The sequence below is a fragment of the Dama dama genome, chromosome 14 (assembly GCF_033118175.1).
Source record: "Dama dama isolate Ldn47 chromosome 14, ASM3311817v1, whole genome shotgun sequence".
Taxonomy (NCBI): Eukaryota; Metazoa; Chordata; class Mammalia; order Artiodactyla; family Cervidae; genus Dama; species Dama dama.
In genome coordinates this window covers 67,901,719-67,973,807 of record NC_083694.1, presented here as the reverse complement: position 1 = coordinate 67,973,807, position 72,089 = coordinate 67,901,719, and the positions used below count along the sequence as shown (strand labels likewise).

General features: G+C 45.2%; 1 protein-coding gene and 1 long non-coding RNA gene across 3 annotated transcripts; one reads left to right on the top strand and one right to left on the bottom strand.

The window, feature by feature from the left end:
* Positions 1-23,479: 23,479 nt before the first annotated feature.
* On the bottom strand, positions 23,480-30,572 carry SLC30A1 (solute carrier family 30 member 1). The gene is made up of 2 exons (XM_061161013.1): positions 29,876-30,572; positions 23,480-28,142 (listed from the first exon to the last, which is right to left on the bottom strand). The coding sequence occupies exons 1-2, from the start codon at positions 30,489-30,491 to the stop codon at positions 27,238-27,240; spliced, it is 1,521 nt and encodes a 506-aa protein (XP_061016996.1). The 5' UTR covers positions 30,492-30,572; the 3' UTR covers positions 23,480-27,237.
* On the top strand, positions 30,326-69,420 carry LOC133069425 (uncharacterized). Of its 2 annotated transcripts, none has more exons than XR_009695853.1 (3): positions 30,326-30,438; positions 54,905-54,991; positions 69,065-69,420. It is a non-coding gene; the product is annotated as an uncharacterized LOC133069425 (long non-coding RNA). The 2 variants fall into 2 exon arrangements; XR_009695854.1 differs by lacking the exon at positions 69,065-69,420 and adding an exon at positions 55,177-57,047.
* The last annotated feature ends 2,669 nt before the right edge of the window (positions 69,421-72,089 follow it).

Below are 72,089 nucleotides of genomic sequence, written 5' to 3'. Positions count from 1 at the left end.
TTCAGAAGAGTCACCTGTACTGCCTTTGATTCTTAACCTCCATTCTCTCTTGATCCCACTTTCATCAGCGTCGCCCCCCTCACCTCTCCCCAAAACACACCTCTAGGTGGCCGATTCCTCGCCAGATAATTGAGTCTCAGTTCCCATCTCACCTGGCCCCTCTCAGGATGTTTTAACCTGGCTGAGCATTCATTCCTTGAGACACTTTCCTCTGTGGCCTCCAGCACACCACCTGCTCCCCACCTCCCTCTTACCTCGCTGGCTGCTCCTCCTCTATGTCTTTTACTGGTTCTTTTCCATCTCTCGACCCCAAACCCTGAAGTGGCCCAGAGCTCTGTCCTTGGCCTTCTCTCCTCTATCTAAGAGCCCACTGAGATTTGTGGTCATGATTCTAATGTAGGCTGATTTTCAGCCAGGCTCATGGCTTTAAATACCTCCTGTAGCTGCCAACTCCTAAATTTATTTTTTTTCAGCCAGAATTACTCCACTGAATTCCAGACTTGAACATCAAAATACCTATTTGATATGTGACCCAGCAATGCCACTATTGGGCATACACCCTGAGATAACCATAATTGAAAAAAACTCATGTACCCCAATGTTCACGGCAGAACTATTTACAATAGCTAGGGCATGGAACAACCTAGACATCCATCGACAGACGAACGGATAAAGAAGCCGTGGTGCATATGTACAATGGATATTACTCAGCCACAAAAAGGAATAAATTTGAGTCAGTTCTTGCAAGGTGGATAAACCTAGAACCTGTTATACAGATTAAGTAAGTCAGAAAGAGAAAAACAAATATTATATATTAACACACATATATGGAATCTAGAAAAATGGTACCGATGTACCTATTTGCAAGGCAGGAAAAGAGACATAGAGAAAGACACGGACACAGCAGGGGAAGGAGGGGTGGGACGAACTGAGAGAGTAGCACTGAAATATGTACTCGGCCATGTGTAAAATAGACAGCTAGTGGGAAGTTGCTGGATAATGCAGGGAGCTCAGCTTGGTGCTCTGTGATGATCTAGAGGGGTGGGAGGTGGTGGGAGGTGGGAGGGAGGTTCAAGTGGGTGGGGACACATGTATACCTTTGGCTGATTCATGCTGATGTACGGCAGAAACCCACACAACATTGTAAAGCAATTATCCTCCAATGAAAAATAAATAAATTAAAATAAATAATTAAAAATACCTCCTCCTCCCAAATACCTATTTGACACCTCTGGCAAGTCCAACATGTCGCAACACCAAAATCCAGATCTGGCCTCCCAAACCTGCTTCTCCTGTACTTTCCATCTCTCTGCATAGCAAATCCATCCTTCCAGTTGTTTGGGCCAAAAGTTTGGAGTCATCTCTAACTCCTCAGTTTCTCTTATACCCCCATCCAATCTGTAAAATAATCCTGACGACTCGGTCAAGTGTGTCTGGACTCTGGCCATCACTCACCTTCAGCACTAGGATGGTGTCAAGGTTCCATCAGCCCTCTCCTGGATCATTATAAGAACTTCCTAGCTGATCTTGTCCTCACCTTCCTTCATTCTATTCTCAAGAAAGTAGTGAGAGGGTCCACTTAAAACTGAAATCAGATCATACAGTACAGGACTCAGCTCAAAACCCTCATGTCACTCAGAATAAAAGTCAAAGTGCAAATGCCCTGGTACTCCTTTGATTCCACCTTCTAGCTCCTATTCTGTTCTTGTCTCACTGGCCGTCTTGTCCTTGAGCGTGGAAAGTGTGTTCCCGCCTCAGGACATTTGCACTTGCCAGTCTCTCTTCCTTCCACGCCCTTCTCCCGTATGTGTCTGACTTGTTCTTTGTCCCCTTTTAGGCTTTTGTTCACATGGCTCAAGCAATCAAGGAAAGCGAGGTTCACAAGGGTATCCTCAAAGCCTAGAGCAATGCCTAGTTCATGCTAGGCATTGGATGCTATTTGTTGCCTTAATTTAGAGACCAGGTATGAAGGTCACAGGTGCTAGAAGAGGCTGAGAGGTGGGCAGGAGCCAGACTGGCAGGCTTGCAGGTCTTGCTAAAGATCTGGAGGAGGGCTGACATGATCACAGGAGTGTTTGGGAAAACTGCCCTGGGCTCCAGGAGGGGAGAACGCCCCTTCTAGAAAGTTGACTCCTGTCTTTGTCGGGAGATAGGAGGATTTGCTTTCTAGAAAGGCCTCTTCCACTTAGAAGGAGCAGGGGGCTCTGGGACTAAGGAGATCTCTGCGTTTTGACAGGACTCAGCACTGCATGGGGCTGTAATTACGGGTAATCAGCCCTGTGCTTCTGAGTCAGCAGCTCAATCAAGCCCTTTACAGACACAGGTTGAGGCCCGCCTCCTCCACCACCCTGCTGAGACCTCACTGCTCCAGGAAGCCTCCGAACCTGCCCCAGCATTCTCCCCTCTCCCTCATCACCCAGCCTCACCCCTCCTTGCCCTCCTGCACTCCTCGGCCTGGAGAGACTTGCGTGGAGGTCACATCCAAGGGTCAAGAGGCCAGCTGAACCTCTCTGGCCCCCAGACTGTAGGCAAGGAGCCCTCTAGGCACCAGGAAGGTGTGGGGGCTGAGCAGGGAGCAGACGCCACCTGCATACCCTCTGAGGATGGTGCCCCCGGGAGCCAGGATGCTCAGCCCTGGGGCAGCCTCCGTTTAAAGCTCCCTCTTAACTACTCTCCAGCTATCCAAACAACTAGACTATTTATTCAGCTTCTCTTCGGCCTACTGGGCTCCTCAAACTCAATGTGCCTTCCGCACATTCCTTGAGGGTTTTTAATAACCTACCAGTAAGAACAAAAAGTCCATTTCTACTTAACTCAGAAATTAAGCTGAGGTGGAAATACCTTTCAAGGACCCCTCCCTTTCCAACTCAGCTGGACTTTTCACTGCAGAGGGAAGTAAAATTAATTTTGACTTTGCTGCCAAGATGCATCTAATTAACTTTGCCAACGAAGTGGGAAGGGATATCACAGATAGTGAGGCAGAATGTTCCACCTCCAAGTACCGAAGAGTCAAGATTCTTTCTTACCTTCTCACATGCAGGGTTGCAGGGTTCTTGCCAGCCGCTGACCTCCCAGGGCCTGCTCCAGTCGCCTTGCCAGGCACACACCAGCTCATAAGTCTGCAAGGGCCTCATGGGGGGTGTCTGGCTGAGCCAGGGGCAGCCAGGTTTGCTCTGTGACCATCCGCAGGCCACAGGCCAATCCCAGATCAGACATTCTACGAACACAGGGTTACTGGCAACAGAGATCAGATGAGAGGGAGCTCCCTGGAGATGATGGGCCAGACAAGAGAATCAGCAATCCAGACAGCCAACAGCCCCTCTTTGGTTCTTCCATCTCCCAGCTCAGAACTCATGACCATTCATCATTTCCACTTTTTCCTGAGAAAAGTTCCTCTTTCCCCTGTTCCGATTCTTAAAAATCTAAGTACAATGAAGTTGATTCATTGGCTGATAGACTGACCTCAGGGGAGAAAAATTTCTGTCCATTTTTGGAGACGGGAGGAAGATGGCACAGAAGGAGACTAATAGCTGAGTCCCTTCTGTCCACTTTCATAGGGTTGCCTGCTATTTTGAAAGGTGCCCTGGTGTCTGAACTTAGAATAAGAAGGAGTTGGGTTTGAATCCCAGTTGCCTTGCTTTAACTATGTGGCTTTGGGCAAACTGCTTAGCTTACCCAAGCTTCTGCAGCTATAGCTGTCAGATAGGGATGACAGCACCTCCCTTCAAGGGTGTTTGCAAAGTCAAAAAAAGATGTTAAGCGGAAATAACAGAGCTTAGAATTCCTTGTCCAGCCAAACTAGACTCTCTCTGAAAGTCTGTGGAATTCTCCAGGCCAGCATACTGGAATGGGTAGCCGTTCCCTTCTCCAGGGGATCTTCCCAACCCAGGGATTGAACCCAGGCCTCCTGCATTGCATGCAGATTCTTTACCATCTGAGCTTCCAAGGAAGCCCCTCTGAAATGAAGACATTTTCTAAAAAGCAGAAAAATGAATCCATGAGGAATAAGTAAGTTTCAAGAAGTAGTAAGCTGAAACACAGATGTGTATGTGTACATACACAAAAGTATATATACGTATACATGTGTGTGTATCTTTTGGTCCATGTATTTTGTATGTTACATCTATATTTAGGTATATACAAATCTTTAAAAATGAGCAAAGTCAAACAAAAATTTCTAGAACTAGACCTTTGATAAATTTGATTATTTCTCTTTGCAATATTAACATGGATGGCTTCCCAGGTGGCTCTGAGTAAAGAATCTGCCTGTCAATGCAGGAGACTCAGGAAATGTGGGTTCAGCCTGTGGATTGAGAAGATCCCCTGGAGAAGGAAATGGCAACCCGCTCCAGTATTCTTGCCTGGAAAATTGCACGGACAGAGGAGCCTGGTGTGCTACAGTCCATGGAGTCGCTAAGAGTTGGACACAACTTAATGAATGAGCACTCATGTGCATGACATGGAAAGACAGCCATGCTCATGGATTAGAAGACTTAGAGTTATTAAAGTTGGTTTGATTTCTCCCGAGGCCTCTCTCTCTGACCTGCAGATGTCCATCTCCTCGCTGCCCCCTGCCATGGCCTGTTCTCTGGGAAAACACATCCCGAACATCTCTTTCCTCTGATGTGGACATCAGTGTCAGTGTATTAGGGCCTCACCTTATCAGCCTTGTTTTAACTTAATCACTTCATTGAAGGTCCTATCTCCAAATATGGCTACATTCTGAGGTACTGGGGGTTTGGACTACAACACATAAATTTGGGGTAGTGGGCACAATTCAGCCCATAACATCATTTAATGGGAGAATGGACAGTCTTTTCAACAAATAGTTCTGGGAAAACTAGATATCCACATGCAAAGAATGAAATTGGACCCTTACCTTACTCCATATGCTAAAATAATTCAAAGTGGATCAAAGACCTAAATGAAAGACCTAAAACAAGCTTAGGGTTAAACATAGGGAAAACTTTATGACACTGGATTTGTGAGCATTTCTTGAATATGACACAAAAAGCATAGCAACAAAGGAACAAATAGATAACTTGGACTTCATCAAAATTTAAAAGCTTTTGTACCTCTAAGGACGCTATCTACAGAGTGAAAAGACAACCCGTAGCATGGGAGAAAACCATATATCTGATAAGGAATAATGTCCAAAATATATTGGGTTGGCCAAAGAATTCATTCAGGTTTTTACATACAGAAAAACTAAAAGTTTTTGGCCAACAGAATAGAAAGAACTCCTAAAATTCAACAACAACAAAAAACAAGTAACCCACATGAAAAAAATGGATAAAGGATTTCAAAAGACATTTCTCCAAAAATGATATGCAAATGGCCAGTAAGCACATGATGAGATATTCCACATCACTAGTAACTAGGGAAATGCAAATTAAAGCCACAGTGAGATGCTGCCTCACACCCATTAGGTTAGCTGTCATTGTAACCGTGGAAAATAACAAGTGCTGGAGAAATTAGAAGCCTGGTGCCTTGCTGGTAAGCATGTAAAATGGTGCAGCCCTTGTGAAAAACAGCATGGTGGTTTCTCAGAAAGTTAAACACAGAATTACCATATGATGAAGCAATCCTATTTTTAAGCATGTACTCCCAAAATTGAAAGCAAGGACTCAGATACTTGCAAATATCAGTGTTCAAAGCAGCATTATTCACAATGGCCAAAAGGTATAAACAATCCAAATTTTCACCAATGGAACAGATGAATGGGTAAACCAAATGTCATAGATCCATACAATTCAACCTTAAAAATAATAAAATTCTGATACATCCTATAACATAGATGAGTCTTGAAAACACTGTGCTAGGTGAAGTCAGCCAGATTCAAAAGGACAAATTTATATGAGCCCATCTCTGTAGGAAACCTAGAATAGGTGAATATTTATATAAATAAAAGGAGCAGTCTCTCAAGAAGGTGATGAATAGTGACACGCATAAAACACACTGAAATATGCAAAGTAAAACCTGATAGACTCAGAAGTAGATATTGACAAACATATAGTTCACACATTTCTCTAAGAAAATGGCCAATCAAGCAGACAAAAAAATAATTACAGATATGGAGGATTTAATAACACAAAGTAACAAATTGCTCCCAAAAAACAAATGAAATACACATTGAATTTGTACAAAACTGATTGCAAATTGACCACAAGGGAAATTCTGCAAATTCCAAAATGTTGACTTCATACAGCCTCATTCACTAACCATGATACATTAAATTAGAAACCATGAAATAAATAATAGCTCCCGAAAGCTCTGCATATCTTTGGATTATATAGGAAGTCAAAATGGTGATGACACAGTCTTTGAAAATGATCCGGAATGACAGTAGCTCATATCAAGATCTGTAGGAATTCAGCCACATCAGTCGTCAGAGGAACACTTATCATCTTAAATACACATTAAATAATTGTAAAGTTAAAACACAAATGTGTTAAACTTTTAACAAAAGAAGCAAGTAAAAAAGAAACTAAGTAAACCCAATTGAAATAGAACAAAGGAATAAAGATAAAAACAAAAAATAATGATTTTAAAGCAAATTTGCAATTGTCTCTAAAGCTAACTGATGGTTTTTTGCAAAGTGCAAAGTAATGGATAATCTTTTGGCAAATATAATGAAAGCGAGAATGAAAACATAAAATAAAAGTTGCAATATGACTATAGAAACAAAGTATATTTTAATAATTAGGACAATCAAGAAATGAATGATTCCTAGCTTATATAATGTCTTCCATGACGTGGAAAAATGGTGGAAAGCTATTCAACGTATTTTAAGAGGCTGATGTAGCTTTGATTCTTAAACAAAATAAAGATATCAGAAGCTAAGAAATTTGTAGGCCAGTATAACTTACGAGGGGCTTCCTTGGTAGCTCAGCTGGTAAAGAAGCCACCTGCAAGGCAGGAGACCTTGGGTTGATTCCTGGGTCAGGAGGTTCCCCTGGAGAAGAAGAGGCTACCTACTCCAGTATTCTTTGGCTTCCCTGGTGGCTTAGATCATTAAGAATCTGCCCGAAACGTGGGAGACCTAGGTTCCATCCCGGGGTTGGGAAGATCCCCTGGCAGAGATCATGACAACCCACTTCAGTATTCTTGCCTGGAGAATCCCCATGGACAGAGGAGCCTGGAGGGTTAGGTACAGTCCATGGGGTCGCAAAGAGTCAGACATGACTAAGTAACTAAGTACAGCACAGCACATAATTTATGAGATAGATGCAAAAATATTAAAGAAAAATTTGGGAAATCAACTCTAGCATGATAATGAAAGATTAAGTAAGGGTTGAACTGAGAATTCAAAAATGGTTCAATATAGAAAATCTACAAGTATAATTTACTATAGTAACGAAATAAAAGGAGAAAATCAGATGATCACTTCGATAGATAATAAACAACCTTTAAAAAATTCAAAATTCAAAATCCAGTTTTTAATAAACTCCCAGACAGTTGATTGTTGATAAGGTCCACTTTACCCACTTGCTAAAGTACATTACCAAAAATATATAACAGATGTAGTACATCTTTGTAAAGTATTAAAGCATTCCCAACAGTCCGTAAAGACTGAACATTGCCTCTAATCTTCAGCCTTTTATAGGATGCCCCAGTCAGTGCAGCTAACATATAAAATGTGCAAATGTTGGAAAAGAAACAGAAAGCTGCCCATTTTAGCAAATCATATAATGGCTTGTATAGAAAATTCAAAAACATTAATTGACAGATTACTAGAACTAATTAGACAGTTTAACAAGACGGTCAAATACAAAGTCAAGATGTACAAATACAAAATAGAACAGGACAAAAAAATAGTAGCTTTCCTACACCACTTACCCCATTGAACAATGTCATAGAGGGACTTGCCTGGTGGTCCAGTGGTTAAGAATCAGCTTTTCAATGCAAGAGGCACACGTTCCCTGGCCAAGGAAGTAAAATCCCACATACTGTGGGACAACTAAGCCTGAGCACTCCAACTACTGGGCCTGCACACTGCAATGAAGACCTGACCCAGCCAAATCAATTAATTAATTTTAAAAAATGTCATAGATAAACTTGCCAAAAAATTTGAACCTGACTCTAATAAAGACTTCAGATATAACTACGTTCAGGAAATATCAGGGGCATTAAAAGACATGGTGTGGAGGCAGATACATTTTGAATGTAGGAAACTCTTCAGGACACATGATCAGTTTTCCACCAAATTCAAGACAGAAAAGTCAAGGGATAATGATGGATACAAGTCATTACACATTTGGCCAAAAAAATAGACTATGGTCAAATGCCAAGAGTAAACCTTAAGGTCAACTGTGGACTTCAGGTGGTTGTGACCTTTCAGTGTTGATTCACCAATTGTAATGAATGAACTGCTCTGGTGGGAGATGTTGGTAGTAGCAGAGGCTGTGCATGTAAGGGGGTATATGGGAAATCTCTGTGCCTCCGTTTTAATTTTGCCGTGACCTAAACTTCTCTAAAAACATTGTCATTAAAGAAGACTTAGACAAGTCTTTGCCTTCCCTGGTGGTTCTGTAGTCAAGAATCTACCTGCCAATGCAAGGGACGTGGGTTTGATCCCTGGTCTGGGAAGATACCACATACCTCGGGGACTTTCTTAAAAGGCAGATCCACGTGCATGAGGAAACATGGTTAAAGATATTCATTAACAGCATTGCCTTGAAGAGTAAACACTAGACCACCCCAAACATCCATCAGTAGGAACCTGACCAAATAAAGTCATCACGAGGCAACATGGCCATGGGGTCACAGGAGTCTGATGTGACTTACGGGCTAAACAACAAAACAACGTTGTACATTAGCTACAAAATAAAAGGTAGATCTTTCAGTTCAGTTCGGTCGCTCAGTCATGTCTGAATTTTTGTGACCCCATGAACCGCAGCACGCCAGGCCTCCCTGTCCATCACCAACTCCCGGAGTCCACCCAAACCCATGTCCATTGAGTCGGTGATGCCATCCAACCATCTCATCGTCTGTCGTCCCCTTCTCCTCCTGCCCTCAATCTTTCCCATCATCAGGGTCTTTTCAAATGAGTCAGCTTTTGCATCAGGTGGCCAAAGTATTGGAGTTATAGCTTCGACATCAGTCCTTCCAATGAACACCCAGGACTGATCTCCTTTAGGATGGACTGGCTGGATCTCCTTGCAGTCCAAGGGACTCTCAAGAGTCTTCTCCAACACCACAGTTCAAAACCATCAATTCTTCGGTGCTCAGCTTTCTTCACAGTCCAACTCTCACATCCATACATGACCAGTGGAAAAACCATAGCCTTGACTAGACGGACCTTTGTTGACAATGTCTCTGCTTTTTAATATGCTGTCTAGGTTGGTCGTAACTTTCCTTCCAAGAAGTGATTTTGGAGCCCAGGAAAATAAAGTCAGCCATTATATCCACTGTTCCCCATCTATCTGCCATGAAGTGATGGGACTGGATGCCATGATCTTAGTTTTCTGAATATTGAGCTTTAAGCCAACTTTTTCACTCTCCTCTTTCACTTTCATCAAGAGGCTCTTTAGTTCTTCTTCACTTTCTGCCACAAGGGTGGTGTCATATCTGAGGATATTGATATTTCTCCTGGCAATCTTGATTCCAGCTTGTGCTTCCTCCAGCCCAGCATTTCTCATGATGTACTCTGCATATAAGTTAAACAAGCAGGGTGACAATATACAGCCTTGACATACTCCTTTTCCTATTTGCAACCAGTCTGTTGTTCCATGTCCAGTTCTAACTGTTGCCTCCTGACCTGCATACAGGTTTCTCAAGAGGCAGGTCAGGTGGTCTGGTATGCCTATCTCTTTCAGAATTTTCCACAGTTTATTGTGATCCACACAGTCAAAGGCTTTGGCATAGTCAATAAAGCAGAAATAGATGTGTTTCTGGAAGTCTCTTGCTTTTTCGATGATGCAGCGGATGTTGGCAATTTGATCTCTGGTTCCTCTGCCTTTTCTAAAACCAGCTTGAACATCTGGCAGTTCACTGTTCACATATTGCTGAAGCCTGGCTTGGAGAATTTTAAGCAACACTTTACTAGTGTGTGAGATGAGTGCAACTGTGCAGTAATTTGAGCATTCTTTGGCATTGCCTTTCTTTGGGATTGGAATGAAAACTGACCTTTTCTGGTCCTGTGGCCACGGCTGATATTGTGAAGTTGCAAAGTGTTACAAAATGATTCAGTTGAGTTGCAAAAAGTTGCAAAATGATTCAGTTGGGAAACACCTCCACAGAAACAATCCTTCATAAATTAAGACAGGTATTAATTATACATAAGTAACATATGTATACACACATATATAACATGTATATGACATGAATACCTATATTAACATAATACTCATTAATTTAATACCTGTATATGCATATATATGTAGGTATATATATATTCATATCTATATAATTGTTTCTATAGAGGTAAGAAAAGGTATTGAATGATACCAAATTGAGGATCAGGGGGATGGCAGTTAAAGCACAAAACCATATGGTCATAGAAATTGAATTTTAAAAAATTGATAAATTCAAAAGCCTTTACTTAAAAAAAAAGCTTCTAAAAAAAAAAATAGAAGGAAACTTTCTTGAGCCTTGTCAGTACTACATTAATGATTTACTAGGAGAATGCATCTGCGTATAAATTGTGTAATTAAAACTTCCTTTATTTTCTTAACTCCCAGAGCTGAGTGCACTGCTTTGCCCACACTGACCAGAGGAGCCTTAGGACAGAGGCAAAGGCAGCTGAGGTTTGGGCTTTTCATCCCTGCAGGCCTTCAATTGCTTGAGATGAGCCTTAACTCAGTGACCTCGACCGCCCCAAGCAGGTTTTTCCCAGGAAATACTTAATCCCAGGCCAAAGACCATCCTAGTCCCAACAAAACCCACTTACGTGGGAAAAACTTTAGTAAAGAGCCTTTGAATCTCTAGCTTCATGGATATCCACAGATATATTTGATAGAAATCAAATAATTCTGAAAACACACACAGACAAAAACATTAATAAAATATTACACATCTGAATTAGCAAGCCAAAGACTTTGTGAATCTCCATTCCTTCCACCCCACCTTATCTTGTTATTTATTTGTTTAAGTGAGCTCAACTTGGGTTTTCTGTTATTAGTAGGCAAAAGACTGTGAATCTACATCCTCAAAACACATGCATGATAGATCTTTTTTTGAAATAGTGATCTCTCTTGCCACATTCTAAACAGGTTTCCACTCACCGGAATCCATCTGTAAATCTAAGTCTAAGAACGGAACAAGGAGAATACTGAGGTCAGATGGGAAAGACACCTAACTCCGTCAATACAAGGACAGGGCAGGCAATTTAGACATTGATTGGATTTGTTAGCTTTTCTGACTGGGTGCCACTCTCACTCCAGGTCTAGTTCCTCCAATGCACGTTCATTTAGCACACGGACACCCATTTTCAGTTGTGATTCTAGACAGGCAGGAACCACAGTTCTATCAGCCTTTAGATAAGGATTAAGAATTGGAAGGAATTCCCTGATGGTCCAGTGGTTAGGACTCGGGGCTTTCAAGGCAAAGAGCCTGGACTCAGTTCTTGGTCAGGGAACTAAGATCCAGAAATTGCATGGCACAAATAACAAAAGCCAAACAAACACAAACACACGGAAAATGTTTACAGGGACTTTCAGTTCAGTGCTTAAGACTCCAAGCTCCCATTGCAGGGGCACAGGTTCCATCCCTTGTTGGGGAACTAAGATCCCATATGTTGTGTGGTGTGGCCAAAAAAAAGAAAAAAAAAAGAATTGGCTGTGTTGCTGGTGTGGGAGCACTCAAAAATATAAAAATAATCATGATGACCATGTATTGAGCTTCTGCTGAGTGCTAGGCAAGCTCCCTATTTCACCACCGTTGAACTCAATCTGCTAAGACAGAAGCACTCATGTCCTCATTTTACAGGTTAATAACTTGCTCACGGTTACATAACTCATTATTGCCAGACTTAAACGAGTCTCTGGCTCCGAAGTCCACATTCTCGTCTGCTGCATTCAGCAGGCTCCTTTTTCATGGGGAGGTCATACCACACTGGAAGCTCATTCCTTGTGGGATAAAGCATTTGTTCAGAACTCCAGGAGTTCAGACAGCAAGACGGCATCAGGGTCAGAGTCAGCGAAACGGTCCCTCGCTTCACCCTGCAGAGGATCCATGGGAGCTGGGAGACCTTGGGGCTGGAGCTGGTCGTCCAGTGGGTTGACTTTCACGCACAAAACCCTGCTGAATCACCGAGCCTGTCACTGTTATTACGCAACAAATCAGAACGCCACGAAACCAGCCCTGCTCCTCAGGATTGCTTCAACCCCAGGCTTTAGTGACTCAACAAAGGGCCAGTAACTGATGAAAGGGAAGCCCAAATGTTTGGAAAACCTGCTTTGTGGAAGCAATCTGATCTCCAGTCTGATCAAAGAATCAAGAAACTGTTTCCTGGAATGTGGACCTTCCCTCGGTGGCGTCCATTCCCGTCCTCTAGCTCCCCCTCGAGACTCCTGCCCTACTATATCCTCTTCCTGAAAGGCTCTCCTCCCAGAACCTGAGGGACTTGCCTCGCCTCCCTCTTAGCTCTCAACTCTTTCAGTTGAGAAACAGTTGACTGTTTTTCATTCAGTCAGGCTTTCTTGGACTTTATATCTAGAATATCAACAACAACCCTCCTCTCCAATATGCGGTTCAGTCGCTAAGTTGTGTCCAACTCTTGCGACCCCATGGGCTGTAGCCCACCAGGCTCCTCTGTCCATGGGGATTCTCTAGGCAAGAACACTGGAGAGGGTTGCCATGCCCTCCTCCAGGGAATCTTCCTGACCCAGGGATCAGACACAGGTTTCCTGCATTGCAGGCAGATTCTTTACAGACTGAGCCCCCAGGGCAGCCCAATATAGACACATGTCAATTCATATTCACTTAGCCCTCTTCCCTGCTTTATCTTTCTCTCCTTAGAATTTAATCTGATGTCATTTTACGTCTTTGTCTTGCCTCTACTAGAACTTCACAAGAAGCTTACTTCTGCAAGCTCCACAAGGATAGAGATTCGTGTTCACTGCCTTTTCTCTTAGCACTAGGACAGGGCCTTCTGCATAATAAGCATGCAGTAAATATTTTTTGGATGAAACCAATCTGTGCTTCAGAGAACGGTGAAATCCTGGAAAACTCCCACAGTTTAGTGTGACATTAAGAGAAAAATCAAGAGTTTTAGAGGCCCAGATTTGAATCTAGACCTAATCTAGATGAATGCTCAATCCAGTTTAATAATTAATCTCGAATGGTAATCTAGAGTACTACTTGGACTTCCCTGATGGCACAGTGGATAAGAATCTGCTTACCAATGCAGGGGACATGGGTTCAATCCCTGGTCCAGGAAGATCCCACATGCTGGGGGCAACTAAGCCCATGTGCCACAACCACTGAGCTGTCATGCTGCAAATACTGAAGCCCATGAGCCTGGAGCCTGTGATCCACAGCAAGAGAGATCACCGCAATGAGAAGCCTGTGCACCACATCTAGGGAGTAGCCCCCACGCCCCCGCTCTCTTCAGCTAGAGAAAGCCCGCACAAAATAACCAAGACCCAGCACAGCCAAAAATAAACAAATAAATAAATTTTTAAAAAATCTAGAGTAGCCTCCAACTAATAAAAAAATAAATGGGAAAATAAAATAAAATAATATAAATGGCAAAAAAAAAAAAAAATTTAGAGTAATAATCTCACTAAGCCTCATTTTATGATTGGTTGAGGGACAATGTTTGCCTCCTGGGATTACAGGGAGGACCAGTAAAAATTTCCTGAGTCCCATGCCAAGGACTGTACATGCATTATTTCTTTAATCTTCACAACAATCCCATGAAGCTATACCGCTGTTGTCCCCAAAGAGACCAAAGTGATGTGCCCAGGGCGATAAAGAAAGGAAACAGGCCACAGGACTCCAACTCTCTCTCCAAAATCCATGCCTTAATCACCACCCCAGATGGAAAATGAAAGTGAAAGTTTGTATGAACAAAATGCTGGGCCCTAAAGGACACAGGGCTTCCTTGGTGGCTCAGCTGATAAAGACTCTGCCTGTCATGCCAGAGACCTGGGTTTGATCCCTGGGTTGGGAAGATCCCCTGGAGAAGGGAAAGGCTACCCACTCCATTATTCTGGCCTGGAGGATTCCATGGACTATACAGTCCATGGGGTTGCAAACAGTCGGACACGACTGAGCAACTTTCACTTTCACTTTCAATGGAGAAGAGGGGCCAGCAGTGTCCCTTGACTTCTCCTCCACCCAAGCCCTCAGCAGAGCTGCTGCGAGCCAGCAATGCTCCTATACCGCCCGGGGCTCTGACAAGGAGAAGGAGCAATCACTCACCAAGGGATGGCTCACCCCTGTGCTCACCCCGGTCTGGTGACTTGCCTTGTCTTTCACATTCAAGGATGATCTCCTCACTGTCTCCCCAGACACCACACCTGCCCCTCCAGGATCTTCTTTGGCACTAGACCCTGGGACTTGGTCACTTTTGCATAGAGTAAGTAATATATAAGGAAACAATATTTTATCTTCAGATCAATTGCTGTTCAGATATCACTAAAATTGTTCTATAAGCTTCTTTTAAATGTGATTTTACCCTGAAGTAAGTAGGAAATGGTGACCCACTTCAGTATTCTTGCCCGGGAAATCCCATGGACAGAGGAGCCTGGCAGGCTGTCATTCATGGGATCTTGAAAGAGTCAGACATGATTTAGTGACTAAACAGCAACAACAAACCAAAGGAAATCTAGAGAGCAGTATTGATAGCAGATAAAATGGAAATTAAGGCTAAAAGCATTAACAGAGATAAAGATCTTCACTTTAAAATGAGTTTTTTAAAGTCTTCAAGAAAATATAACTATCATGAGCTTGTATGCTTCTACTAATACAGTTCAGGCATACATAAATGAAAAACTGATAGATTCACAAAGAAAATTGGATAAATTCACGTTCATAGTGGGAGACTTTAACACAGCTCTCTTAGACACTGATAGACAAATCAGACAAAGTGATGAACAAGCATGATTCATTTGACAGCTATATTAACAGAAACATACACCCCCCTAAAATAGAGATCATACATTTTTTTGATGTTTATATGGCATATTTACCAAAAAAAAAGTCACAAAGTTTCAACAAAATTTTAAAAAATAGATAAATGTGATCTCACAATTCAACCTAGTGCTGTTTAACAAGTGGCACAAATTGATTTCTATTTAAACCAGAAAAATATTTGCAGACACATATATTTATATACGTACATATATAGTTTTAAAATATAAGTTGATATATTATTGATACCATGTGTTCCATCAGCAAAAATAGACAAAAAGTGCTTTCAAGACCTAATTTATACACTTAATAAAATTAACTGCGGTTTTTTTTATGCATACAAAATGCTAGTGTTTAGCTTTAAATGATGAGGTAAGAGAGTTTCAGGTTGCTCTCTGCAAGCCCTTCTCCGCAAATCCCACACTGTGGGCAAGAGCAGTCTTGACTTCCAATAAACGAAAAACCACATGGGGTGGAATCACCACCATCTTTTCTCTTTTGTATTGATACATTGGATTTTGGAGGAGGGTAGACATTTTCACGTCCTATTAAATAAGAGTTAACAAATGAATGTGACACAGTAATCTGGGGGAAGCAGATAATGAAGCAATTCTGCAGAATCTTTTTTTTTTTTTTTTTTTGCTGCTTATTAACTTATGTTTCAAATAGCTGCCCCTTCTGTGACTTGTGTCTAAGTTATAATTAAGAGAGGAAAAATCCAGCTGAAAACCCTAAGATAGCCAAGGTCCCAAAGCAGCTACTGATGTTCAGTAAAAATGCCTGAGCTTCGGACTCAGGAGTTAGCTTACCAGATCTACCCAGGCATGTTCACCGGCAATGCACTCAGAGGTTCTCAAACAGTTCAGTTACAAAAAAGGGGGGAATGTGAAAATCAGATGGTCCATTGATTTAGAAGGAGGTGGAGGAAGAGGAAAAGAGAAAGGAGAAGGAGAATGTGAAGGAGAAGGCGAAGAATGAGGAGGAGGAGAGGGAAGCGGGTGTTATCGCCTCCTTTGGGTCTGCTTCTCTGAAATTGCAGAGGGTGGTCCAGGCCTGCTGGGCAGTGCAGTGGAAGAGCACCATCAGCAGTCTCCATTTTGCCGTACCGTTGTCCCTTAAAAGGATTTCTCATAAGATTCCTGAGTCTCAGCTGAAAAGTTCTCAGGTCCAAGCTCTGTCCTTTGCAGAAATCATCATCAGGCTACCCAACAACATGACGGCAGAGAGCACACACTCAAATGCCATCCATCACGGACCCTCCACAGCCTACATGAATTGTTGGAACTGTCTCTCTTGTTTTGAGCCTCAACCATTTTTCTTCCTCCCCCAAGCTGACTCCCCATAGCAGTCACAGAATCAATCATCAGGTAAACAACTGTTTGTCTTCAAGATACTTTACTATCCTGCAGGTAATGCTTGTCACAGAAGTTGCCTGGAGGGGGAAAAAAGAGTCTGATGATTTTGAAAAAGAGAAACGTGGTACCATTGAAAAGAGTAAGAGTCCAGAGTGGGATTAATCACGGTCTTATGTGCCTGAGTGCACGTAAAATCACTTCTGTGCTGTGCTGTACTCGGTTCAGTTGCTCAGTTCAGTTCAGTTCAGTCGCTCAGTCGTGTCTGACTCTTTGCGACCCCATGAACTGCAGCACGCCAGGCCTCCCTGTCCATCACCAACTCCCAGAGTTTACTCAGACTCATGTCCATCGAGTCGGTGATGCCATCCAACCATCTCATCCTCTGCCATCCCCTTCTCCTCCCACCTTTAACCTTTCCCAGCATCAGGGTCTTTACCAAGGAGTCAGTTCTTCACATCAGGTGGCTAAAGTATTGGAGTTTCAGCTTCAGCATCAGTCCTTCCAATGAATATTCAGGACTGATCTCCTTTATGATCCTCTGGACAGTAGCCCACCAGGCTCCTCTGTCCATGGGATTCTCCAGGCAAGAATACTGAAGTGGGTTGCCAGGCCCTCCTCCAAGGGATCTTCCCAACCCAGGGATCGAAGCGCTGCCTCCTGCATCTCCTGCATTGCAGGTGAATTCTTTATGACTGAGCCACCAGGAAAGCCCAAGCAAGGTGTTAGGGGAAACTAATTAGCTTAGGAAAAGAGAGAAGACAGAAGGAATGGAGAAGGAGAAAAGAAAAAGAAGGAAAAAGGGGGGGAAATTAAGAAATAATGGAATAGAATGCAAACTGGCTAATATTTATTAAGCACTGAATGAAGGGCAGGAAAACTCAGCAGTGGCCACAGGAGCAGAAAAGGTCAGTTTTCATTCCAATCCCAAAGAAAGGCAATGCCAAAGAATGCTCAAATTACTGCACAGTTGCACTCATCTCACACACTAGTAAAGTGTTGCTTAAAATTCTCCAAGCAAGGCTTCAGCAATACGTGAACCGTGAACGTCCAGATGTTCAAGCTGGTTTTAGAAAAGGCAGAGGAACCAGAGATCAAGTTGCCAACATCTGCTGTATCATCGAAAAAGCAAGAGACTTCCAGAAACACATCTATTTCTGCTTTATTGACTACACCAAAGCCTTCGACTGTGTGGATCACAATAAACTGTGGAAAATTCTGAAAGAGATAGGCATACCAGACCACTTTACCTGCCTCTTGAGAAACCTGTATGCAGGTCAGGAGGCAACAGTTAGAACCGGACATGGAACAACAGACTGGTTGCAAATAGGAAAAGGAGTATGTCAAGGCTGTATATTGTCACCCTGCTTGTTTAACTTATATGCAGAGTACATCATGAGAAATGCTGGGCTGGAGGAAGCACAAGCTGGAATCAAGATTGCCGGGAGAAATATCAATATCCTCAGATATGCAGGTGACACCACCCTTGTGGCAGAAAGTGAAGAAGAACTAAAGAGCCTCTTGATGAAAGTGAAAGAGGAGAGTGAAAAATTTGGCTTAAAGCTCAATATTCAGAAAACTAAGATCATGGCATCCAGTCCCATCACTTCATGGCAGATAGATGGGGAAACAGTGGAAACAATGGCTGACTTTATTTTTCTGGGCACCCAAATCACTGCAGATGGTGATTGCAGCCATGAAATTAAAAGATGCTTACTCCTTGGGAGGAAAGTTATGACCAAACTAGATGGCATATTAAAAAGCAGAGACATTACTTTGCCCACAAAGGTCCATCTGGTTAAGGCTATGGTTTTCCACTGGTCGTGTATGGATGTGAGAGTTGGACTGTGAAGAAAGCTGAGCACCGAAGAATTGATGGTTTTGAACTGTGGTGTTGGAGAAGACTCTTGAGAGTCCCTTGGACTGCAAGGAGATCCAGCCAGTCCATCCTAAAGGAGATCAGTCCTGGGTGTTCATTGGAGGGACTGATGTTCAAGCTGAAACTCCAATACTTTGACCACCTGATGCGAAGAGCTGACTCTTTGGAAAAGACCCTGATGATGGGAAAGATTGAAGGCAGGAGGAGAAGGGGATGACAGAGGATGAGATGGTTGGATGGCATCACCGACTCAATGGACATGGGTTTGGGTGGACTCCGGGAGTTGGTGATGGACAGGGAGGCCTGGCGTGCTGCAGTTCATGGGGTCGCAAAGAGTTGGACACGACTGAGTGACTGAACTGAACTGAACTGAACTGAAGGGCAGGAATTGTTCAAAATGCTTTACTTATGTTGATTCGTTTAATCTAAAACAACCCTATAAAAAACACTACTAGTATCCTCATTTTTCAGATGAGAAAGCTAAGGCAGACATCTTACCAAATTTTACATAGTCAGTGAATCTGAGGTTTGAAGCTTGGCAGTCTGACTCCAGAGCTAACCACTTTGTGTACCATGTAATTTGAAGAGCCTGCATCACTCATTTCTCCTACCCTCATCTCTGGATTGAAGATAGTGCTAGAATTTATTCATAGAGTGATTGGCTAAAATATTTACACAGTGCCAGAACACAGAATGTGGTAGAGAGGGTTCCCTGGTGGCCCAGTGGCTAAGACTCTGCTCCCAATGCAGGCAGCCTGGGTTCAATCCCTAGTCAGGGAACTAGATCCTTCATGTCACAAGTAGGAGAGCCCACAAACCACAGTTAAAGATTCCATGTGCTTCAACTAAGACCTGGTGCAGCCAAAAATAGGGGAGGTAGGTACAAGTTCATTTTTGCCCCGTGTGGTCTTCACAAGAACCCTATAAAGGACGTATTATTCCCATCTCACAGATCTGAAAACTGAGACTCCAAGAAGTATCAAATCAGCCAAGGCCATATTCCTAATAAGATGTGGATGTGAAGAATGGGCTAGAGAGAAAAGAGAGAGGAGGAAGGAGGCGAGGAGGCGGGAGCAGGCTCTAAGTGGAGCGAGAGGAGAAAGGTGAGGAGAAGAAAGCAGAGCCTGCTGTGGCAAGTGCTGCTCTATAGTCACTTCAGGGGGCCTCTGGGCTTTTCAGGAGGACATCTCTAATCCACCCAAAGCTGATTCACTCACCCTGAGCTCTTCTTTCATTCAACTGGGTCCTGTCACAACATACAAGGAAGTCTGGACTCCCACCAAACCCCTTAAGGAATTGCTTATCCCTGAAGCTTGATATCACCACATAAAAACTCAGACCACATGCATAAAGAAAACCCCTGGTTGTATTTCACATATTCAACTTTAGCATCTTCTTCCTACCTTAAAACCATATATCAATGTTTCATTAACTTACTTATCCAAAGAAAATGGTTGCATAAGCATGAAACAAAAGCTATATCGTCATTTATGGCATCTAGCCCTTTTCTGATAAAATTCTATTTATAAGTTAGTCTGTACTTTAACTTCATGATAGCACAGGTTTAGTAGTAATAAATATAGAAGTTTAGTGTATCAATCATATTTATGTGCTAATAAATGTATATTAGTTTCTTATTGCTGCCATGACAAGCTACCACAAACTTAGTGGCTTAAAACAAGACAAACGTACTTTACATGTCCAGAGGTCATAAGTCCAAAATGAGTTTTATGGAATAAATGCAGGCATCAGTAGGCTGCACTCCTTTTGGAGGTTCTAAGGGTGATTTGGTTTAAATTAAAGTCTCACACCTCCCAGCTCACACTGCTTAGAATGGCTATTCTGAGATTGTTTAAATCAAAGTCTACAAATAACAAATGTTGGAGAGAATGTGGAGAAAAGGGAACCCTCATAAACTGTTAAGGGAAATGTAAATTGTTAATTGGTGTACTCATTATGGAAAAAAGTATGGAGGTTCCTTAAAAACTAAAAATAGAACTACCATAGGATCCAGCAATTCCACTCCTGGGTATGTATACTGAGAAAACAAAAACACTAATTTGAAACAGTTATACGTGAACCCCAACATTCATAGCAGCACTATTTACAATAGCTAAGACATGGAAGCAACTCAAGTGCCCATCAACAGATGACTGGATTGAGAATATGTGAGATATATATTCAACAATATATATATAACTCTCTCTATATATAACAACAGAATGTTACTCAGCCATAGAAAATAATGAAATTCTGCCTTTTGCAGCCATGTGGATGGACTTAAACAATATTAAGTTCAGCAAAATGAGACAGAGAAAGATAAATACTTATATGTGAAGTCTCAAATATTATACAAATGAACTTATGTACAAAACAGAAATAGACTCACAGATATAAAAAATAAATTTATGGTAACTAAAAGGAAAAGGGAAGAAGGAGGGACAAATTAGGGGTATGGATACAAACTACTATAAAATAGACAAGCAACAAGGATATACTGTGTAACACAGGGAATTACACTCATTATCTTGTTATAATCTATCTGTGCTCCTGCTCAGTCATGTCCGACTCTTTGCGGCCCTTTGGACTATAGCCCACCAGGCTCCTCTGCCCTTGGGATTTTCCAGGTAAGAATACTGGAGTGTGTGCCATTTCCTCCTCCTATAATGGAATATAATCGTCAAAAATACTGAGAAACTATGTTATATGCCTCAAAGTAACATTATACTATAAATCTATACTTCCAAAAAATAAAGTGCGGATAAATTTTGTCTAGAATTGTCCTTGACGTTTTCACAATTAGAAGAAAAATTAGGGTCAATCCTTAAAATTTCTATTTGAATATTCCAATCTATACTTTAATTAAGGGCACTGGTTTTGAACCTCTTTTACAATGCCAGAAAATTCGATTCTTATACTCCAAAAAAAGATATGGTTTCCACGACCAATTCAGTTGGCCACATCTGCACTGCTTCCTTAAGCAGAACAATCTTCTTAACTTCTCAGAGGAGTTCCCATCTACCTGGTCTTTTCAATGGCTGTTTAAGTCTCAGAAATCAAATCTTTGGATTGTCTATTTGACTCTGTAGGAATGGAAGTCCAAGCTTGGTTCTTGGACTTTGAGATGGAGCTGAAGTTCAAACAAAACACAAAGAATCTATGTTACTCGGTCTGTGTAAACGGAGGAAAATAGAGATGGCATTTGAATCATGTGGGAAAGACGGGAGTCCCACCGGGTCTCCTGTGGCGAGGGACGGTGGTCCAAGGCCAGGCTGCATCCCTCGGAGACATTTGCAAAAGTTGGGGTGTGTTGATGTTGAGCCAGGGGAACTGGAGGAGCTACAAACACTTGTGTGGAAGGAGGTTGTGTTACTAAATTCAGCGCACGGGACACTTCTGTACTATGATACATTTTCTCACCCAAATGCTAATAGTATCTCTGTCGAAAAGCAAATCATCTTCTGCCGGCATCTCCTCATTCACACTTAGTTCAATCACCTCTGCTCTCCAGTTCTCCAAACACCCAGTTTTCAGCATAAAAAGATATGTAGGCCGTAGGTGTGTGTGGTTCAAGTGCAGTTCCCACCTTAGACAACACTTGTACTGATAGCGGCTTAGCTGACTACTTCGTAATGATGGGCACTGTCTGCAAGGCTAGACTGAAACCGAGAAACACTAAATTCTAAAAAATATTGTTATTCCTGTGCCCCATGTAATTTGAATGACACAACCATAAGTTCTGATTTTTCATCTGGTGACTACACTGATGTTTTTTGTAAATATCAAATACTGTAAAATGTATTTTTTTTTTTTTTTTTTGGCCTATTGCTGCTTCTTGCATGAAAATTTAAAAGAATTCATTCTGAATTTACTTATGAAATATAGGTTGTTGACAGTTCAAAGTAATGGGAAAGCGTGCCACTTGATGCGTTTTAGATCTCTTGCTAAATTCCAGTTCTGGCTCCATCTCTATCTGGATGCCTTTGGGTAAGGTACTTGATATCCATTGGTCTGCCAAATGGGAATAATGGAATGTGGCTAACAGTTTGTAAGGATTAAATGAAAATGTCTGTGGCTGGTAGCTAATAACTGCTTGGTATATTTTAGCTATTAATAAGTGTTATTGCTATGTCCTCTTCCATGTCTGCCATTCCTCAATATTCCTTCAAACACCTTTGAATGCTTACAGTGTGCTAGACCCTGAGGAAATAAAAAAGATAGCTCTGACCTCATAGGATTTATCTTTAAAAAGGAAATAGGTTTGTAAATAAGCAAATGCAACAAAGTGCTATTACTTGATTTAAAAGAGAAAAGGCTATATAGGCTCTAGTGAGGAGATGGCAAAAATTGTCAAATCTGAAGGCTCAGAAATGTCTATGGGATTTCTTTAAAAACAACATTGTCATTGACTTTTGTAAGCATATTTTCACCTAATTCAAAAGCAACAGCTCTCATCCAGATGTGCAATGCATAGTACATAAGGTTTTAGGAAATGTTGGCAGTACTTCTGGTAAGACCTGGTAATTCTTTTCTGAATGATTAATTGTAAGATACATCCTAATAAGAAATATAGTTGGCCAAAAGGAATGGTAAGATACCACTGATTGTATCGATGCATTCTGATCTCAGAAATGTTCAAGTATGAAGAAAATGTGGAATCAATTGTAGTAGTCTCCTCTGGTACTGTAATTCAACTCTGGATCTTACAATTGTTTGGAAAAGAATCACCAGAAAACACAGTCCAGTAGTCTCCTCTGGGCTTCCCTGGTGGCTCAGATGGTAAAGAATCCGCCTGCAACGTGGGAGACCCGGGTTCGATCCCTGGGTCAGGAAGATCCCCTGGAGAAGAAAATGCTAACCCACTCCACTATTCTTGCCTGGAGAGGTCCAGGGACAGAGGAGCCTGGCGGGCTACAGCCCATTAGGGCCGCAGAGTCGGACACGACTGAGCGACTCACACACACACACACACACACACTTTTAGTCTCCTCTTATCCATGAAGGACACATTGCAAGTCCCCCAGTGGTTGCTTGAAATCGTGGCTAGTATGACACTGGTTCAATCCCTGGTCTGGGAAGATCCCACATTCTCCAGAGCAACTATGCCTGCGTGCCACAACTACTGGGTGAGGCCATATGCACAAAACAATGAAGTAGATATTAAAATTAGTTTATTTTTCTACTTAACTTTTAATAAATGAGAAGAAACACAGTAGTCTGTCTCATAAAGAACATTTATAATACATAACAATCCATAAAGCCTCATGGTGAGGTAGGAACAGCTTTGGAAAACAACGCACAGTCAGAAACATACAAAAAGTTAGGTAAAATTTTGCAGCACTAAAGACATTTTATCTGCATCTGCATTTCATGAGATGATAACTGCATTTAACTGTGCCACATCTGGCCCAAAGGACACCCTGTGGCAGACACAAAACAACACAACATAGAAGTTTCATAAAGAATCACAGAATACACTGATACACTCATTGTGCTGTTTCAAGGCAGAACCATAACATGGTAATTTGTGTCTTTTTATATATAACCACATATTAATTGTATGTTACATTCCCTTCAGTATCTTTTTGCCAAAGACACTGAACCATAAAGTTTTTGGTTTAAAGTTTAAATTGAATGACATACAAAAGGCTCCTGTGCCAGTGAAAATGACTGCTAAGTATTTCAGAACTTGTTAGTAAAACTAAATAGCATTGCCACATAATAGCGGTAGAGTTACATCAAAATAGTGCTATTATAATTCCCGTTTCAGATGGTCAAACACTGTATGACAGTTTCAATTTAAAAAACAACAAGCCCTCCCTCCACCTTCCCAAGTTTTAACACTGTTTTATGACTTAACTGAAACTCTATTAAAATAAATATTTCTATATTGTAGGATTCTTCTCCATATTTGTGAATGTGTGAACATCTTAAGACAGCAGGTAAATGACATTTCATCAAATGATATTTGTTTATAAACAGTAAAAATCTACAACTCAATACCAGTTAGCCTACTAAATACTTCACATTAGGTTCCATAGGCCTTTTCCTTCAAAACTTTCAAAAATTCAAATTAACTGAGGATGTTAACAAGATACAAACATTAATAGTCTTCTACTTGTGATTTTCCAAGGTGCTCTTGATACAAATCCTTCCTGTTCAAATTACATACCTTAGTTACTCAAACATACTACTTTCTAAAATGTTAAAATACACACAGCAAAGTTTCTGAGTTTTTTACTTTTCCTTTAGGTTCTAGTTCATACTTTATACAGGGCAGATGCTCTCTGAAAAAAAATTTTACTAAACAATCATATAACTAAAAGGTGACAATGGAGAATTAAATCTCTCTCATCACTAAGGCGGAATTTAGGTTGGAAAAAAATGTCTGGGTTCGTTTTAATTCAGGAATGCAGCACCTCCTTCTTACTAAATTGAGACAACAGACATATTTCTAAACACATATTCTAAATACACTGATCTTGCTCAAATATAAAAGAGCCAGCAGGAGAGATGCACCTCCTAAAACTGATGCAGTGTTATAAAACAGCATTTAAATATTGGGTTTAAGTCTCCTAATAATTAATGGAATTTCCCTCATTTTCTTTCAGGAAGGAATAAACTATTTTGGAAAAGACACTTAAATCCCACAATATTTAAATATAAAAGCATTTTTTAAAGATAATGCTAATATAGCTAAAAATGGGTTAGAAAGTGCATTGTAAAGAAATAAATAACTCTCTCCTAAAACTGAAAAGGTGAGTCAGAGCCCACATGATTTTACTATTATGACAGAAATCCTTTGAAAAAGAGAATCCTATGGTACCACTTTGTTACTTATGAGCTACTTAAAATTATGAAAAGTGAAATAACTAAAATCTAAAGGCTGTTACTTTCAAAGCACTTTGAAAAAAAAAAATAGCCCTTGTCCCATGCTTATACACCATTTAAAAAAAACTTCTTTCAGTTGATGTCTTATGCCTTATGCAACCTTTAATAGACCCAATAGAGCATTGTAAAGAAAACCTCATTGAATGTAATATATATTACCAGTTATCCTTTTATATCACTACTGAAATATTTCTATAATATAAATTGTTTTGAGATCTTCAAAAAATGGTAAATCAAGAATGTACATGATATAATTTGAAGCTTTCTCTTGTTCCCTCATATGAAATTCCCCCAATTTCATGTTTTAAAAAAATGTTTGCAAAATTCCAAGTAACTACCAGTTTAGGAATTGAAATATACAATATCAGAAGTGTATTAAATGATAAAGATGTATTGCATATTGGCAGGTTATGGTTTTGGCCCATTATAGTAAATATGAACTTACAAACTGTGTTCCTAAAATTACCTCATTCTCAATGGAAAAATCGGGTGTTCTTAAACAGGCCCATTGCCAGCAACAGGCTTATACTAGGAAAAAATCACACTGTCTACCACAAAAGATCATCCCTTTAAAAAGTTAACTGTCAAATGCCAACGTTTTCATCTTAAGACCCACTAAACAATGAATTATTTCAAATCCCAAAAGGTAGCCATCCCCAAAGTAGTCAGCTATAAAAGGTACTAAAGTAGTCAGGATACCTTGTTTCTAGAAAAATAGAGCTATACATGATAACTGATATTAATATTCATCCTTTTGAGGACAAAAAATCTAGTTTCTTCACAAAGCATAATCCCTCTCTATCAGAAAAATATAACTTAAATACCCTTAAATAATATTTGTGTATGGATTTGAAATCCATACGAACAATGAAATAGCCAAAAACAGTTTCCTGTATAGATACTAAGACATCTTGCAAAATAAGCCACTATTGGAAGGTCTAAGCAATGTCAAGACAGAATGGCTCTTGGCAAAGCACAAGCATTGTTGGTTGGGCTCAAAAAGCTGTTTGAATCCATTCATGATTGGTCACTGTGAAATGACTCTGAAGTTATTTTTAAAACTCACAATTTAAAAGATTAGATTAATAAGCTTTCATTTAACATGTAATTATTAGATTAAATTAAACAGTCTTAAAAATATTTATCGTATATATTTTATGAGTAAACTTTCAACTCTGTTTCTAATGCCAATCTTTCAAAGAAAGTAATGCTGGTGAACATATCCATCTTTCAGGCTACCTTTGTTTTATTTTGTTTTGTTTTTAAAGTTAAAATTCTCAGAATAATTTAGATATGTAGTCTGATTATTAACTTACAAGAATCTAAATATTTAATTTGGTAAAACTTCCTTCCCTGCTCTTACTGCCCATATGTCCTATTATAGGTACACTAGTTCAATTTAATTGTCTGTTTATTAGAATACTACTCAGCAACATAGGATACAGAGTAGTAACTGATCTTCAGTATCATAAAACCCCATGTGAAGGAAAAAAAGAACTTTTCCTAATAATATTTATGAGTCATTCTTAAAATACGCTGTCATTATGCTATGTAATGATCTCAAAGGGCAAGTAAATATTACATAAAACGTCAAAGGAAACAGACCTGTTGATTTTTAGAGTTCTAGCAATTATAATTCTAACAAACAAAATATAACACTGGGGGAAAAGAAAAGCAGAGAAATTCCAGTAACAATTTAAATTTATTTATCCCCCTAATTAGTTTTTACCATTGAAAAACTGGAAATCAAATAGCATTATGTTATATAAGGTTTATCCTTAAAACAAAAATGTAACATAGTGTTAAAACTGGCTTTCCAAAACTGTTACAGCATAGCTGTACTCTGCACTAATAATCACAAAGTTGTAATATAGAACTCTGTTAAGCAGTCCCATTATGTTCTTACAAAAATAGAATTAAACTGTGTGACCAGACAAGGACTTCAATTACACTACTTGGCAAACATAGAATTTCAATGGAGTCTTTTTTCCTCTTGCAGTTTAAAGCAAAAGTCAAACATCACATCTCTTTCAAGACTCACAAAGATGATTCAGGTTGTTTGTTTGGCATTTTTTTAATCTCTATCACAACAGCAGGGATGTTTTCAACTTTAGTCCTCTTGGGCTGCTTCTCTAGATTGTCACTAAGTTCTAAACAAGAAATGCTAACTGATGGGGCCTTTTCTGCATCCTTTCCAGACTGGGCTTGTGGCCGTGTCCCACAACATTGCTTCAAAGCGCACTGAGTTCTGCAGGCAAGTTCACACGGGACTACACTTGACTTAGAGCCTACACTAGCAAATTCAGGCTGAATGGTGGTAGCGTGAATTCCGTGATTATGGAAAACGTCTTTAATGATCTTAGCCACCTGCATGTATGATGTCGGGTCTTCACATTTTATGTGAGCAGTGGCAATGATTCTGCTTCCAGCAAGTTGCCAAACATGTAATTCATGAACTTCCTCAACTCCTTCAACATTTCGAAGTTCTTTTATCAAATTTTTGATATCAATTTGTTTAGGAACAGTTTGGAGAAGAATAAGAGCAGACTCCTTAAGCAATGGATAAGTTGTGTAAAGAAGTATACAAACCATTACAATACAAAGAGTTGGATCTAAATATAGTACCCAGCAAGGACCAGCCTCTTGAACTGTTGCCTGAGTACTATTAACTAATTCTACAAATGCTTTGCAGGGGTCAGGTATACACGGGTTCACACAAATCTCCCCTTCAGGACAACCTTTCCAATTAAAGTAAAAGACTAAGGCATTTACTACCACAATCACTGAACCCAAAGCATCTCCAAAGACATGCAGAAAAACTCCACGCATGTTAAGTTGTCCAGTCTTATCTTCATCCTCTTCCAATTCCACCTCTTCAGGTTCTCTGATAAGATTCCCATTCACTTGTACTTCCATTGCATCATTTCTGGACTTTTCTGGATCTACAAAGAAATAAACATTCTGTATCAAACACATTTAAAGTGTTTATATAAACATTCTTGCCTAATTCCATTTAAGAGATGGGGGTGAAAATTTTTCATAAAACATACGAAGAAATGTGCTCAGAGCAATTTATATAAATTGACATACTGGGAACAGGCCAGGACATATGGTCAGGGCTAAATTAAGTCATTAAGATGATACTACTTTCTCATACTCCAACCTCCTACCTTCCCACTTCCAAATGAAGTTCACCTTTTCTGTGGGGTCCTGGGAACATTCTATACTTGTTGACATATATCAAAAACAAAACAAAATTGAATGCTATCACCCCAAATCATAAACAACTATGGATAAGTCTAATACAAATGGCTGACCTGACACAGAGCTCTAGTCACTTTTCATCATTAAGGTGTTAAGGTTAACTTTTAGACTTTTGTCACTTAAAAATGATGAGTCCCTTGATAGAAGGGGTTTAGAAACTGACAAATCAACCATATAAGCCTATCAACAATCACACAGAGACTTCAGGAAAAGTTGGAACTAAATGATCACTATCTACTCTACTAGCTCCTAAACCAAACATATTGATTCTTTAAAGGAATTATACACACCAGGACAGCTTAATATTCTTTGGAATAACTCCTTGCAGAGTAGAAGTGAGAGGAAATTCAATTGTTTATTAAACATTTTCAATGTACAACTTCAATTTCATTAACATGATATCCTGAATCCTAGAAAGAGGAAAACTGTCTATGTAGTGTCATGCATGTGTGGTTTCACACAAATAGGTAAATAGAAATTGATATTTCCATATAAATGGAAAACAGTGGGAGGAAATACACCAGCCTATTAAAAATATTACTGAGCCTGGTTAGTAGGGCATTAGGATGATTCCTTTTCCTATCTCCTCTTTCAACACCTATTTCCCAATTTCCTTCCAAGAGCACTTAACGTTTAGGATGAAAACTACCCATTAAAAATATAAGAAGCATAAATTATCATCACTTTTACCTTAGTACAATCAAGACAAATCCTAAGTGAAATGTTAAAACATGCCCAGACAGGTCCTAAGTCTAGGATTTTCAGGATTGGGTTTAGACTTCAGAAAATTAACCGAAACATGCATTGCTGTTCATAACAGAAACCCTTAACCAAGATTTTGAGTTCAGGAAATTCAGTCACTGAGATCGCTCTGAATACAACATTAAGAAACTTGTTTGAAGGGCAAAAGTACTACTTGGGCAGAGCAAGGTTCCAAACATCCAACAACTAAGGACCAACAGGGGATTCTCTCCGGTTTTCCAAGAGGGTCAAGAAATTTAATTAGGAAGCATTGCTGATCCCGCTAACGCCAAAATCAGACAGTCTCTTGGCACGACAGCCCTAAAAGACTGCCAAGTGCAGTTGCGGACCGCAGCGGGCTGAGGGTCACCTCCTGACCTTTTGCCCGCTCTCATCTACACCCCTATACCGGGAGCGGGAGACGCACTTCCCCGGCTCCTAACACCCGGCTGCAAGCGGGGGGTGCGGGAGAGGGGGGCGTCTGTTTCGGCGGCTTCCCCGCAGGTGCGGGTGCGGGTGCGGGAGCCTGCCCGGGAAGGAGCAGCCCAGAGGCGGCGCGGCGCGGCCGGCTCGGGCGCCAGGGGGCGTGCGGGCCACTCGGCCCGGGGCCATCCCGGGGTCCGGGCTCCCCAGGGCCAACCACCTGCGGCGGCGACTTTTCTCTCCTCACCTGTCTGGTCCAATTTCAGCCCGTTGGAGTTGCTGCTGTTGGCCACCAGGATGTTGGTCTCCTCCTGGTCGGGACCCTGCTCGCCCGGGGTCACGGCGTTGTCGCTACCCCCGGAGCGGTTGCTCTTGCTGCGGGCCCCCTTGGCGAGGCCGTGGCTGTGCCCCCCATGCGAGTGGCTGTGGCTGGAGTCGTCGCCGAAGCCGCTGTGGTGGTGAAAGAGACAGAGCCCCAGCACGTTGACCACCAGCCCCGCCACGCCGACCCCGAAGACCACCAGCGGCTGCTGCATCTCGTGCGGCTCGATGAAGCGCTCGATGGCCTCCAGCAGGATGGCGAAGCAGAGGCCGGTCAGGAAGATGGCGTTCACCAGAGCCCCCATCACCTCGGCCCGGATCCAGCCGAAGGTGTTCTTCTGGGTGGCGTGGGTCCGCCGGGCGAAGCGCTCGGCCACCAGCGCCACCACCAGCGCCAGCACGTCCGACAGCATGTGGAAGGAGTCGGAGAGCATCGCCAGGGACGTGGTCACCCGGCTCACCACCACCTCCAGGACCATGAACATGAAGGTCAGTAACAGCATGCAGAGCAGCCGGCCCCGGTTCCGACCCCAGCACCCCATGGCTGCGGCTGAGGAGCCCGCCTGAGCGCGGCCCGGACACTCCTGAGGAGGCGGCGAGGCGCCGAGGAGCCGGCGACGGAGGGAGGGAGGGCGGGCGGCGCGGGGCTCGGGAGTCTGCCGCGGGGCCTCGGTGACCGGACAGGGGCGGGCGAGCCCGGGGTCTAGCCGCCGAGCCCCCGCGCCTGCGGGCGACCCCGGCCGGCCGGCGGCGCGCAGCTCCTCCTCAGGCGTCCGTTCTCGGAGCCGGCGCCGAGGCCCGGCTCAGCTCCAGCAGCCCCCACACACCCACAGCGGGGCGGCGGCGGAGGCGGCAGGGAGCTGGGGCTCCCGAAGCCCGCCGACAGAGAGCCGGAGCAGGGGCGAGCGGGCGGGCGGGCGGGCGGCGGCGGGGGCGGGCGACCGGCAGCTCAGCGCTGAGGACGCTCCAAGCATCTGCGGGTTCTCCGCGCAGGTCTTCCCCTCAGGCGGTCTTCCTCCGGTGTGGCTCGGACGGAGGAGCCGACGCCTGAAGAGCTAAAGAGGCGGCGGCCACGGCTGCTGCACTCGGCCCGGTGTCGGGCGCCTTCTTCGCCACCCGCCGCCCCCCCCCGCCTTTGCAGACGGTTTACAAAAAAACTTTGCTTTGCACTCGGAACCCCCGTTTTCACACGGACCCGAGCGTGACAAGGCCTCGCCGCCCCGCCCACCAGGCCCGGCACGCCTTCCCATTGGCCAGGACCCCCTCACGACAGCCGCCACGTCCCGCCCACCCGCGCTCTCTATTGGGCGGAGGCTCAGAGGGGCGGGGGAGGAGGCGGTGTCGCGGCTTCAACAGATGGGGGCGGGGCCTTTCCCTTCAGGAGCCGGGCGTGGGCCGGGGGCCGCGGCCGGGTGCAGCGACGGGCGTCGTGGGGGAGGGTAGGGGGCGCGGGCCGCGTGCAGCAGGAGGGGGAGGGGCAGGGCGGGGCAGGCGGGGTCCCCTCGGCGTGGCGGGCCTCTTGCCCGGGCGCTGCGGGTCCTAGCAGCCCCCCTCACACCTGCCGGGGGCCAGGCAGCAAACAGACTTTGATCCTCCCAGCCGGGTCCACGTGGGGCGGGCTGTTCGGCCGCCGTGTGACAGTCGGCAGCCTGGGAAGGGCCGGGAGGGGGAGCCCCAGTGTGAGGGGCGGCGAGGGGCGCGGGGGCGCGCTCCTATCAGAAGAACCGCGATAAGGGCCGACAGGCTCATAAACAAGTGCGGCACGTAACTTGTGACTGCTCAACACCGAGTTGAGTTCGTCCAGGACGGTCCTGCGAGGCGATGAATGGAATCTTTGTAAATGTTTCAGTAAAGCAAATCACCCCCTATCGCCACCATCGCCCGGAGACCTTGTGTGAAGTCAGATATTTCTGTCACTGATTATCTAAGGATCATTTAGGGTGCAGACTTAAAGCAGGAGAAACCTGGGTTCTGGTTCTTGCTTTGCCACTAGCCAGCTGGGTGATTTTGGGCAAGTCAGCCGGTCTCTCTAGATCTGTTTCTTCGTCTATGGAGAGTAAAGAACAGGACAAGAGGAGCTCTTAAGATTCCCCCTGACTTTAAAATTCTAAGGCTCTATGACTTAAACATTGTATTTATACACTACAAACAGCAGAACCCAGTGTTGGTCACTATGGGGAATGGAAGGGCAGTGAGTATACAGAAGAATGAGCTTCTGTCCAGGTGGAGGTGAAACATAAACATATAAAATTTTAAATTACAGTGAAATACTCCTGATAAATTGTGCCAACACTGCTTCAGATTGGATACATACCTTGTTGTGCTCTGAATGGAGACTAGCTAACTTGAAAGTGAAGGCTTCCTGCTTCATAAGTGGAGGGGTGGCTAGAGTCAGAGTGGCCTGAACTGGACTCCCAGAGGCCTCACCACAGCCTCTCAACAGCGAGAAGGACCTCCAACTGCTCTGGATTGCTGGGAGACAAAGACAGAGCTAGCCAATGCCTCGGGGTCTGTATTATAAGGCTTGTTTTGGGCCATGTATTTTTGCATTTAAAAAATTATTTCTAGAAAAGTTTTTTCACTTGTATACTGTGTATTTCTCATCTCCCCATCCAGACTAGAGAGCTAGATCGTCATCTCTTTCTGTTTTTCTGGAATGCAAAAGAATGGAGGAAACTTCCTGAGGCATTTATTAAGGAAGAATTGACAGGACTTGATTAATTGGGTATTGGGAGAGTGAAAGCTGATGAGGAGAATTTTAAAAAGATAGTTTTTAACCTGACAAGGAAAATATTGCTTAAAACAGGTGGAGAAGTTGGAAAGGGTGTGCAAGGAGCTGCTTTTAAGGAGAAAATACTGAGCCTGTTTTTTAATGTGCTGAATTTTCAGTGAAGTCTGGATGGTGGCACTGCTAAGGAGTGGGGAGATGGGATTGGGGACTTCCATAATCTTCTCTCCCTTGGTGTAGATAATGGATGTTTGTGCATTTCACGTATATGAATACAGCCTCAAATCAGGTCCTCCTATATAGACATTGAGGAGCCGCGTGTGGGTCAAGATATCCCAGGGAAATGGCCAGGAGGCAGTTGGAAGACCATTTCGCCTCCTATTGGGAGCTGCTGGGTCCCTTTACTTGAAAGATAGAGTCCTTCAGGGAGTTCCTTGGTAGTCTAGTGGTTAGGAGTCAGTGCTTTTACTGCAGTGGCCGTGGCTCGGCCCCTGGTTAGGGGAACTGAGATCCTGAAAGCCATGTGCTGTGTGGGCAAAAGCGAAAAGAAGAAAATATTCCTCCAAGTATTTAATGTCCAAAAAGAAATCAATAAGACAATGCAGAAGGCGAGGATGCTCAGCAAACGGTAGCAGTCGTTTCAATAACTCAGCAGACTGAATTGGGAGACGTTCAGACCCACGTAAAAGGGGCTCTAGATTCAAGTCAACTCAGTAGTCACTTATGAGAACCTGTGTGGTGCCACATTTTTTCCCCTTCTTGTAAGCCACTTCCCAGACAATGTGCTTAATGCGCTCATAACCTAGAAGTGGGGAGGGGTGTCAGAGATGCATTTTCCAGATTGGAAAAGTTATAATCATGCATTCCAGAAAGAGTAATATTTACCTATCAGCAAAATATTTCAATCAAATAAACTTTTCTTCCCCCCCAGCAGAGTGTAGTCAAAATACTTTGGTAGCTTGAGTCAAAGTTGTCCTTTTTTAGCCGATTGTCTTGGCATAGCATTAACACAGCCAGAAGTGGGTTAAAATGAAGGGAAGCCATACCATTATTCACCAGTACTCCTGGAGGTTGTGGGCCCAGGTTGAATAAGATGGCTTGGCTTTTTCTTCCTAATCCTTGAGAACTCTCCTGACAATTGGCTTAGTGTTCAAACTGACTAAACTCAGCATACTTTAAAGATGAGAAAATAATGCTCATTTTGGAAAGAGACTGCCAATTTGAGTGAAAGTCAAATGTTGAACACAAACTTTGCAATTTCAGAGCCCTCTAAGACACCTCCCTGCTTTATCAATGCCAAGCTTCCCCAAATTGGATCTTCTTAGCTCAATGAGCTAGCCTGAACCTTATCAACCCAAAGTGTAGGTTTACAAGGATTCTTGTAAAAAAACAAACAAAAACTGCTAAACACAGACACATCTCTGAACATTGGTTTTCAAATATCATGAGTGTTTGAAGCTGTGTTAAGGACAGATGGATGAATAAAACCATGTGAAAAGCAGATTGCATTTGACTTTGGTTGATGGCCAATCAATTCTGATGTTCAATCTTAGGGCAAAAATGATGGGGGAAGTCAGATCTGTTTGTCTTGTTTTGGAATGTATTCACTAATTATTAAAAATATAAAATCTCTACCAAAACATGAGGGCCAAGGCTTGAATTTGTAGCTGCTCCCTGAGGGAACAGCCAGTAAAGAATAAACAAGTAACAATGTGGTAATAAAGTCCAGAAACATCACAAAAGGGCTCAGAGGTATAAGGGAAACCATATGAAAGAAAGGGTCAGAGCTGGAAACCCTACTGGGAAGCAAACGGGAAACAGGAACGGGGTAGGGAGTAGAATGTCCAGCAAGAGGCCCCAGAAAATCTCGGAGCTTTTTGTATGTGTTGGTTAAGCTAAAGAACGGCAGGTGAGAGTGAATAGCAAAGGAAAACTCATTTTTCTTAGAGACTGAAAACTGGATCTAAGATTTTGTCGTGCCTGGAAATTAAATCTAGAAATAAAGACCCTGACACCTATATAGAAAGGCTCATGAAAAGCATTTGTGAATTTCTTGGGTGCAGTGTTACATAATACTAGAAATTGTAGAAGGCATAGTCAGTCAGTTTTAAGGTTTAGGCTGAATGCCCATTCTTTCTTTAGCCCTTCTAACTCTAGGGGTAGGAGATTGTAATTAAAGTACAAAGTACAGAAGCCTAAAAAAAAAAAAATTTAATTTTAAAGCATATTTTTATGACTCTTTTCTTACTTGTCTATAAAGATGATGTTGACCAGCAGAGTATATTGAGAGTTTTACGTACCTGATGGCTTTTAGAAAGTTCAGGAAACTGGTCCTTAAAAATGACCTATTTTGGACAAGTTATTAAAACTCTGTAGGCCTCACTTACATATCGTTTTAGTGAGGGGTTCTAAGAGATGGCCACTTAACTGGAGTTATGTGTGTGTGTGTGTGTGTTAGCTGCTCAGTCGTGTCTGACTCTTTGTGACCCGTGGACTGTAGCCCACCAGGCTCCTCTGTCCATGGGATTCTCCAGGCAAGAATACTGGAGTGGGTTAGCATTTCCTTCTCCAGGGATCTTCCCAACCCAGGGGTGGAATCTGCATCTCCTGCATTGCTGGCAGGTTCTTTACCATCTGAGCCACCAAAAGAAGCCCTAAGACGTGACTGCAGAAGACTATACTGCCTGCCTCATGTTCTCATGAGGGGTGGGAATGAGAGGCTTTTAGGCTACCTTTACTTGGGGGTCACCATGAATCCAGGGCTGAAAATTTTAACCTGCAGATTCAGAAACCACACTTTTGTCATTTTACCTGAGGGGAACTGATTCACATAGACTCAAAATGGACTGAGTTGCTGACCAGAATCCCTACTTCGTTTACTTAGTCTTGGAGGGGGAATTCCATTGCCCAGAGTGAGTCTGCCTCCCTCTTGTGGGAAGGGCCTCTCAGAAGCAAGGCTGTATGTGGAGGAGAGAACTGGACCAGAGGAGTCGGGTCTTCCGTGGAAGAGACGGTTTCAGATCTGTCTCCTGAGCTGTGAGAGCCTCCTGCTTGTCTCTCCACATACACCCAGCCGTCCTGTCCTTGAGTCATGCTCCATTTTGCTGCCAGAGTGCTAATTTTGAAACCCAGATCTGATCATGACAAAATACACGTCCTTCACCACACTTCCATCGCCACCATCACCACCACCATCACAGCTGCCATCCCTTGGTGGCTCCCCAGCACCCAGAGGGGATGAGCCCAGCTCATGCACACAGGGCTGGCCATGGCCATGGCCTCCCCAGCCTCATCCCATCACCCCACAGCTAACGGGCCTGGCCTTTCTGACCACCATGCCTCCTTTTGCCCAAACACCTGTGCATACCCTATGCCCTCCGCCTGGGACACTCTTTCCTCCCTTCTTCCCCACCTTAGTTCTTACTCATTCCTCAGCTCTCAGCTTAAGAGCCACTTCTCAGGGAAATTTTCTGTGACCTCTCTGACCGGGTCACATCACTCTAGTACAAGTTTGCTGGGCTCCCGGTCCTGATTTTTGTGGCGTAGAGCAAGGATGCCATTTACATTTATCCATTTGAGTATTTGTTTAGGCTGTAGGCTCCATGGTGGTCTAGTGGTTTAGACCCTGCACTTCCAATGCAGGGGTCGTGGTGCACTTCTAATGCAGGGGTTGTGGGTTCGATCCCTGGTCAGGGAGCTAAGATCCCACAATGCCATGCAGCACAGCCAAGAATAAATGAATAAATTGGGTGGCTCTGGTGGTAAAGAACCTGCTTGCCAAGACAAGAGACAGAAGAGACAGGGGTTCGATCCCTGGGTTGGGAAGATCCCCTGGAGGAGGGCATAGCAACCCACTCTGGTATTCTTGCCTGGAGAATCCCATGGACAGAGGAGCCTGGCGGGCTACAGTCTATGGGGTCCAAAGAGTTGGACACAACTGAAGCGACTTAGCACACTCGCACACAAGCTCCATGTGGGCAAGGGCAGTGTGTGCTTTTCTGTTCACCATTGTATCTATCCCCAGCCAACCTGGGACTCAAAAGTGTTTGTTGAAAAAAATGAATGAATGAGTAAATGTTGGTAAGTTACTCTTCCCAAGTTTAGTAATGTGGGCATTTGCTCAACAGATCCTTATTGAATATCCTTGTTTCCCTGTCTACATTGGAACTTGAGAATCAGAGAATCCTCTTCTTCTAGACAGTGTAGAAACCACTGAAACACAATCTTATTAATTAGCTCATTGTTTTCTTCACTTCAAGAAGGCTACCACAGTTTTGCTGTGATATTATCTCACACAAGATGCAGTTAATTGAATGAAACTAGGACCCACCCTTGAAACCCGCCATGGCAACATTCTAGGTTCTCATATAGTTTTCAAAACACGTCCACATCCCTTATTTAAGGTGCATGGTGACCCTATAAGGTTTGCAGGACAGATTCTACAGATTATGGGATGAGACTCCAAGAAATGAAGAAATCTGCTCAAGGTCCCTCTGTTTCTGAGGTCCTAATCGCACGAGCACTGGGTTTGTTTTTAACTTCATACCCCAATTTGGGAGAAACAAACTCAGTTTGAGGCTCCAGACTTCACACGCACTGATTACTACAAATTTTATCATTTGTCTCAGTTTTAAAGGTCTCTGGTTCTACGGTTTTCTTATTAATTTGTAATTACTATAAGGACCAAGGGGAGGTGGCCTACATGTGAGTGACATCTCTTTAACAGGTCACTCCCAAATCTGATTCTCTAGTGGTGTGTTCTACAACTGGGTTCTGATCACACAAGACTTTGTAGAGTGAATTCCTCATTGTTTTGCCTACTGTTTTTATGTACCTCTTCCTTTCAATTTCTTCAATAGTTTGGATGCCTTCCAAAGGACTAACATTAGTGAAAATAGTGGCCCCTCGCCTGGGGTGCCTTGTTAAAAGCAGATGCTGATTCGGTGAGGTCTGTAGTGGAGCCTGACATTTTGCATTTCCAATAAGCTCCTGGGGGATGCCTATATTAGTGTTTCCCAGATCACACTCTGAGGACCAAGATACTAGAAGCTTTGTCTTTTTTTTTGGCTGCAGCAAGTCTTACTTGTGACACATGGGATCTTTTGTCTTAGTTGTGGCATATAGGATCTAGTTCCCTGGTCAGGAATCAAACCTGGCTCCCCTGCATTGGGGGAGTGGAGTCTTAGCCATTGGACAACCAGGGAAGTCCCAGAAGCTTTTTGTTTTTAACCCTTAGAAGGAGGCTATTCTGTGGAGTTAATCTGTTCCCATGCAAAAAGAAAAAAAGAAAAAGAAAAAGAATCCTCAAACGTTAAAATGTTTTGATTTTACTTTTTATTTTATATTAATCTGTCATATTCAAATTTTATTTTGCAATAAATGATATCACTTGTATTAGAATTTTTAAGTGAAATCAAATGTCTTTTTCTTGTAGATAAGCACACCTTAAAATTAATCAAGCTCCAGGTGTGAATATACATTTCAGGTTTTGCCTTCACTGTGTCAGGAAAAAAAAAATTCTTGACAGTTTTTGGAAGTATTTGTTATTCTGACTAACATTAATGGCTCCTGAAGTCTGAATAATGGGTTGGGCTGAAGAGTCAGAGTATGACTGGGAGTCTCTTGCACTCAAACCCTTCATTATCCAATGTGAAAAGCCTTTTCTATCAATTACTGATCAAATCCTCATTAGGAGCCAAAGAGACTTAAAATGAAAAAGGGGTGTTTAATAGTTAGGCAGCACTGGAAATGGCAATAGACACCAAAAAGGATAGGTGGGAAGTGAGGCTAGAAATTCTTCCCTCAAGCCTGTCTGCTGATTCTAGGAGGGAGCCAAGATCTAGCCTCGTGGTAGCTGCAGCCACAGACCATTCCCATGAGCCCTTGTTATTGACTTTATTTATGCTTTGCATTGAGCTTCAAGGTTTTTCCATCATAAGGTCAGAGTTGACCCTCTCTTAAACTCAAGAGAGACATCTTTCAGTCCCCAAAGTGTCATTGTCTTAAAAGTGAGCACAATCAAAACTACTGGGATTGCATTTCTAGGCATTGCTCAGGTGTCTTCAAATTTGAGAGCAATCCTTTAATGGAAAAACCAGTGTCTGCTAAATTGGGGCAAATGGAGATTGTTTTATCTCTCAACTGCCTCCTGTTGTGAAACCAGGAGGAAGATGGAAGAGCTGAGTCTAATGGAAAAGACCGCCTGGCTCCCCATGCTGGGATGAAAAGAAGGATGAGCTATTAAGTATTCCTCTCTGTTTCTGTGGCCAGACTTCCAGTCCAGGCGACGCGTCTCTCAGAGCAATTATGTGAGCACTTCTAATAGGTATCCCATTCCTGCCCTCCTCCAGTCTGTTTAACACAGTGCTTTCTGATCAATATTCCCATATATCAATGCTCATATGACGCTCTTGTTCAAAACCCTCAGTGACTGCCCATTACCCACAAATAAAGGCACACTATTTTATCTAGGTATTTAAGGCATCTTGCATGTGATCTTAACTTGTTTATCTCTCATTCCTCTTCCACAAGCCTGCTGCTCAAACCAAATTATCCTAAGAAATGATTGCAAGTTACCTAATGGCCCTGTGCCTCCTTTCCCCAATGTGGACCAAAATAATATCCTATATCATTGGGTTGTTGTGAAATAGATGGGTTAATGCATATAAGATGCTTAGGACAATGCCTGGTACATGGAAAGGACCTGTAATGGGTGACTCCCAAAGGATATGCCCAATATCCTAATTCCTGGAAACTGTGAATATTCTCCCTTATTTGTGAAAAGGGTCCTTTGCAGATATAATTTAAGTCCCAATATATTTCCAGGAGGGGCTTCCCTGGTGGCTCAGCCTGTACAGAATCCACCTGCAATGCAGCAATTACAGGAGATGCAGGTTCTATCCCTGGGTTGGGAAGATCCCCTGGAGGAGGGCATGGCAACCCACTCCAGTGTTCTTGCCTAGAGAATCCCATGGAAAGAGGAATCTGGTGGGTTATAGTCCATGGAATCACAAAGAGTCAGACACAACTGAAGTGACTTAGCACGCACACACATATTTCCAGGAAAAGCAAAGGAAGATGAGCTTAAACAGACTAATTCTTCTACTGGGGAGATTCGTGTTGAAATAAGTGGGCTATAGTCCCATGCCTGAAAACCTTCCCTTACACATACAGAGATGTTGGTTTTCCTGGTATTTCTCACAGTGGAATTATTCCATTACTTGTTCACACATGAGCCTGTTTTCTATGTGACCCACATAACTCCTTGGTTTGGTTGGTGAACCCCTAAACAGCAGGGAGCCAGCTCTGCCTTAAGCTTTTTCCATCTGATGACAATTGTGCTCATGGCTCAATGTGGATCATTCCTTTATTCCCCCTCACCCACACACACACACACAGTTTGAGAATTTAAGAGATTGACCACTAATTACTAACGTGATGCCAGACTGACTTAAAAAAAATTCTCCTTATTTAGACATATTTTCAAACTTAGAAAAACTTTCAAGGACATCCCCCCCCCCCCCCACACACACACATCTCTTACCTAAATGCAACTATTGTTAACGTTTTATCCATTTGTTTTAGTGTTTTTGAACTTTCTCTTTTGAACCATATGAAGCTAAGTCCCACACATCAGGCTCCTTCGGCACTAAATACAATGTGCATTTCCTGAAAATAGGAATTTTCTCAACATAACCACAGGGCATTTTTACCAACTTTATACATGAACATCATCCACATTCCAATTTTGTCAGTTGATCTACTAATGTCTTTTGAAGTATTATCCACACCACCCCCTCCTGCGCAGCCTCAAGTTTTGGGTCAAATGTGCATTTAGTTGTCTTACTCCTTTAACTTCTAATCTTTTGTCTTTTATGATGTCGGCATTTTTAAAATAATACAGTTCCCCTTGCCTTTTTTAAAGAAAATAGAACCTTCACATATTTTTGTTTTTGTTTATGCATTCTTGGCTAGAGTATTGCAAAATGGGTATTCTGTCTTTCTAAGGGTATTACAGCTGAAGGTGCACGATGTCCATCTGCCCTTTATTGGTAATGTAAATTTTTCTCACCCATCAAGGTGTTGATCAAATTGTCTACTGTATATGATCTTTTTCTCCCTTGAACTAATAAGAAGTCTCTGGAGAGATACTTTAAAACCATGCAAATGTCTTGCTCATTTACATACATCCCTGAGATTTAGCATCTATTGACAGTTTCTGCCTGATTCCATTTTAATTAGTTAATTAATTAATTTATTATTTGGGGCAGTACTAAGTCTTCATTGCCAAGTGCGGGCTTTTCTCTAGTGGTGGCAAGCGGGAGCCCCTCTCTGGTTGTGGTGCTCCGTCTTCTCATTGCGGTGGCTTCTCCCTCTGTAGAGCATGGGCTCTGGGGTGGGCGGGCTTCAGTAGTTGCCACTCCCAGGCTCCAGAGCACAGGCTCAATAGTTGCTCTGCACCATGTGGGATCTTACTAGACCAGGTATCAGACCCATGTCTCCTGCATTGGCAGGTGGACTCTTCACCACTGAGCCACCGGGGAAGCCCTGACCCCATCTTTATTTTGATGATTACCAAACAGTTTCCCAGCTCCAGTAGTCTCTCTGTGTTTACCAGGCAACCCTCAGTATTCTCTTATGTATGTATGTATGTATGTATGTATCTATCTGTCCATCTGTCATCAGTAAGGGCATTCCTGAATCCTATTTTTTCAGTGGTTTATAATTCATTACTCTACTTAATTTTGGTGCTTTATTTGTCCCAGTGGGATTTAGCCAGTGGGACCTCCTTCAGACGGGCTCCTGTGTCATATAGTTAATGAAGATTTCTAGATTTTGATTGAAAGGTAAAATATATGACTTTAATGGTTATTTTATGTACCTTAGCATAATAGGAGAGAATGTAGTATGGTTAGGTTTTAAGAGTCGAAATAGATCCTGGGTTGAGTCTGGCTTTCTGATTTATTGGCAGTGTTTCTTGGGTAGATTACTTACCCCTTTCTATACCTCAGTTTCCTCATGATGGTATGATAATATTAGAACTGACCTCATAGGGCTGTTCGAGAACTAAGTGAGATAATGTATGCAAACTGCTTAGTAAAGCAACGGATACGTAAGTCCTTGATGCTTGTGGGTGAGTGCTGTTATTTTATCCCCATATGACAGTTTGTACATGGGTTGGCTTGTCTCAGTTGCTCCTGCTACTTCTTGCTGCTAGTAGCCCCCATCCAAAAGTCACCCCCAATTCACATCTGTCCTTTTACAATACATTATCAATTAACAGAATTGTTGAATACAGGGGACGACAGAGGATGAGATGGCTGGATGGCATCACCAACTCGATGGATATGAGTTTTGAGTAAGCTCTGGGAGTTGGTGATGGACAGGGAGGCCTGGCATGCTGCGATTCATGGGGTCACAAAAAGTCAGACATGACTGAGTGACTGAACTGAACTGAACTGAACTGACTGATGGGTCTCCAGGGATCCAGAGATAATCTCGCCCTACTTTTCTTTTGTTGAAAAGGAGGAGTATGAGACTCTGAGAGGTTAGATAGCTTGTTCCAGGTCACCCAGGAAGAGAGGAAGAGCTCAGAAGCGTGGTCAGTCTTCAACTATACACCCTGTAGGCCATCGCCTATATCTACCATATCAAGAGCAACATTTAGGGACTTCCCTGGCAGTCCAGTGGTTAAGACTGGGGCACGGGTTCTATCCTTGGTTGGGGAAATACTGTGGCCAAAAAAAAAAAAAAAGTAACATTCATTTGGTTTCTTTTCCCAGTCAAAGGCTATTATTCAAAGCATCAGTGGGAAAGTATCTCATTTTCTGTATGACTCATCCTCCTTCCAAGATTAACTAACATGCTGCACTTTCATTCTTTGCCTCCCACTCAGTTTCACATCCAGGCAAAGCCCTAAGAGTCTCCTTGCCCCATCTGCCCCCACCGCCCCCCCATCCTCTCCCCTCCCCAGCTGTGCTGTTACCTCCTGGCCCCAGACCGTCCAACCATCCTCAGATTCCTCTGATCATTTTTGTTGGACTCTGGTTTAAGAAAAGCATGTCTTCCTGAAATACCACTCTGAGCTATGTTGAAAATAGACTAAAGAAATAGACTTACATTTAAGCAGATGTACAGGGACAAGTGTTTGTTCATATGCTTCCAACATTCCATTAAGGTCCCAGCATTGTACCAAAAAGCATGCATTTCTGGACATACACATTTTATTTCATCCTCCTCCAAAAAGAAAAAAGAATTAAGGATTCTTCTGATGTGTTAGGATGTTGTTGAACCAAGTAGAACTGGGAATAAATGTGCCATTAGCTGAGGCTTGGGGGATCTTTTTATTGTGCGAAGATTTTCAGTTTGGGGTTTGTTTTTTGAAACACGCTCTGACCTGCATAAGTTGATCCTGCTTACATCAAAATGCTAGTAAAAATACTGAAATATTTACCAATGGAATGACACGATGTCTGGGTTTTGTTTCCGTTCAATCCATGATGTGGGGAAAGTGGGTCGGGGTATAAAGGAAGCAAGACTGGCCATGAAATGGTAAGTGCCGAGTACACGGGGGTTCTGTATCTTTCTATGTGACTGAAATGATCTGTATTGAAAAATTTTTAAATACTAGTTTAAATTTTCATAGTTTGCTTTCTATCCGCCCCCTCATTTATTTCTATTTGTTTGCTTGTTTTGCTCTGCTTCTCCCAAATTTGCCCTTTCTTGAAAGCAATCTCTGGCCATGCACCCTTTAGTAAAAGCTTTCTGAATATCTGACTACTTCCTTAATCCACTAAAACACTAATACCGTTTAGCACCCTAAATGCGTGAGTTAAGACTTGTAGCCCCCTAGCTTGGACACTTTTTAAGGGCAGGAACTAAACCTGATACTATGGGATAAAAGGCATGGCCTAAATCTGGCCTCAGTCAGTGCTTCCTAACTCATGAACACGCTTGTTGGTAGGTTGTAAGAGAATGGTTAAAAGTGTTACAAAAAGCGTCAATGTAAAGAGCAGTCTATTGATTTGTCATATATATATATATATATATATATATATATATTTTTTTTTTTTTTTTTTTCTTTAAAGCTCATCTCCATAGAGTTTACAATATCTCATTTTACCTTTAGGGAGAATTGGCTTAAGAAAAATTCTCCTTGCCATTGAAGCCTTTCAAGTTATGCAGGGATTCAAGAGCAGCTAGTGAATAGTTTACCCCCAAATTGAGACTTAATGAAATAAAATCTTATACGTGGGAATAAACCTCGAACTCTGCCTCTCTCCTGCTGCACAGTCTAATGGAAGGAGGTGGGAGGGTGAGAACATATCAAGAAGGAAAATGTCCGTTTTTAAAGCTTTCAAAACTTTGCCCGGGGAGCCATCTCGGAACCATCTCATTTTAGGCTTGTCTGTGCTGGCTTAACGCAGGGTAAGAGCCAAATCCAAAGGGCATCTCGGGGAGCTGCACTTTATTAGTTCCCGCACCCACACTGATCTTTCAAAATCCTCAGAACTGGTGCTTTTTCAGAGCAGGGGAGGAGCCCCTGCAAAGTTGGAAAAAGCCCAAGTAAAGTGTCCCTTTGCTCCCCGATAGGGGAGCACAGCGAAGTCACCCCTGTGTTGAGACCTGTCCCCTGTCCATAAGTCCTCCTGGGAAGGATGAGCCACCCTCTGAATCAGATCTGACTTCAATAATAGCCCTCAGAGTGAGGAAGGACCCCTTCCATTCGCCTAACCTGAAAGTTGTGGCTCTTCATTTTCCGAGGCTGTGGATACTGTCACTCACTATCTTCTGCCTTCGCCTGCTCACTGATTCGCCTTCAGCCTTCTCTTCTCCAGGGAAAATAATCCTTGAAGAGAATGAATCAGGGAAGTGCAGTTGCCTGGCATTCAGCCAAAGTATAAAAGAGCCAAAAATACAGACCAGTGTGCCTTCGGCAGCGGAAAGCTCCCCACAGGGCCTCTCTGAGTAGGTCTTTCAAGACTGCCCTAGAGCCGACTCTTCAATAGAAAAAATGAGGCCTCACATTAGAGAAACCCTGCTCTCTCCGTGAAACACTGGTTGGGAAGACAGAAAGAGTTGCAGCAAGAGAGCGTTCAGTTAGACTTAAGGAAGAACTGTAGGGAAGAGCAAACTTGAACCAAGAGGTTAGGGGCGTTATGAAGCCTATGCCCCCAGACAGTCGTTAGTCTTGGAAGGTTCCACTGATCACCTGCAGTGAAGCAAGTGAGCCAGATGACCTCTTGAAATCCCTTCCAGCTTTCGTGTCCTTTGATTCTAGAAACCCAGCAAGTTTCCCTTCTGTCGGATTGTACTCTGAACTCCATATGAGTGACCTTGGCTGGGCTTTAATCACTCAGTCTCTAGATTTCCTCAACTGTAAAACAGTTGCAAGTGGTGGCAAGTCCAAGGGGCCAGGGAGCTGTATGACTTGCCGTTGCCAGATTTCTTCTAGCGAGGTGGCACTTTCGAGACGGTCGATAGCGGTATGTGGCTGAGTCCCAGCAGATAGGCGTGGGGGAGGGAGGTTGACTGAAGCTTTCTGGGGTATCCAAAGGATGTTTTTCTCTAGAAGTAAAGCATTTTAGTGCACTCTTAAGTGTGCTGTGATTAGGGGACCTTCTTTCTCTGAAAGAGAGCTCTGTGGCGTTTACATTCTCTCCCCTCCAGCACCCTGAAATGCCTTCTAACTATAGCATGAGTTAAACACAGGCATGATGCTGGGTGTGTACTATCTCTCAACTAATACTTTTTTTGTTATTGTTAAATTTTGGCTGCATAAGTCTCCCTTGTGGCATGAGGGCTCTTCATTGGGGGGCACGGGCTTTCTCCAGCTGCCAAGGCGGGCTCTTCAGCTAAGGCGCACAGGCTTAGTTGCCCTGCGGCATGTGGGATCTTTTGTTTCCTCCATCAGGGATCCAACCCCAGGCCCCTGGCATTGGGAGTGTGGAGTCTTAGCCACTGGACCATCAGGGAAGTCCCTCAACAAATTCTTCTTTCTTGACTGTTGTGGGGTGTGCCTCCTGTGTTCAGTGAAAATGCCCACATTCAAACTCGGGGCGTAGGAAAGGCCAGCAGCAGACAGGCACCCCCTGGGATGTGATCGCACAAGTGGTGGTTCTTCCTCAACAAAGACTCTGAGCCAAGTGTGGCTTCGAGAGCCAGGCTTTGTAAGCGAGTGACCACAACCACAAACCACGGGGCATTAAGGGTTCATGTACCGGGGTTTCCCTGTCACACTGGTGGTTAAGACTCTGCGCCCCAAAATCAGGGAGCACAGGTTCAATCCCTGGTTGGGGAACTAAGACGGACACATGCCCCCCCAAAAGAGTTCATGTACGGAAACAGGAGGAGACATGTCTCACGTTTCCCCATTTTGTCTACCACAGTGGAATACAAAGGGCCAGTGGCCTTGTCTTTGGAAACGAGGGACAGATTTGTCTGGCAGCTGTTACCCACATGGCATGGGTCTGTCTGCCCGGCAGAGCTAGAAGTCATTGAGCGGCGCTGCCAGGGGCAGACTGAAGCCACGCTCCACTCTCCAAGGCGGCCCCTCGGGTAACGGAGGCCAATCAGGCAGTTTGGGCAGGAATACCCCTGTGTTTGTGCTTCTACTTACGTAGTAAGAGGAGCAGCGGGTCAGTCAGGAAACCTGGCTGCTAGGCCTGGCTCTGACCGATAGTCCTTGCTGCCTTAGACAAATGGCTTTCTCTCTTTCCAGGTCTCAGTTCTCCATCTGCTAATTTAGAGACTCATCAGTGTAATTCAGGTGCTGGAGTCCCCCCGCCCTCTCACCCCCAGACCTACAGGATCAGTCTCCAAAGGGGAGGACTGGATATGTGAAGGCTGCCAAAGCTCCCCGGGAGGTTCTGATGTGCACACCAAGGAAGGGACCACTGCACTGAGGCTGGTTCTCCAGACCCGAGAGTATAGAGGGAGCCAGCAGGTAGCTCCCACAGTGGACAGTGTAGCCCTTAGCCCAGTTTTTAGGGCCCTCCGTCTCCAGGTGCGATCAGGAGGCTCACTGCCTGTTTGTGCGGTTTCTCCAAAAAAATTGGGACTGGTTTCGGAAGTTTATACTGTCTAATGAAAATGCCAGTGTGCTCAAGCCTTGAATACATTAAAAAATAATGAATATAATTCTGTAATTACCAGACATGACCTCACGAGTTACCCTTATCCTCATGGAATCTGCTGAGGACGCTGCTTCTCCCCTTCTGGATATGTGATCTACAGCCTCCTAAGTTCTCTAACAGGGACCTCTGAGAGAGCCATCTGGCTCAGCTAGATATGTTGAAAAGGATTACACTCCCCATAGGTTTCTCATCTGAATAGTTTCCTTCGAAGGTATTACGCACGTCTGTGGGTGGCGAGATGAAGGAAGCATTTGGCCAGGGAGCCCAGGAAGGCCCAGACCCTGTCCTCTGGCCATCGGCCCCTCACCATGAGGTCACCCACACTCAGAGAACAAGGTGGCAGCAAAGACTGTGACTCTGGGATGTGGGCCCTGATCGGTCCCCAGTGTGGAGCCGGTAGTCTAGGCTGGGCTGAGCCCCTGCAGAACCCCTCTGACTTAGGCATGAGGCAGCTTTTTCTTTTATCTTTTTTCTATAAGTGCACCCCCAAGTCTAGATCTCACCATGTCCAGAGGAGAGCAAAGTCCAGGCAACAAGAGCAGAGGGACAGCCCTGTTGGCTAAGACTCTGCACGAACAGTGCAGGGGGCTCAGGTTCCATTGCTAGTCGGGGAACTAGATCCTGCATGCCACAGCTAAAGGGGGCTTCCCAGGTGGCGCTAGTGGTAAAGAATCTGCCTGCCAATGCAGACGAGAGAAGAGACACAGGTTCAATCCCTGTATTGGGAAGATCTCTTGGAGAAGAAAATGGCAACCCACTCCTGTATTCTTGCCTGGAGAATCCCATGGACAGAGGAGCCTGGTGGGCTACAGTCCATGGGGACGCAAAGTGTCAGACTCTACTGAAGCGACTGAGAATGCACGCACGCCGCAACTAAGACACATGCAGCCAAATAAATAAAAAATGAATAAGTTTAAAAAAAAAGAGCACAAGGAGCAGGGCTCCAGGGCAGTAAGGTGTTTGAGTCACTACCAGGACTGCCCAGCTCAGGCCTCCCAGTCGGCAGCCATTCTGACTTGACAGACAGCTGGAAGAGTCCAAAGAAGGAATGCCAGACAGAGCCAGAGAGAAGGTAGACACTGCTTCTCCAGCAGGAGAGAGTGTCCATAGAGAGAAAGAAATGATGGCTTGCCTTCTGCTTAGAGGAGGCTGGGCTTGAGCTCCCACCAAGAGTGCCCATCCTGTTAAGACCAGAGACTGTGGCTTCCTCCCCTGTTCTCCTGGGATCAGCATAATTACTAGCACATGGTAGGTCCTAGGTGCATATTATGAGCTCACTGTGTCTCTCTAAAACTCCTATGTTGGAGCCCTAACCTCCAGGGTGATAGGATTTGGAGATGGGGCATTTGGGAGGTCACAAAAGTTAGATGAGATATGAAAGTGGGGCTTTTATGTCTGTTATAAGAAAAGACATTGGAAAGCTGCTTTCTGTCTCAGCAGGCACAGAGAAAATGCCGTGGGAGCACAGGCAAGCCAAGAGTAGATGTTTCTTGTAGCAGTGTGAGAAATGCTTGCTTTCAGACCTACCTTGTAGCAGTTTGATCCCGGACTTCTAGCCTCCAGAATTGTGAGAAATAGATTTCTTGTTTAAACCATCCAGTCTATGGTATTTTGTTATGGCAGCCTGAACTAAGACAGTGCTCCACACATTTTAATTGAATGACTGAAAGACTGAACAAAGGAACAGGATTTTGCTTTCCCTGAAGGTATAGTAGAATGAGTATCATACCACATCCTCTGAGGCGCAAAGCATGCCCAACTCAAACAGGCTTGAGCAAAACTGGAGAATGTATTGGTTTGTGCAAGTGAGAAGTCCAGGAATTTATCTTGGAGCACAGCTGGACTGAAAGGCACCAACACTGTCTTCAGGAATGTTTCTCTCTCCATCTGCCTGTTCTGTTTTGTTCTGTGTTGACTTCATACTCAACAGCATTTCTCCAAGCTTCTCTGTGACCAGCTTAGCAGCCCCAGCTGAGAGCAAGTATTCCATTCCCAGGGGCTTCCCACATGGCGCTGGTGGTAAAGAACCCAACTGCCAATGCAGGAGATGTGAGTTCGAACCCTGAGTAAGGAAGATCTCCTGGAGAAGGGAATCACTACCCAATCCAGTATTCTTGCCTGGAGAATCCCATGGACAGAGGAGCCTGGTGGGCTACAGTCCATGGGGTCGCAAAGAGTTGGACACTGAGGCAACAGCACGCACAAACACTGCATTGCGTTCCTAACAATTGCCACAAAGTCCGGTGGTTGAGGCTCATTGGACTGAGTCAGGACACACACACCTCCTGAATCCCTCGTGGCTAGAGGGGTGGAAGGTGTGGGTGGGTGATGTGCTCTTCCATGGGGACGGGAGGGTCAGCCTCACAGGGACCTCTTGGATTTCCAAGAGGGAGGGTAGTTTCCCCAAAGGCAAACCAGGCCCGTTCCCTGAATAAGGAGGCTGGAGACTGCTCAGGCAAAACAAACATGGAAACAGCAGGTGTCCAACACAGGTTGTGTGTGCCTGTCATGGGTTAATATGGATAGTAAAGCCAGAAATTAAGATTTTTGTTTATTCATTGCTGTTAAGGTTAATATTGTGGTTAATTTGCTTTAGTTGAAAAAATTGGAAATGTGAAAATGAAAACATGCTTGAATTTCAATCAGTGTGCTTGCATTTTATACTAAAGTCTTATCCAACAGTATCCTTTTAAAAATAACTTTTATCTCTATGTAAGTTATACTTACACATTATAAAAAATTTTCAGAAAATACAGCAAAGTACAAGGAAGAAAATGACAGTCGCTTACAATCCTAAAAAATACTAACTACTCTGAAATTTCCCAGATCATTTTTAAAATTTTTTATTTATTTATTTTTGGTTGTACTGCATCTTCATAATTGCACAGGCTTTCTCTAGTTGCAGAGAGTAGAGGCTACTCTCTAGTTGCGGTTTTGGGCTACTCATTGCTGTGGCTTCTCTTGTTTTGGGGCTTCCCAGGTGGCACAGTGGTAAAGAATCAGGCTGCCAATACACACACAGGAGACTTGGATTTGACCCCTGGGTCGGGAAGATCCCCTGGAGTAGGACATGGCAACCCATTCCAGTATTCTTGCTTGAAAAATCCCATGGACAGAGGAACCTGGCAGGCTACAGTTCACAGGGTCACAGAGTCAGACACGACTCAGCACGCACACCTGCTCTTATTGTGGAGTGCAGGCTCCGAGCCCTCGGGCTTCAGTAGCTGTGGTGCACGGGCTTATTTGCCCCGAGGCATGTGGAATTTCCTGGTCCAGGGATCGAACCTGTGTCCCCTGCCTTAACAGGTGGATTCTTATCCACTGTGACACCAGGGAAATTCCCCAGATTATTTGTAATTTCATATATGTGTTATGTATTGTGCAATCTATTTTACAGAATGTACTTTAAGAAGCATATTTGAATGTTGAACATTTTTTCCTGTTTATAAATATCTAAATCATTATTTTTAATAACCACACAGTATGATATTTATTTAACCAATTGGTGGACATTGTTTCCAATTTTTCCCTATTAGAAACAGTGCTCCTGTGGACAACCTTGACCATATAGCTTTACACACTTGTGAGATTATCTCTCTGTGATAAATCCTAGAAGTGAACCTGCTGTGACAAAAGGCACAGGTAGTTTTAATTATGGTGCATATAAAAAAATAACTGTTTATGTCTTTTGCTCAATTATCATTTTCTTGTTGATTTAGAAAAGTTCTTTACATATTAAGGATATTATTTGTAATTAAAATTTCTAGAAACAGACCCTGAGACAGATTGCCATGAAAGAGTTTATTGGGGAGTGCCCTTGGGATCAAGACCTAAGAGAAGATGAAAAAAAGCAGGAGTGGACAGAAGGCCCCACTTAGCTGACCCCATGGGGAACTCTTGAGCTGGAATGGCCTTTCAAAGTCGGTCTTGAGGCAAGAGGGCCAGGTCTTCATACTCCTTTATTGATCAATCGTTGGACGAGAGCTGCCCTCAGGGAGGGGGATGGCCATGCAAAGTGGCTGTCTTTAGCTGAGGACAGTTGTAGGAGAGGAGGCTAGCTGTGAGCTATTTGACACCTGCACTCTCTACAGCTAGGGAGACCCCAGGACTGTTGGTGGGATCTGAGCAGTGCACCCCAACATCCGCTACAGATATCTCTGACTGCCATGTATGTTGTGGATGTTTTTCCCACTTTGTCATTTTTCTATTGACTATTTAATAGTTATTGTTTGCTTGTTTTACTGCTTTAAAAAATGTTTTATAGAGTCATATCAATTTGGGTTTTATTTCTTTATGGTTTCTGACTTTTATATCATTCTTAAAAAGTCCTTCCCCACTCCAATATTAATAAAAAATATTCATTTTCCTCCACTAGTCTCATTTTTGTTCCCGTTTAAATCTATAATTCTTCTAGAGCTTATTTTGATTCAAGGAGTAAATTAGGTATCTTTCATAATGATAAGGACTAATTTTCCTAGCACCATTTATTAAATAATGCATCTTTCCCCCATGGTTTTTAAAATGCCATCTTTAGCAAAACTAATTAACTATTTATGTTTCACTTCATTTCTAGTTCACTATGATGTTCTATTGATCTGCCCATACTTGTACTAGTATAACACTGGTCTATTTGATTTTATATTTCAGTTGTCATACAGTAATGTATGAAATGTACAGTTCTGAGTTTTGCCCAATGCATAGAGTTGTGCAATCATCACAATCAAGATAGAGGAGTTCCCTCATTCCCCAAATTCCCTCATGCTGCCTTTCTGCAGTCAAACCTCACCTCTCCCTTTAGCCACTGGCAATCACTGATGTGATTTCTGTCCCTGTAGTTTTGCCTTTTCCAGAACGGCATATAAGTGGAATTATTCAGCATGTAACCTTTTGAGGCTTGCTTCGTTCATTGAGCATAATGTTCGTACAATCCTTCCCCGTAGGTGCATGTATCGACAGTTCCTTCCATTTTACTACTGAGCTGCAGTCCATTGCACAAATTATTCATTCCCCAGCTGAGAAACATTTGAACTGTTTTCAGCTTCTGGAGGTGATGGATAAAGGTGTTGTCAATATTCAGTTTTTGTGTGAACCTAGGTCTTCATTTTATTTGGATAAATACCCAAGAGTGGGATTTCTGGGTCATACTTTTTTTTTGCTATGAGACTTGGCTTGTGGGATCCTAGCCCCCAGACTAGGGATCAAATCCACCCCCTCATTCCCTCCACCCCCCGCAACCAGTGAAAGCAAGGAGTCTTAACCGTATAGACCACCAGGGAAGTCCCAAGGTCATACTTTTAGCTACCACATATGTTCCTGAACATTGCAATGCATATTCACATATGAAAAGGAAAGTGACTCCTTCATTATCTTATTATTCTTTTTAATCTTTTCTTTTTCTTTTCTTCTTCCTCCTTTATATCCCATTAGGATATCGGCTGGAGTTACATTGAATGTGCTGATTTGTGTAGAAAGCCACCTATTTTAGGTCGTGTTACCTCCTACCAGGGCTTCCCAGGTAGCTAAGGGATAAAGAATCCACCTGCCAATGCAGGAGATGCAGGTTCAATCCCTGGGTGGGACGATCCCCTGTTGTAGGAAATGGCAAGTCACTCTAGTATTCTTGCCTTGAAAATCCCATGGACCAAGAAGCCTGGTGGGCTACAGTCCATGTGGTTGCAAAGAGTTGAACTTGACGGAGCAACTGAGCACACGCACACACCTCACAACAAGGCAACAAGTTCCTAAAACTAAACCAAGAGTGGCCTCAAAATCTGATGCACAGACAATTTGTAACTTTGCTAATTGTTCCACTGTTACAGGCAAGAGCAAATACCTCTACCCTTAATGTATGTAATGTAATGACTACCAAGTCATTTCCTGTGTATGCAAGCCAGCAAGACCCAGGTGGGCCTAATTCCTCTAGATCAGGTGAGCAGAACCAGTCGGTAGAGTACCCTGGAGTCAGGTCACCAGAAAAGCATAGGTTATCCTCAGAACCACCACTGATTGTTCTCAAGGGTAGTCCATCCTCTTTAGAATCTGCTCACTCTGACACATAAGTCAGCATAAATCACAGGGAAAGCGCATCCCATTAGGACGCTGGAATTCCAGGTGGGAAGAGTCCTGGAGAACTCCCCAGGCTCCTTGCTTGGAGACAAGATTACATTTGAGACGTGAGGAACAAACATTCTTTGACTTCCTTCAACAGTTATTTCCAATAGGTATCAACCCTCACCATCTGTGTCTAAACCAAAACTTTTGTTTTCAACACATTTCCTCCTCACCTTTCCTTGAAAAGACAGTAGCTAACTCTTGCAAAACTAGAACTGCTTGTTCAAAGCCAGCCCTGAGCCGTGGTGCTTTCATTGGGGAAGGCGATTGTAATTATATTGTTTATCCACTTAGGCACACTGGATCTCAGCCACCTCAGGGACTTCCTTTTAATTTGTTTGTCTCCTTTTGTTAATTGGATAAGATCAGTGAAATGAGGTGTCTCTTATGGAAGTGCCTGCTCACTGCAAATGCACCAGTGTGGGATTCTCTGGGATTTGCCAATAGTAAAGAAATACAGAGAAATCCACACTTCTCACCTGCCCATTGCAGTGGAGAAAGAGCAGCTACTACTCTATGTTAGGAAATAATCCATTTCTTTTAATGGCTCACAAGGTACTCTGATTTCCCAGTGTTTTAATGCATCCCATCTTTTTCAACCTACAGTAGTAATCAGTCTACAGTGTGGTTATCAAGTACGACATTTATTCGTCCATCTATGACTATCTTTTTGGACTCCAAAATCACTGCAGATGGTGACTGCAGCCATGAAATTTAAAGATGCTTACTCCTTGGAAGGAAAGTTATGACCAACCTAGGCAGCATGTTAAAAAGCAGAGACATTACTTTGTCCACAAAGGTCCATCTAGTCAAGGCTATGGGTTTTCCAGTGGTCATGTATGGATGTGAGAGTTGGACTGTGAAGAAAGCTGAGCACTGAAGAATTGATGCTTTTGAACTGTGGTGTTGGAGAAGACTCTTGAGAGTCCCTTGGACTGCAAGGAGATCCAGTCAGTCCATCCTAAAGGAGATCAGTCCTGGGTGTTCATTGGAAGGACTGATGTTGAAGCTGAAACTCCCAATACTTTGGCCACCTGATGCCAAAAGTGACTCATTTGAAAAGACCCTGATGCTGGGAAAGATTGAGGGCAGGAGGAGAAGGGAATGGCAGAGGATGAGACGGTTGGATGGCATCACCGACTCAATGGACATGAGTTTGGGTAAGCTCCAGGAGTTGGTGATGGACAGGGAGGCCTGGCATGCTGCAGTCCATGGGGTCGCAAAGATTTGGACACGACTGAGTGACTGAACTGAACTGAATGCTTTCATTCAGCCCTGGAGTTGAATTGAGCACCTACTTTGGGTTGGAAGTTAGATAGTCCTTGATATTCAGGTTATTTATGATTGTTTAGAAACTATAGTTTGGAGATTAAAAATGAAGGCTCTGAAGTGAAGCCAGGGATGGAGCCCGGAAAGAGAAGGAAAATGAAGTCCAGTTTCACACATTCTTTTTGATCCGGCTTCTAAACTGTGAGCGTGAAGCTCAGCCTTGCTGGCTACAGCGATGGACAGCAGGCAACCCTGCCTCTGTTGTAAAGTCTCCTTGCCCTGAGAGCTGATTCATTCTGAGGTCATAAAGCATTTATCTTCCAAAACAGTGTATTAATATCTAATTGCGCAATTAAACTGGACCTGTCTAGTTCTTCTTTCCTTGAGTTAAATATGTTCATTCAGCAGAAATGAAAAGGATAAATACAAACAAGTCTTTTTTTTTTCCTATTTCAATGTGCAAGGAGGGGATGGGTGATAATAAAACAAGAAAGGCCATTTGGAAACTATTAAATGACATCCTTTGTATTTGCACAGCACATTCCTCTGATTTTGATGCCACAATGTCCATATGAAGTAGGTGAATATATGCTTCCATGTTGCCAGTTTACAGATTTTTTTTCTTTTCTTTTCCTTTTCAGGGTCCCAAACTGCCCTTCCCCTTAACCCTCACCCCACAAAAATAAGTACTCAAATATTCTCTATCTCATAGCTTGTCGTGGACATCAGCCTTAAGAGTCAAGTTCTCACCGGTGCCTTCCTATGAGAGAAGAAGCCTGGGCAACTGAAAAATAAGTTGGTAAGTCATCAAAGACCACTGCTGCTTCCTCCTTTTGAAATTTTGTTTTTGAAATCTTAGTGGATTTTGAAGCCTGGGATATATGAAAGTCTTAAAAACAAAATACAATTATGCTTCAGTTAACTAGGATCAGTGGGAGTTCCAAGGGGTAGCTAGGAGGAGGCAATGATGTAATTATCCCACAGTTTTTTTTGATAGCCACCTCTCACCATGCCAAAGAGCCATGCAATCTGTGCAGAAGCAGCATGCTTGCTGTGTGAACATGATTTCAAGACCAGCTTCCAGCCTTCCTTCCAGCAGACTGCCAGGCCTTAAGTCTCTTCCTTCAGAGGAAACTATGACTAGAAAAGTATACGAGGATGTCCTTCTAGTAACTGAAGTTTATTGAGTTATCTAATGGTTAACCAGAAAACTTATTTGTTTTAGGCTTTGTAGTAGAAAACCATGCTTATGTGTTTATTCAGCTCTTGCTTTAGTAGCTAGAACAGCCCTAACACATGTTTGTGAAACGGAGCCAAGTCTTATAGCCCGACCCTATTGCTGGTGCAGAGGAGGCATTCAACAAATGTTTGATAATATAATTAACTAATAAGGTAGGGAGTGAAACAAAGACAGTGTTTAATTAGTTCACTAGTTTTCTCTAGTCTTGTCTTCAACTATGTAACTGACATGAGGCATAAATTACTTGAATATAATAAAAATATATAATTTTTTATAAGTCCCATTGCTTGGACTCTATAAGCTTTCAAGACATTCCTTATTACTTAGGTTCATTTAATGTCATCATTCTTTTGGAAGAGATATTGTTTTATAGAAATATTTACAATCAAGAAACCTCCAAAGATGTCTCAGGGGCTTAAAAAAGACAATAGATGTGAGTCAGAAAAAGAAGTGATCATCAATATTCCTCAAGCTTCTGCTGTGTGCCAATCTTGGAGGGTTCATTGGTGAGCAGAACAAACATGGGCCCTGCCCTACAGAGGTACAACTGAACACAATATAAACATAATTACAATTTGAAATCAGATTCTAGTAGTCACCTAATTGGGATTAAGGGATGCTAATTTAGTTCAGGAGGATTGGAGAGATCTCTTTCAAGAATAACATTTAAGTGAGACTTGCTACAAGAATAGGAATTAGTTAAGGCAATAAATATTGTCAAGTATTCCCCACAGGGCTTCTCTGATAGCTCAGTTGGTAAAGAATCCGCCTCCAATGCAGGAAACCTGGGTTTGATCCCTCGGTTGGGAAGATCCCTTGGAGAAGGGAAAGGCTACCCACTTCAGTATTCTGGCCTGGAGAATTCCATGGACTGTATAATCCATGGGGTTACAAAGAGTCGGACATGACTGAGCGACTTTCACTCACTCATTCCCCATAAAGGGATCAGTCTATGAAAGATCATGAGGGAGGAAGAAATTTGGTACATCCTGGGAATTTTACAAAGCACAGAGATCAAGAGCAAGGTAAGGCAGGGCCGGCTCATGCAGGCCTTGCGGGCCACTTGTAGGGGACTGTTCATTGCCTTTGATGCTTCCAATCCCCTCTCTCCGTCCCCAACACAACCCTGAGCGTGTTCCCTGGAGCTGCAGGTGGGGCTGCCAGCCTCTACTGCCAGGAGCTACACGCAATGCTGATCCCAACTCCCAGCTCAAAGAGTGGCTCCTGATTGGTCCAAGCCAATCAGTAACCAGCATTGCTCTAGTGAGTCTTTTTGGGTTAGAAGTGTTCACATGATCTAAAATGGCCCAATCAGATTGCAGAGAGAAGTTTAGATTCCTTGACTGGGAAAACCTCCACTCTTCTGTCCTTCCAAATACTAAGCCAAGGGAGGAGTCTACCCTTACTTAGATGCATCCAGTGCCAAGTGCAGCAGAGAAGTGGGCAGAACCTGGAATCTAAGGAGCATTATTGAGCTGCCCAAATTCAGCCTGAACTCATCCATGTTTCCTTGTTGGTTAAAATCCTTGAATTTACCAATTATTTCATTTTTTTTTTCCCAAACACTGTGACTTTTCTGTATTTGAGGATCTTATTTTGTAAAACTATGCTAATGTATCTCACGCTTGCCTCAAATCTAATTGGTTTAACAGCATGTAACTGAGAATGATTGTAAGATCAATTTGACATGTGTTTTGTCAAGATGTTCTTGTTTTTCAAAATTGTATTGGCTATTCATGAACCTTTTAATTAAAACTAAAATTTGAATCAGAAAGTAAATTTCCATCAAAAAAAAATCTTGAATTTACTCTTTCTTTGGCGTCCCTTGTTTGGACACTATCATCCTAGCTGTCCCGTCTCTCTGGTAAATCCTTTGCTGCGCTGTGCTCAATCACTCAGCCACGTCTGACTCTGCGACCCCGTGGACTGTAGCCCGCCAGGCTCCTCTGTCCTTGAGACTCTCCAGGCAAGAATACTGGAGTGGGTTGCCATGCCCTCCTCTTTTCTTGGCTGGATCTCCTTAAACTGTGGTTGTTCTGGAAGTTTCCTCTGAACTTCTCTCCACATTTTCTCTCTGGGAGATTTCACCATTCCTATGGTTTCCCTCTTCACTTAAGGGTCTGCTCACCAAGTGTTAGCATTTCCTTATGACATCTCCGCGTGACTGACAGTTTGAATACCTCCAGTACACTCGCTGGTAATGCAAATAAGTTCCACACTGAGGTAGTTTCTCTTTAGAATCTGCAGCTACTCCTGATTTCCCGACTTCAGAAATACTTCCTCAAAATGTATATAAAGAGCCAGTGGGTGTCTCCCAGAGCCGGAGAACAGGAAGTACAAGCAGAGTGCTGACGGCCTTCAGGGATCCAGGCCGTGGCTCCCAGGCACATTCTTGGAAGCCATATCTGCATTGGCTATGTGTTTCTTCATATTGCAGACGTCTTCCTGTGCTCCTTGGTCTGTGTAGAAGAATGAGGCCAGTAGCAGGTCACAGACTCACCTATCCTATCTTCAACCTCCCAGAGAGAGACAGGCCTCACTTTCTCAGTTCTAGTGCCAAGCTGAGGAGAAGTTCTGATGGACCCGCCTCAGGTCAGGTGCCCCTATGCAGGGCCGGTATGTTAGCACAGTGACCTCCGCGGTGACTGTGGAGGGATGGTGGGGAGAGGGCAGCTCCCAGGAGGAGGGGAGGGTCCATTTCTAGAAATGGGAGGAGGGCTAGGCCACCAAAACGATAGGGCTCCAGGACAAGGTCCCCTCCCTGTGAGTGAGGGGACCGCTCTCAGAGAATGGGTTAAGGAGATCGGGCAGGAATCCAAAATTTTAATCAGGTCAGAGAACTTGTGGTCGTTTTTGACTCCTCTGCCACCACCCACCCACTTCCCTCATGTCTAGTAAGACACTCCAATTACTTCTTTCAAAAATACTTCCTAGTTGCCCCCCTGCGTCTTTCCTGTTTGACTTGTGTTTCCTGGTTTCAGTCCTTATTGCCTAACCTCCTGCATTCTCTAATGACCCCGTTGGTTTGCCAGACTTTCCCTTCTCCCAACCATTCTACAATCAGGCTAATCTTCCTAAAATGCCTCCTGGAAGAGGTTGCATCTCAGGGCTGAAAAGCTCCAGCGTCACCTGGCTGCCTGGACTTCCCAGGTGGTGCTCGTGGTAAAGAACCCGCTTGTATGATGCAAGAGACGTGAGTTCGATCCCTGGGTCAGGAAGATCCCCTGGAGGGGGGCACGGCAACCCACTCCCGTATTCTTGCCTAGAGAATCCCTTGGACAGAGGAGCCTGGCGAGCTATGGCCCCTAAGGTTGCAAAGAGTTGGACTCTACTGAAGCAACTTGGCACTCTCGCATGCAACTGGCTGCCTATAGAACAAAGTCCAATCAGCTGGCTCGTCAAGACGGTCTCCAGCTGTAATCAGCATCCTTGATGCCTTCTAAGCACCCGTGACCACCAAAGTCTTTCCATGGCATCTCTCAGCCTCACGAGTGGGACGCAAGTGGCTTAAGCCCCGAAATGATGCCGCATCAGCCCGGTCCCAGTGACTGGTTCAGGAAAAGCTGTGGAGAGACATCCACACCAGCCAGTATATTTTCCAGACCAGTGTCACTGGCTCAGGAAATGGTCTGTGAGCCCAGATGACCCACCAGATGAACCATGTCAGGAGGAGGCACAGAGGCCCTTTTTGTTCCTTTTGGACATAAATAGAGAAGCTAATACAGTTCTAGGTGCTGCTACCAGCCACCTTCATTCTCAAGAATATCTGAACGCAGGGCAATTGCCTAAAATCAATTTCCTGGAAGCCAATTTCTGAATCAAATTTTTAAATATATGCATTTTCATTGACTGTTTTAAAAGAGAATATTCCTTCAATTATGTTTGTGGCAGAATGCCCTGGAGCCAAGCCAGTGGGTTTAGGATGACGTCTTCTTCAGGAGAAGAATGGAAGGGTGCTGATGTAAGGTTGTTGCTGTGGCCTTTGAACTCTGGATCCGGCCGTGCCTGAAGTCTGCCATGGGGTGCCAGCTTTTCCCAAACATGAGCCAGTCCAGTCCTGTGGAGTTTAACCGAGATTTGGCAGGGTTTTCTGTTAGGAGCAACTGGAAGCATCCTGATACAACAATATATCTTTCTGAATGTTTCCAAATTCTGGTCCATGAGCCTTCTGGATCCATGGCTCCAACCACGCCCATCTTCTCCCTTTTCCCCAGGTGTTCCCCAGGCTTTTCTGTTGCCAGCACTTTTCTCGCCACATCCCTCCCTCCCGGTGTTCGCCTGTCCTGGCTCCTCCTGGCCTTCCAGAGAAGAACCTCTGTCCTCTCCACAGGCTGCTCCAGCCCCCTAAACCCCATCCTCTCCAGCTCTTTTGGTCCCAAGAATCGGAGACTCATTTAAATCCCTTTAGAAGCAAGGCAGCCCAGGCATGCCTTCCCGTCTCCTCTCAAGTGCCCTCCTGGTTGCCTTCTGCTGTTTTCTGCTCCACGTGTCCGCTCTGCTCCCACCCATTAGCACCGTTCTTGTTCCCGTGTAACATCCGGGGACATACGCCCTCCCCACTGACCCCGGTCTGGAGCCCTGCTTCTACCTTGGGGTGGGGCGGGTATCCTTTCTGCTTCTGCTCCTTCAGCCACTATCTCCTTTTCTCCATGGGTCCAATCCAGATTTCCTAGAGAGACTCTACTGGAGTAAGTAATCTGACTTCCTGGGGCATGCTGGGTCCCTGGCTAGCCTCAGCTTGGCTGGTTACTGGTCCTCATGACCAGTGACAGGTAAGTCCCACTGTTCCCTTCCATAGTGGTGAATAGTGTTCAAGTACCCGGGAGCTGGGAGTGGAGTTGTTCCCACCCCAGCAGTCAGTCCTGAACTCCCCGCGCCCCCAGGTCCCCAGTGACACTCCCCTGTCCCAGGCGTCAGTGCTGCCCTGCCCCCCCCAGCTCCCTGCTGGGGGCCAGCCAAGCAGCAGGCTCTCAAGGGCCACGTGAGTGCTCCCACCCACCTTCTGAGGCAGGAAGGGGCAGGTTGGTACACTTGAAAGATGGAGAAGTGAACACAGAAGACTCCTTTGGGGGTCACACAGGTCTTGCTGATTGCCGGGAGCTGGGGAAGCACCGAGGTCACTTCCAGGTCCCAGACTCGCCTCCCTCTGCTGTCTCCCCACCACCCCCACCTCAGTAGACCAAGCACCTTCTGTTCATTACCCAGACCCCTGCTCATCACTCTCATTCCATCCCTGGAGCCTTCTGAGTCCTGACTTCAACAAAAAGGCGGTGGAGGAAAGGGGAAGAGCTGGGGGCCAGTGGGAGGTGGACGGGGAAGCCGGGGTTCAGCTGACAGTGCCTGAAGGTGGCAGGCGGCCTCCGGCGCATAAAAGCGACACGCTGGCCAGTTTTCCCCGGGCAGGAATACACCCGCCAGCGAGTGAGGGGAGCCCAGGGCGAGGCTTTCTAATGACAAGGGATGGGGATGGCTTCCGGGGGAAAGAGAATCCCCTCTCCTCCCCTTTGCCCCTTGTTGGTCCACCAGTCCATCTCCTGACCCATCGGGCTCCACTTCTGTCTTCTCAGAGCTACGTTTTCTGAGAAGGCACACAGCATGAGCTAGGATGGTCAGGACCGCAAGAGACCTTGGAGCTCATCTTGTCCAACAAGACCTTTTTCAGAGTTGAAGAAACTGAGGCCCAGAGAGGGTCATGTCTTGACCAAGGACACACAGCTAAGGAGCAGTGACATCGAGCCAAGAAAATAAAAAACAACACACAGTTCTCTGGACTGCCTGTTATTCAGCCGCCCCTCTAAAAGGCCCCCCTCGGAAAGTGCACCGGCCTCATCCCAACACCGTGTCCAAGAAGCTGGACCTCCTCTGAGCTCCTCAGGCCAGGGCCTCCGTCTGCCCTGCCGCAGATTCTGTTCCACCCAGAGACACCCTTCACTGTCGCAGATGATGCCCTTGAAGCAGGCCGCGCGCTGGCTGTGGTCAACGTAGGGTTAGGGAGGGAGAGAAGGCGCAGTTCGGAGAAAGAACAAGACCGGCACTTTACAGGAACCGATCACCTTTAATGAGGCTAGAAGGGGCAGCAGTCAGATTAGTGAGCTGCTGCAGAGACCGTCTGTGGGGTCGCGCAGAGTCGGACACGACTGGAGAGACTCAGCAGCTGCAGCAGCGCTAACCCAACGAAAGAGTGAGTGTATACAGGCATATATGTGCAACTCTGCTGTCTTAAGGGGGCCTGTTCTTCTCCAAGGTTGTTCGGAGTAGTTATCTCTTAAAAACGGCTGGGGCAAGGAATTCTGGAGATCGGCCAGAGACTGGACCAGCTGGGAGCTGGGCGTCATCAACCTTAATGTCCAATTTTTTTCTTCGGGTGAGAGACTTCTTTGTTTTGCATAGAGTGGTGGGGAGGACCCAGAGGGGAGTTTTAACTCCAGGTTGTTTTGAGCCCTGTGACTTTCCTTCTGTCGGGGAGGCTGCCTTGGGCACCACGGCCAGCATGCCGTGCACAGGCCGGGTGCCCTCTGGGCTCTGCGGCCTGTGTGCCAAGCGGGGCCCACAGAGCCCCTCTGCAGGCAAACCCAGCCCTGCTGGCTGGCACTGCGGCTTTCCGCCCCTGTGGCTCCCTGCCCTCCGCTGGGGTTTGTCCGGCATCCTCTCCCTCACCTGCTCCGTGTGTGGGGTGCCTCGTGGAGCCCTCAGAGCCCCCTGCAGAGGACCGCTCCCACGCCTGGCCCTCTGGCCAAAACAGACAGGCCACCATTTTGAAATCTCGACAAATGTTGACAAGACAGAATGGACATTCCAGAGCCTGCTGGGCACCCGCCCCCCACCTGCGCCTACAACTATCACGGCTCATCTCCGAGGAGCAGGCTGGTGGGGTGGGGGGCAAGGATGAGGGGCAGGACTTCAGGGCTTGCCTTCACACGGTCTTAGAAATAGCCGGGATGAGTGTCCCAGGAAAAGGCTATTAATAGGCCTCCTTCCACACGCTCAGCTTTCCGGGGCTGGAGCTGTGTGAGAATGAGTCAGCAGATGGAAAGGGCTAATGATGAACGTGGGGGAGCAGAACCGTCGCTCAGCAGGGGAAGGGGAGCTGTGAGCTGTGACACTGCGCTTTTCACCAGCCTCTGGTGCTTCCCGCCCGGCCCTCCTCCGAGCACACGATCCGTTCAGCTGCTGCCTTGCAGATGCTGTCAGTTCCAATTCTGAAACCAGAAAATTTATTTAAAATAATTTTAGCTTATTTACTATTTATTTATTTTTGACTGTGCTTGGGTCTTCCTTGCTGCCCTGGGTTTTCTCTAGTTGTGGCGAGCGGGGGGCTCCTCTTTCTTGGTGTGTGCGGGCTTCTCTTTGCGATGTCTTCTCTTGTTGGGGAACATGGGGCTCTCGGGCATGTGGGCTCGCTGATTCTGGTTCCCAGGCTCTAGACCGCAGGCTCAGGAGTGGTGGCCCACGAACTTACTTGCTCTGCGGGCATCTGTGATGTCTTCCTGGACCAGGGGTTGAACCTGTGCCCTCTGCATTGGCAGGTGGGTTCTTTACCACTGAGCCACCTGGGAAATGCCTGAAAGCAGAATTTAAATCAGCAAAAACATCCACAAATCCATCTTCCCACTCCCCCTCCCGTACTTTCCCTTCATTGGCTAAGTCGGTGACCAGGGAAGAAGCCCCGTCCCCGGGGCGTGGAGCGCCTCTGCACACCTGCCCGCCTGCCGGCTCACTCTGGGATGAGCTCCCACTGTAGACTCCACACACGTTGTTGAACCCCAGTCCCTGTGACAGGCAATTTTACAGATATCCTCCCATCCTCACAATAACCCTACGAGGCCAGGGTGTTGATATCTTGCTCTCACAGAGGGAGAATCAAAGCTGAGAGACAGTAAGCACTTTGCCAAAGGAGCCGCAGCCAGTATCACTTATCAAGTGAATCACATAAGCCAGGGGCCTACAGTTTTCTGAGATAAAGATCCTAGTCTACAGATGAGGAAATTAGGGCTCAGAGAAACAGAGGGAGCCTAGTAAGCGGTGTCAGGATTGGGTCCTGGGTCTGGGCACCCCCCCAAAGTGGCAGGGCTGCAAGGGCTCCAGCTCCAACTCTACCTTTAAATCCACCACACCTCCTGCCTCTCCAGGAAAGCACTCACTGCGCCTTGATTGAAAGCCCATTAGTCTGGCGGCGTCCAGCATCAACTCTGGCTGACTGGCCTCTGGACAGACCTCCTCGTGTCACAAATCACACATTGCCCTCCATCCTCCTGAAAGCCAGGGACCAGGCTGGGCGGATCCCAAAGTGTCCATGTGTACTTAATTGCTCAGTCATGTCTGACTCTTTGTGACCTCGTGGACTGCAGCCCGCCAGGCTCCTCTGTCCATGGGATTCTCCAGGCAAGAATACTGGAGGGGGTTGCCATGCCTTCCTTCAAGGGATCTTCCCAATCCAGGGATTGAACCCAGGTCTCCCACATTGCAGGCAGATTCTTTACCAGTTGAGCCACCATGGAAGTCCAAGAATACTGGAGTGGGTAGCCTATCGTGTCTCCAGGGAATCTTCCCAACCCAGGGATCGAACCAGGGTCTCCTGCATTGCAGGCGGATTCTTTACCAGCTGAGCTACCAGGGAAGCCCAAAAAGTGTCCATTCAGGAGAGCAAAAGTTAAAAGGCTTCCTGAGAATCAAATGTTCCTATGTCCAAATTTACCAACTATAAGTCACTCTTTTGGGTGGCCTAAATCCCGTGGTGATATGAGTGGAACTTGCCATCAGCCCCAGGTTTAAATGAAGTGGCCTTAAAGGTAACAGATACAACATCAACCTGCCAATTTTTATCACATCGTAACAGTTCCGTGGCTTATGGTTGGTAAATTTAGATAGAGGACTATTTGATTCTTGGGAAAGTTGTGTGTGAAAGGGGTAGTGAGGGGACAAAGAAGGGGTCAATGGGTACTTTAACCTCTGCTTTCTAAGAACTTCAAGTGGTGGGAACCATTACAGAGTACAGCATGTTTTTAACATAAGGGAAAAGGTGTAATAAGACAACCCTTCTTGAGCCAACCACCCAGTGCAGCCAAAAATAAAATAATTAGATAAATAAGAATTTTTAAAAGAAGCCCTTAGTAAAGGTGTGTTGAAGGAATGAGTGAGTGAGTGAGTGTTCCCTGCCCTGCATGGTCAGAAATAGCCCTTCTCTTTCCCGTCTTTACTCTGCCTTAACTTAATCATAGCCTGTTTCTCTAACTCACACGACATTATGTATTAGCATCTTAATTTCCTACCTCCCCTCCCTCCCATAGGAATGTAAATTCTAAAAGAACAAAGACTGCCTCTTGTCCACTGCTGTTCCCCAGAGGCTGGAACGCATAAGAAACCCTCGGTTGGACTTCCCTGGCGGTCCGGTGGTTAAGAATCTGCCTGCCAGTGCAGGGGACACGTGTTTGGTCCCTGGTCGGGGAAGACACCCCAAATGTCGCGGAGACACTAAAGCCTGTACACCACAACTTTTGAAGCCTGTGCCCCCTAGGGCCTGTGCTCCACAACAAGAGAGGCCCCCACAAGAAGCCCCACCAGTGCAACTGCCGCTAGAGAGCAGCCCCGGCTCGCCGCAGCCAGAGAAAGCCCGCACGCAGCAGGGACCCAGTGCAGCCAAAATAAAATAAAATAGTTAAATAAGCAGAATTTTTAAAAGAAGCCCTTAGTAAAGGTGTGTTGAAGGAATGAGTGAGTGAGTGAGTGTTCCCTGCAGGGTCGTTTAGCCACGAAGAGATACCCTCCATGCCGGCTTCTCTGGGCGTGGGGATCCGAGTCCCTTAACCTGGCCTCCCCTCGCCTCAGGGTCAGTCAGATGGAGCATCTCCCCAGGCTCCGCTCTTTGAGGAAGAGACAGGGAGCTGGTGCTTATGAAGAAGCCCCTGTTGAGACCTACTGAGCCCTATGTGTGTGTTAGTTGCTCAATTGTGTCCGACTCTTTGTGACCCCAGGGACTGTAGCCTGCCAGGCTCCTCTGTGCATGGGATCCTCCAGGCAAGAATACTGGAGTGAGTAGCCATTCCCTTCTCCATTTTAAGTCCTGAACGGAGAATTTAAAAAGCATAGTTCCCACCCCATCTAAGGGAATCCCCATTCTTGAGAGTCTCCCCCTCTGGAGTGTGGCAGTGTCTGAAGCTGGCTGTGGAGAGCAGGGAAATTTTCTGGAAAGCACCACCCTCCCCCAAGATGACTATGGGACCTGGGCTTCAGCTACCCACCCCCAGCCTAAGCCACGCTCCCCCCCCCGACCCCGCCCTGCAACGCCAATCTTGTTTTGTCCACCAATTCTGATTCCCAGAGCCCCAACCAAATGGCATGTACACAGTGGGGTACATGTAGTCTGCCCAGGCCTCACGGACAACAAGACACTTGGCAGATAAAAGGGGTTCTCCTCGCAAAGGCCCGGGTTGCACAATCCCACTGAGCTCCTTGGAGTGGGAGGCTAGTCCCTCTGAACTCACGATTACCACCGTGGAGATGAAAGGCTTCCTGTGGGAGAGAGCCGTCCCCCGGAGCCAAACAACACTGGAGGCTGGCCGGCTGCCATCTTGTCAGGGCCGTTCCTGGCAGCCGGGCCGAGTGACTGGCTCCCTCACAGGCCAACCCGCCTGGGGCAAAGAAAGTCAAGACGTCCAGACCAGCCATCGCTCCTCGGTGAGCGCAGAGCTGCGGCCTGAGCGCCGTCCCGGCCTTCTCAGCTCCAGCCTGGGCCACTTTGGCGAGAGCAGCTGCCTTGGCCCATCCAGCGGGGACAGACTGAAGGGCGCAGCTCGCTCACCTTGCCCCAGCCCCCCGAGGATTTCTGACTCAGAGGCGAAGGAAGGGCACGCTGGGGCACCTGGCTCCAGGGACCGTGAGGACTGGGGGAGGTCACCGCCCGAGCTCCCCACGCTTTCCCGACCTGGCCAGCCCCTGGTCTCCTGGCCCGGTGCCCGCAAGCTGGCTTAAATAGCAAAAGCGTCTGGAGTTCCTGGTAAGAAGGCAGATCCCAGGCCCCACCCTGTGAGCTCTGACTCCATACACACGAGGTGTGCAGGTGTGCTAAGTCACTTCAGTCATGTCCGACTCTTGGCGACCTCATGGACTGTAGCCCGCCAGGCTCCTCTGTCCATGGGATTCTCCAGCAAGAATACTGGAAAGAGTAGCCATTCCCTTCTCCAGGGCATCTTGTCGACCCAGGGACTGAACCCGTGTCTCTTATGTCTCCTGTGCTGGTAGGCAGTTTCTTTACCACTGGCGCCACCTGGGAGACTAGGGCCTAGAAATCTGGGTTTTTACAAAACCCGCAGACAGTTCCGACACAGGGCTCTGTGGGCCAGCTGTCCTCACCCCTCGTCTTATGTGGAGCTGAGAGGAGCAGAGGCCGCAGTGACTAGGGCTGTGGAAGCAGCTCCCAAGGGGGCCACTTGGCATCTGCCACGCTCCTGCCAAAGGCTCCAAAGCCACGTCCAGAATCCTCACAGGATGAGAGCACCTTCATCCAGAGGCGAAACCACCTACGCCCAGTGAGGGATGTGTCCCTGGGGTCGGCTCCACGGAACCCCCCAGAGCCCCATGATGTGCAGTGACCCCCAAGGTGTTCTGTGTGCCACGGGAACACGCACACACTCATGGGATGCGCCAGGAGGGGCAAAGGCTGGGAGCTGTGCATCCTTTTAACCAGAAAAGATTCTCTCTCTAGGGAACTGAGAAACGAGCTCCTGAAGCCCAAAGCTGGACCCGCTGGAAACATGGCCTCTCTGTCTCATCAACCCTCATTGCTCCAGGACGGCATGAGGACCAATTCAAAACCGACAGGCTGGGGCGGGGGGGCTCCTTACACACTCACACCCACCACTCATAAAGAGTACACACAGGCTCACAGGCTCACTCACTTGCACATACATCACACACTGACATACACGTTCACGTACGCGCACTCATTCGCACACCGCAGACGTACACGCGCACACACGCACTCACAGCCTGAGGCGGGGCGGGTGTCTAGAGCCGAGGCAGGACCTTGTCCCTGGTTGTTTCCAAGCGTGTGGAGGAAGTAGACTCTGCCCTCTCCTGCCCTGGGAGACAGCTGGAGACTCGGGAGGCAGAGGAATTTCCCTGAGGGCCTCCCGGGAGGGGCCCACCTTGGCAGGCCAGCCTGGGCCCCCACCAGAAATCTCTTTGGAGCCGCCCTTTCTTCACCGTGGCCTCCCCTGCCGCCCCTCCCCGGGGCTCCCCTGGGGCTCAGGTTGGGGCGGACACCCCTGCAGTCCTCAGTCTGCGGGGTTGGGGTCGCCTGTGGTTGCTGGGCAGGCAGAGATGGAGCTAGGGAAGGGGGAAAGGCAGACTTCTCAGGGGAAACTGGCAAAGCGGCAGGAACTCCCCAAGTCAGTGCTCTTTTCTTGAATACATTTCTTTTCATCACAGGAACAGAGGGTCTGGGTCTCTGGGGAGCAATATCCCCGAGTCTCCACTGGGGTCGGTGCTGCCCACACCCCGTAACCACGAGCCAGGTGGAACTCTCCAGCCTGATTAGCCAGAGACCCAGGGCTTCCCGGTGTTTGGCAAACAAGCCCCTCCAAGCTTTTCAACGAGGAGACCCAGGAAACCTACCCACCCACCCTCCTGAGTCCTCCCAAGAGCCTCGCATAGACAGAGCTTTGTAACCTTTGTTACCGCTGGGCCTCCGGGTCCCCACCTCCACCCACAGCTTCCTAGCCCGGGCGGCTCATCCACCCCAGGACCAGGCCTTCCTGCCGGCACGCCCCGTGGCCTGGGCCACACCGCCCAGGCCCAGCAGCCTTGGCCCCACACACAGAAAGCCTGCTTCTGAAATAGTTCCTGGATGCTTGCAGGGCTGGAGTCCCAGCCTCGGACTCCCGTGCAACCGGGCCAGCACATTCTTCCGTCCTCCCATTGTCCTGCCCGCCCGCGTTCTTGCCAAGAGCCGCCCTGGGGAGTTGGGAGGGGAGGCGTCTACTGGGCCTGGGCTCACTCAGCCCCCAGATTCCGCCCCCCCCCCCGCCCCCACCCCACCCCCATCTCCCAGAGCCCCCTGCAGTCCATGGTTTCCTGCAGCTTTCTCCTGCATCCTGGATGAAGAAGGTCTCTGTTCTGAATTCCTGGTCTGAGCTCCAGACTGCACCAAGACCGCCTCACCAAACTCAGGGTCCACAGACTGAGCCCACCACCCAGAAAAGACTTCTCTGAGCAAGGGCATCCCCGCTCCCCGGGAAGCCGCCACTCCCGCGGGAAGCCGGGAAGCCGCGGGAGGATCGACCAGGGCCGATGAGGGCTGTCTGACCGATGAGGGAAACCAGGAAAATGGGGAATTTCAATGTCACTCCTCACTGACCAGGGACTCCACGGCCCAGTTTGGCTCTGGGACCACACCTGGGCTGAATGCCCTGAGGAAGCCTGGGACTCCTCTCTGCTGACCACCGCCCCCGGCTTTGAAACTGGCAACCCAGAGGGCCCTGACCCTAATGCTAACACATGGCTTTTCTTCCTTTAACCCTGACACTTGTTAGTAGCAACTCCCAGCACCTAAAGCCTCCCCCGCCCTGCCCTGGCCTGGCTGTCTGGTTCCTCTGTTAATGAAACTCTGCGTTCCTCTTTGTCTCTTTGATCCAGATTTTAACTGGCCCAGCCCTCCCCGGCCAGGCGCCTGGGCCACGAGCCAGGCCCTCCTCCAGGGTGGATGCTGCTAGGAGGCTGGAGGCTGTGGAGTTTTGGTCTCTGCTTGTCCAGGGTCTCAGACTCTCATGGGGATTCCCTGATCCTTGGTTGGCCCAGCGTCCTCCCAGGGGAAGAAGCTGGATATATCCTCACCGAGCCAGGTATTTCTACTCATTCGTTTATTCATTCACTCATTCATTCATTCGATGTGGTCGGGATAGGCTGCTCACCCCAGGAAGACTGTCACATGACTTAGTCTCCTAGACTGTGAACTCCTGAAATCTGTAAGGAGGGCACCATATTATGTTTTTAACTTTCTAGAGCCTGGTACTAAGTCTAATATATAATATTTCCTTAATAAAGAATTACCTGCTGAATGAATGAAGGCATCCACAAATAAATGACTGAATTGAGGTTCTGGTCCCGTGGCCCATTGTCCTATAAAAGGAGACTTCCAACTCTGGGAGAACAGTAGAGACCCCCTGGTCAGTGCATTCCTCCCCCCCCCCCCACCGACCCCCACTGTCCTTTAATGTCTGTTTATAGAACTGTGGGTTTTCAGGTTTTATGAGGCAGAAGGTGAGATGCTGAGACACTGCGGGCCAGAAATGACTGTTGCATCCACTAGAGAAAGTGGCAATGGTGACCTTAGTGTTTGTTTAGAAAGTGAGTCATGGGTGCGGGGGATGGGTGGCAGTGGGCTTGGGGTTACTCTGATTCCCCACATCTCTGCAAATCCTTCCAGAGGAATGCCATTTGGTTATGGTCTTTTCTATCCTTCCAGAAGCACACCTCTACAGCACCAGCATGTGTGTGTGTGTGTGTAAGTATGTCAACAATCAGGGGTCTCCTTGGAACCTTGGAATAAACATAGAAAACATGAGCCCTTGTTCAATCTAGTTGAGCCAACAGACAAGAAACCAAAATGTGAAAAATACACTGTGGAGTATGCAAAACACAGGGTGGGCCAATGCTTAGTGAATCTGGTGTATTGATACCGTGAGAGTCTGCTGTGACGTGGGAACTCCATGAAGACAGAGACTTCTTACCCTCACATTCCCGGCCCCAGGCCCCGTGCCTCACGTGGAGACACAGAGTAGGGACCTGGTGAGTATAGCCAGGGCAGATGGATCCTTAATGTGCCCAAGCTTCAAAGAGCAGAAAAGCTGGAGTGTGGAAAAATCAAGATAAGAAGGCAGAACCCCTGGCTCCCCAGGAAAGGTGACAAATTCAGGGAACTCTAAGATAATTCTGACTTGTAACTTCAGAGCAATCCAGTGTGGATTGCCTCTCTAAACCCCAACCAAGTGATGAGGGAAAAGAACAATTAAAGAAGAAAAGTTCTTGGAAATTAAAACCATGATTGCTAACATAAAATACTGAATAGGGCCTAGAAGGAAAAGGTGAACTGATCTTCCAAAATGTGAGCCCCAAAGAAAGAGAGAATCAATCCAAGAAGCCCAATATCCAAGAGAGAAAATAAAGGGAGAGAAATCATCAAATAAATAAGGAAGTTTCCCAAATCTGAAAAAAAGATTCAAACCTTACACTTTGAAAAGGCCCATGAAGTGCTATACAGGATGAATGGGTGGGAAGAAGATCCTGCATCAGCAGACACAGCTTCATGGAAGAACATGCAAGTGTAAATGCTGTTTGGACCTCAGACCTTCAGCAACTCTTGCCTGCCATATTTCTAATGGTGGGCAGGGCCCTGAGCCATTCCAGCCCAGTCTACCTGAGAGGGCAGGGGCAGGCTTGTGGAGACACTACCCTTACCCTGCCTTGCTTACCAAAAAGGCAATAAAAGCAAATAGGTGCCAGCTTGCTAATATATGTATTTTCCTTTGTTCATCCCCCCCCCCCATAACTGTTGCCCCATGCTAAGTGACTTTCTGCACGTGGCTTAAAAGCATGGACTCTGGAGCCACCCTGTCTGCATTTAAATCCTGTCTCTGCCTTTTACTAGCTTGGGCAAATTACTTAAGTTCTCTGTGCCTCAGTTTTCTCATCTATAAAATGGGAATGAAAATGGAACCTCTCCCAGAGGGCTGTGAGGATTCAATCATTAATATGAGTAAAATAGGTCTAACAGTACCTGTCCTGAGAACAATACACTAGATAAGTGCTGCTATGATTAATTAAAGACATCAGTTCAGTTCAGTTGCTCAGTTGTGCCCAACTCCTTGCGACCCCATGGACTGCAGCACACCAGGCTTCCCTGTCCATCACCAACTCCCATAGCTTGCTCAAACTCATGTCCATCGAGTTGATGATGCCATCCAACCATCTTATCCTCTGTCGACCCCTTCTCCTGCCTTCAATCTTTCCCAGCATCAGGGTCTTTTCAAATGAGTCAGTTCTTTTCATCAGGGGGCCAGAGTATTGGAGCTTCAGCTTCAGCATCAGTCCTTCCAATGAATATTCAGGGCTGATTTCCTTTAGGATTAACTGGTTTGAGCTCCTTGCAGTCCAAGGACTCTCAAGAGTCTTCTCCAACACCACAATTCAAAAGCATCAATTCTTCGGCATTCAGCTTTCTTTATAGTCCAACTCTCACATTTATACATGACTACTGGAAAAACCATAGCTTTGACTAGACAGATCTTTGTCGGCAAAATAATGTCTCTGCTTTTTAATATGCTATCTAGGTTGGTCATAGCTTTTCTTTCAAGGAGCAAGTATCTTTTAATTTTATGGCTGCAGTCACCATCTGCAGTGATTTTGGAGCCCCCCAAAATGAATCCTCTTCCTGTTTCCATTGTTTTCCCATCTATTTGCCATGAAGTGATGGGACCAGATGCTATGATCTTAGTTTTCTGAATGTTGAGTTTTAAGACAACTTATTCACTCTCCTCTTTTACTTTCATCAAGAGGTCAAGAGGCTCTTTAGTTCCTCTTCACTTTCTGCCATAAGGGTGGTGTCATCTGCGTATCTGAGGTTATTGATATTTCTCCTGGCAATCTTGATTCCAGCTTGTGC

What these genes read in the sequence shown, in the direction of transcription:
- SLC30A1 (XM_061161013.1), bottom strand. Translation starts at nt 30,491, where the DNA reads ATGGGGTGCTGGGGTCGGAACCGGGGCCGGCTGCTCTGCATGCTGTTA. An exon ending in GCTGAAATTGGACCAGACAG is followed by an intron (nt 28,143 to 29,875) that starts GTGAGGAGAGAA and finishes ATTTCTTTGTAG; the next exon opens with ATCCAGAAAAGTCCAGAAAT.